Source organism: Zingiber officinale, chromosome 10A (genome assembly GCF_018446385.1).
Source record: "Zingiber officinale cultivar Zhangliang chromosome 10A, Zo_v1.1, whole genome shotgun sequence".
Taxonomy (NCBI): domain Eukaryota; kingdom Viridiplantae; phylum Streptophyta; class Magnoliopsida; order Zingiberales; family Zingiberaceae; genus Zingiber; species Zingiber officinale.
Genome location: NC_056004.1, coordinates 91231804 through 91303892, shown reverse-complemented (window position 1 = coordinate 91303892; position 72089 = coordinate 91231804). Strand labels below are relative to the sequence as shown.

At 37.8% G+C, this 72089-nt stretch overlaps 2 protein-coding genes across 2 annotated transcripts; one reads left to right on the top strand and one right to left on the bottom strand.

Annotated features, from left to right (window-relative positions):
• Nucleotides 1–37334: 37334 nt before the first annotated feature.
• Nucleotides 37335–40125, top strand: LOC122027395 ((3S,6E)-nerolidol synthase 1-like). Its single transcript, XM_042586347.1, has 7 exons — nt 37335–37507; nt 37594–37861; nt 37948–38314; nt 38916–39134; nt 39214–39352; nt 39440–39679; nt 39763–40125. The coding sequence occupies exons 1-7, from the start codon at nt 37346–37348 to the stop codon at nt 40048–40050; spliced, it is 1683 nt and encodes a 560-aa protein (XP_042442281.1). The 5' UTR covers nt 37335–37345; the 3' UTR covers nt 40051–40125.
• A 20637-nt stretch (nt 40126–60762) lies between these two features.
• Nucleotides 60763–65057, bottom strand: LOC122028056 (mRNA-capping enzyme-like). The gene is made up of 4 exons (XM_042587078.1): nt 64896–65057; nt 61961–62010; nt 60971–61133; nt 60763–60827 (listed from the first exon to the last, which is right to left on the bottom strand). Exons 1-4 carry the CDS (start codon nt 64938–64940, stop codon nt 60822–60824), a joined length of 264 nt encoding a protein of 87 aa, XP_042443012.1. The 5' UTR covers nt 64941–65057; the 3' UTR covers nt 60763–60821.
• Between the last annotated feature and the right edge of the window lie 7032 nt (nt 65058–72089).

The window sequence follows — 72089 nt, the reverse complement described above, 5'->3', positions numbered from 1 at the left end:
AGGTTTTGATGAATGACAAATCAGGTTAAGTTAGTTTGTCGTTGTCTGACACTTTGATCAAGTGTGCAGGAGAAGTCCAGACATGTCGACGGGCTGACCGGATGTCTGGCACGAAGCCCAGCTAGGTCGACGGGCTGACCGGATAGTTGGTACGAAGTCCAAGCGGGTCGACGGGCTGACCGGACGCTTAGGCACGAAGTCCAGCTAGGTCGACGGGCTGACCGGATAGCTGGCACGAAGTCCAGACAGGTCGACGGGCTGACCGGACGTCTGGTAGGTAAGTGAGGTAAGTCACTGGAGGGGAGTGACTGCGAGGACGCGTTCCCGGGAAGGAAACATTAGGCGTCGATCCGGCTTAGATCCATTTCGGATATCTAAGTCGAGATCGTGACTAGATTCTGGTCTTGGAAAGACGGAATCTAAGTCATACTCTTTTCTATTACATTGTTGAAATTTAACTGTGCTAACAATCTATTTTACAGGATTTATATTTGCCTCGGACTAACTCTATTTTACAGGAGAAGAAGTTCTTGGAAATAGGAGGTCCGGGCGCCCGGAAGGGATCCGGGCGCCCAGAGGTAAGTTTTATCCAAACTTGCGCGTCACCACGTGGAGCTTGCTGGTTGGACCTGCCACGTCCCACCAGGGCGCCCGGAAGGGATCCAGGGCGCCCTGAGCCTCATATAAAAGAAGGGTCAGAGGGGAGCTTCAGAACAACAATGAAAAAGAAAGTCTTCTACTGCTTGCTCTACTGCTCTGCGCTCCAGCGACGCTCTGACAATACGATTCTTTCCTTTTCTTTAATTCTTGTCGGTATTTTCTTTATTTTGCTAAGCATTCCTGTACTTTAAATTGTAATCATCTTCGAACTGCTAGTGATTGCCCAACGAAAGTACTCACGGAGTACGGGCCTTCAAGTATGAGTCGACACAGGCTCCGAACGAAGTAAAAAACACCGTGTTCAGTTTGTCTAAGTTTTTTTTATTATTCCGCTGCGCTTAACTCTTATTAACGCTGTTTTTCGAATCGATATTCACCCCCCCTCTATCGACGTTTCACGATCCAACAAGTGGTATCAGAGCAGGTACCACTCTGATTTGGTGCAACCACCAATCAGGCAAAGGGGGGACTTTTTGAAAGAAAAATTAGATATCGTTTGTCTTTAAAATAAAACCTTACGCCTTTCATTTTTATTCCCTCCAAACTATTTTTGAAAATTACATCGCCATCTCTTCACCATTGCTTAGCATTGACAAGATATTACATTTTCAAAATTTTAAAATAATATTTTTATTAATATTTTAATAATATTTTATTAGTTTTTTCATAGTGAAATATTATTTTTTCAGCACTACTAATCCAAGACCAAGTCTTGGGATCTTTTGTTTGTTTCTCTGTGTGCAAGAAATTATGACTCTTCTAGAAGGACGGAACTCCTGCGAACCACCACCCTACGATCATGAAGACTTCAACTACTGGAAGCGATTAATGGAATGGTTCTTAGGAAGCGTAGACATCGATTATATGCTAATTTTGAGGAAACCTTCTCAAAACTCGGAATTGAACAAAAAGGTAAGTAACATTATTTGTAATGTTTTACCTAACAATATTTGTCACGCCCCAGAGGAGTCCCTGTCCGAGAAAATTTCGGCAGCATCTCCCCTGTACGGTGGACAATCTGAAACTTTTCTACATCCTCACATACCTCAGTCACAGGCGGCTGGAATAATAAAAATAATAAAAATACAACCACACATTCCACGCAGTTTATATAACAAGTAAACAGAAAGATAATATCCTGACTCGAAATCAACCCTACTCCACTACACTCGAAAAGCTCAAATCCGACGAACTCACCTCTTCTGCCGTCCAGGCAGGTATGTAGTAGAATAAAATCTAAATCATACCAAAAGTCCATCAAACGGAAGGATTCCATACAATATCCATATGTAAAATCCAAAACAAGACTAAAACAAAGTCAAATGAGAAGCATAAACAAAACCAAAGATAGCCATAGCTGGTGGTCTGCAGGGGACTAGCAATTGGAACTCTCTCTCTCCTGACAGCATTAACCTGAAATATAACAACAATGGAGGCGGGGTGAGTCCAACACTCAGCAGGTACAATTGATATGCAAAGTAAAGAAAATAACACCTAGCACTAACCATGCGTACAGTCTCCTGATAAAAATAAAGGTAAATGCAAACCGAAGTAAACAGGAGAGAAACTGTACTAACTAGGACCCGGTATAAGGACAAATAGTCCGAAAGGTATAGAAGACCTGTATGTATGTCAAACATAGGTATCCAAACAATATGCAGCATATAAATGCAGCAAACACAATCACAAACAATAAATGCATCATGCATATGATGCCAATGTCATGGTCACCCCTGACGCCAGTCAGCCAACTCACAACAAAAGTGGGACCGAGTGGGTAGGGCTGTGACAACCGTGCACTCTGCATCACTACTCCTGATGAGTGACCGAGTGGACGGGATGCTGTCGGAGTACACACGTACTCCTACCCCAAATCATAAATGGGAGAGCGCAATGCTCTCATCTCCCGGTACGCTATGACGGGGAGGAATCTCTAACGTGCTACACGCTGCGTCACACTACCCATGAGCGGATCAACGGAGCACCGGAAGAGTCAAACTGGCGTGCTACCACGCTGTGTCACGCTACCCATGAGCGTCACAACGGAGCACCGAACAGTGATGAAAACTGGCAAAGTGCTCGACAATAATGGAGCAATCTATCGCACAGCATGCGATCATGCAAATGGTGCATGTCACTAAGCATGGTAATATACTAAACCAACCTCTGGACATATAATAATGGGCACCATAATGAATAGATCATATCAAGATATACTGATCAATAAGGTATCAAACCTAGGTCCTGACATGGTAAAACATGGTTATATCACTACCCATGAGCATGTGAAATCAGATAGGTATCAATACGAGATGCAAACAAACAACCAATCAAGCAGGCAACATGTATCGGGCAGTGATTAACCGAACAAATAAGAAAACACAATTAATGCAAATTGTTAATTTCATTACTAAGCATATCAAAGACAATAAGTCAAAAGTACCCGTCTCCGATAAGAAAAGTCCAATCTGGTCCGAACACGACGTCGAGATACTCGTCTCGCGTCAAGGTCCTGTAATACCAATACACAGATATTTTATTTAGCTAATTCTATCATGCCTCCATTAACTAAACCAAATCATAATTTCATTAATCAATTAGAGTTAAACTCATTAACCCTAACCCTATCTACCCTTCTATTGATCAAGGTCTCTATATATATATATATATATATCCGACCTAACATAATAATTTCAAATCCAATTTCATTTTCCTAACCTTCCTTCAATTCGGTGCATACTACAGCAAAAGAAACAACTGCACTACACCTTACCTCAATTCACAGTCGTTACAAGAACCAATAGCCACCAAATGGAGTGACTACCCAACCACAGCACAACCCCACAGCAAGTTCCTGCTGCGGGATTCACCACATTGCTGCCCAACTTAGAGTTGTTGCTGCCAACAATTAATTAATTACTACCGAAAACCAGATACACTATCCTGATCAAAAACAGAAATCCAAAACCAAGAATCCAACTTACCTTAACCGTGACCTAATTCCACCACAACGAAGGATTGCTCAAGAACAAAGAAGAGGCGGAACAGTGAGGGGTGGCTCTACTCCGTGCAACGCCGGCAACTAGCTAGGGCACAGCGGCGATCCAGTGGCGACGGCGGCTTCAAAAACTAGGGCTCAGTGTCGCGGAAATCAGAAGGAGGGCCGACTGTCGGCGTCGGCTCACAAGGTCGAGCGGCGCGTCTTGATCCCAGCGGCGGAGAAGGCTTGGTTGGCGGCGCTAAGGCAAAGGCGACAACGGCGCTGGGTCAGATCTAGTGGCCGGTACAGAGGAGGTGGCCGGCGACGCTGCCAAGAGGAGAAAGAACTTGGCACTGGGAGGCGAAGTGGAGAAGAAGGAGTGGAAGGGAGGAAACAACCGGCGCCGAGCGGTTAGGGCACAACCGTCGGGTCCGAGGGGAAGGCGTCGGGAATGGCTCGGGCTCGCGGTAGGGAAAAAGAAAACGGGAAAGAAAAATAAGGAAAAAGAAAAAGAATTAAATATATAAACTTTTCCTCACTTAAATGGGGTAGTCTAAACAGGCTTTTCCGGCCCCGTTTTTATCCCCGTCAACTCGTCCGTACGAGCTCCGAAAAATTCCGGAAAAATGTCCAAAAATTTCGAAAAACTCCCTTATCATTATTCCCCATTTTTTCGGTATTTTACAATATTTTATGCAGATTAGAAAAGTACAAGAATGCATATGAGCTGTGGACCCAGTTGATCAAGCTTCACGAGACGCTGATGGAGCTAGAAGATCAAGTTAAAGTCAAATATGGACTCGAGTCAAATCCAACGGAGAAGCCTACTGAATTAGGGGTTGCGCTCAAGGTTAGTAATATTTACCAAAATACCCCTGCTAATAGTAGTTTAAATAATCAGCATGATGGTAAGTATGAAATTAGTCCAAGTATGGTGCATGATAATCTAGATTTAAATGATTTAAATTCAAAATCACAAAATAATCTAGACTCTGATCAAGTCAATCAAGACTCTGATCAATTTGGTATCAACATTGTCTTGGTCAAACAGAACAATGACCAAATCAATTCAAATAATTTAATTAATTCAAAAAATTTGAAATTAGGTGAGCATTTAGACATAAATAAGTCAAACATTAAATAAATTTGAATTTAAATGCTAAGAATGAGAAAATGGATAAAATCAATAAATACCTTGATAAAATATTTAATAATCAAGATAAAATCAGTCTAGAAAATGTTATCCAAAACCAAGATAATTTAATAAATAAAAAATTAAACTTTAAAGATAAAACTAATCTAATAAATTCAATTAACCATATCAATTTAAAAGGCAAAGAAAATATAAGGATAAAATCAAACACTTTGATAAAATCAAAACAGAATTTAACAAACTTAAAATTAAATGTTAAAGATAACATATTAAACAAAAATAATCTAGAAATTTCAAAATTAACAATTAATAAAAAGTTAAAAGATAAACCGTTAAAAAAATATAATTCAAACAGTTTAGTTAATTCAAATTTAAAAATAAATAAAAATTTAAACTTTAAAAATAAGCTATTAAAGAAAGATAATTCAATTAACCCAATAAAATTGAAATTGAAAGAAAATTCAAATATTAAATACACTCTCTTAAAGAAAGACAATTTGACCAATTTAATTAATTCAAATTAAAAACTTAAATTTAAAATTAAACACTAAAACTTAACTAAAACCAACTCTAATTATACAAAAATCTTAAATTAAAGGTCAATAATTCAGGGGAGGCTCCAGAATAGCTGGCACCTCCAAAATTAATCTACCCGACAAGGGTAAAATAAGAGTAGACTACCTGGCAGGGTTGTTAGGAATAGAATAAATAGAGACAAAAGTTTAACTTGACAAGTAGTACTGGTGAAGTTTTGGATGATAGTACGTTGGGGAATCTTGGGCATCGCATGTCTAGAAAGATATGGCTTCGATCTGGTGCATTTGGCCAAGTGGAACTGACTAAAGCTACCCCTTACGGATCCTAACTAGGTAGACCAAGGTTTAGTACTAAGCTCCGTGGATAGGACTATTCGGAAAACCTCGAAGGGTTGGTTACTTCTAATGATGTCCAGGTGACTCACCAAGCTTAGAAGTTTATCCGAAGAATGCCTATTTGTTGAGACCAAAGCTAAACCTGAATCTAACACAAGTTAAACCAAACTCCATAATCCAACCCATCTCACAAAATTATAGGATTTCCTGATTGAAAACTTAAATCGGGTGAGATGACTAAGGATCAAAATTATATTTCAAATTAAATTTTGAATTTCAAATTTAAATTAAATTTTGAATTTATTTTAAAATCAAATTAACTTAAAAAATTATTTTAAATTAAACTAACCTTAAAAACTATTTTAAATTATTTTTAAAAACATTAAAAATTATTTTAAAATTAAATTTACTTTAAAAACAATTTTAAAAATTAAACTTTTTAAATTATTTTACTTTAAATTATTTTAAAATAAAATTAACTTTAAAAACTATTTTAAAAATTAAACTTTTTAAATTATTTTACTTTAAATTATTTTAAAATTAAATTAACTTTAAAAATTATTTTAAATTAAACTAACTTTAAAAACTATTTTAAATTATTTTAAAAAACTTTAAAAATTATTTTAAAATTAAATTAACTTTTAAAACTATTTTAAAAATTAAACTTTTAAAATTATTTTAAAATTAAATTAACTTTAAAAATTATTTTAAATTAAACTAACTTTAAAAACTATTTTAAATTATTTTAAAAAACTTTAAAAATTATTTTAAAATTAAATTAACTTTAAAAACTATTTTAAAAATTAAACATTTTAAATTATTTTACTTTAAATTATTTTAAAAATTATTTTAACTTTAAAAATTATTAAAAATTATTCTAACTTTAAAAAATAATTTTATTTTTAATTAACTTTAAAAAATTATTTTAACTTTAAAAATTATTTTAACTTTAAAAAATTATTTTAACTTTTAAATAAAAAAAAATAAACTTTAAAAATTATTTTAAAATTAAATTAACTTTAAAAACTATTTTAAATTCTTTATAAACTATTTTAAAAATTCTTTAAACACTATTTTCAAAATTCTTTAAAAACTATTTTAAATTTTTTTTTAAAAACTATTTAAAAATTCTATAAAAACTATTTAAAAAATTCTTTAAAAACTATTTTTAAAATTCATTAAAAACTATTTTAAATTCTTTAAAAACTATTTTAAAAATTCTTTAAAAAACTATTTTAAAAATTCGTTAAAAACGATTTTAAAAATTCGTTAAAAACTATTTAAAAATTCTTTAAAGAACTATTTTAAAAATTCTTTAAAAACTATTTTAAAATTTCTTTAAAAACTATTTTTAAAATTCTTTAAAAAACTATTTTAAAAATTATTTAAAAAATTATTTTAAAAAAATCTTTAAAAACTATTTTAAAAATTCTTTAAAAACTATTTTAAAAATTCTATAAAAACTATTTTAAAAATTCTTTTAAAGCCTATTTTAAAAAAATTCTTTAAAAACTATTTTAAAAATTCTTTAAAAACCATTTTAAAAATTCCTTAAAAAACTATTTAAAAAAAATTCTTTAGAAACTATTTTAAAAATTCTTTAAAAACTATTTTAAAAATTCATTAAAAATTATTTTAAAAATTCTTTAAAAATTAATTTAAAAATTCTTTAAAATACTATTTTAAATTTTTTTAAAAAAACTATTAAAAAGTTCTTTAAAAACTATTTTAAAAATTCTTTAAAAACTATTTTAAAAATTCTTTAAAAACTATTTTAAAAATTCTTTAAAAAATTATTTTAAAAAAAAATTCTTTAAAAACTATTTAAAAATTCTTTAAAAAACTATTTAGAAAATTCTTTAAAAACTATTTTAAAAATTCTTTCAAAACTATTTTAATAATTCTTTAAAAACTATTTTTAAAAAATCTCTTTAAAAACTATTTTAAAAATTATTTAAATACTATTTTAAAACTTCTTGAAAAACTATTTAAAAAGTATTTAAAAAGTATTTTAAAAACTATTTTAAAAAATTCTTTAAAAACTATTTTAAAAATTCTTTAAAAAACTATGTTAAAAATTCTTTAAAAGACTATTTTAAAAATTCTTTAAAAAACTATGTTAAAAATCTTTTAAAAATTATTTTTAAAAAAAAACTTTAAAAAACATTTTAAAAATTCTTTTAAAAATTATTTTAAAAACTTTAAAAAACAAAAAATCATTTTAAAAATTATTTTAAAAACTTTAAAAAAATCATTTTAAAAATTCTTTTAAAAATTATTTTAAAAACTTTAAAAAATCATTTTAAAAATTCTTTTAAAAATTATTTTAAAAACCTTTAAAAAATCATTTAAAAAAATTCTTTTAAAAATTATTTTAAAAAACTTTTAAAAAATCATTTTAAAATTCTTTTAAAAATTATTTTAAACATTTAAAAAATCATTTTAAAATCCTTTTAAACACTGTTTTAGAAATCCTGTTAGAAATCCCTTAAAAATAATAATAATAATAATTCTTTTAAATTCATTTAAAACTTAGACACCTAACTTAAAAACTTAAATTCCATTAACTTTAACTTTAAACTTAATTATGTAATTAATTAGTAGAACTTAACTGTTTAAGTTTAACTTCATTTGAGAACTAAAATTGACTTGAATTAAACCTTACTTAACTGTGTCTAATAATTTTTAACTTCATGCTAACTTCAAACCAAATTAATCCCACTTAAAAGGAAGTAAATAAAAAAAATAATTATAACTATCACTTTCATTGACCAACTCAATCAATTAATATGAAATTTGAAGTATTTTATTAAGTATTAAATTGTTACATCAAGTAAAAAGTAATCAATAAATTATTGATAATGGCCAACTATTTTTGATTTAATAAAGTTTATCTTATTAAACCTTAAACTGAAGCTTAAGCGTCTGAATCTAATATTAATTATTGATTAATCAAACTCAAATAAACAATTATATCAAGGATACAGAGATAAATATGTAAATAATATAAGTGTTACCAAATCCCCTAGAACACTTAGGTAGACAAATGTGTTAGAGTTTGAAATTTAACACACTCAAACCTTAGCATTATATTAAGGGGGAGTAATAAATAAGGAAGATTAATAAATTAAAGAAGTATCAAATTCAGGGGGAGGTTTATTTTTTAATTATCTCATTAAGTGTTATTTTTTAATCTTCTTTTTAAAATCTCTCTAGAAAATTGTACCTCATTTAAAAAAAAAATTCTACTTTGAATATTCTTAGCAAATATTTTTAAAATTTTATGTCAGGTTCAGGGGGAGGAATTAATTAAAATTTACCCTTTATTTAAAATACTTTAAAATTTGTGTTTTGAAAAATGTTTTCTTAACAATTTCTTAAACCTATTTTTGAAAACTAACTCTTATAAAACTAAGTAAACTAAGTTGTTTTTAAGAATTGGGTTTTACTTTTTATTTGAAATTGATTTTGAAAATTAGATTTAACTTAGTTTTGAAAATCGAATTTAAAACTCTAGTTCTTAAAATTTGATTTTACTTAATTTTTACATTTTGATTTGAAAGTTAACTTTTACAAAAATTAGTTTTAAAAATTGCTTTGTTATTGAAGATTGTGGAAATTAGATTTTTCAAAACTTAAGTTTACAAACTAAGCTTCTCAAAATCATTTTTCTTAATTTTGAAAATTAAATCTTTTACAAACTTAGTGTTGAAAAATAAATTTCAATCAGTTTTAAAAAATAGATTTTTCAAACTTAGTTTTAGAACTTTGATTTTGAAAACTTGAATTTTTAACTTTGACTTTAAAAACTATACTTGAAAAATTAGCTATCTTTCAAAATTACAAAGTTATAAATCAGCTATCTTTCAAGACTTAGTTTTTTTTCAAAGATTTAAGAAATAAAAGCAAAATACTCTATATTTTAAACTCCCCCAGATTAACTTGACATTATTTCTTACTTTGTCTGAAGTCTATGTTTATGCTTACTTAATCCATGCTTATTTTTGATGAATGCCAAAGGGGGAGGGTTAGGTGGTTAAGTTAGCTAAACCAACCAATTTGAAAATACAAACTAACTTTAAAACCACATAAATGTATGTTGTTTCTTGCATATATTTTCACTAACTTAACCAGGTTGTCATTCCATCAAAAAGGGGGAGATTGTTGGTGCGCTTAGCACTAACGATATAACCCAGGTTTTGATGAATGACAAATCAGGTTAAGTTAGTTTGTCATTGTCTGACACTTTGATCAAGTGTGCAGGAGAAGTCCAGATAGGTCGACGGGCTGACCGGATGTCTGGCACGAAGCCCAGCTAGGTCAACGGGCTGACCGGATGTCTGGCACGAAGCCCAGCTAGGTCGACGGGCTGACCGGATAGCTGGCACGAAGTCCAAGCGGGTCGACGGGCTGACCGGATAGCTGACACGAAGTCCAGACGGGTCGACGGGCTGACCGGACGTCTGGCAGGTAAGTAAGGTAAGTCATTGGAGGGGAGTGACTGCGAGGACGCGTTCCCGGGAAGGGAACATTAGGCGTCGATCCGGCTTAGATTCATTTCGGATATCTAAGTCGAGATCGTGACTAGATTCCGGTCTCGGAAAGACGGAATCTAAGTTATACTCTTTTCTATTACATTGTTGAACTTTAACTGTGCTAACAATCTGTTTTACAGGATTTATATTTACCTCGGACTAACTCTATTTTGCAGGAGAAGGAGTTCCTGGAAATAGGAGGTCCGGGCGCCCGGAAGGGATCCGGGCACCCGGAGGTAAGTTTTATCCAAACTTGCGCGTCGCCACGTGGAGCTTGCTGGTTGAACCTGCCACATCCCACCAAGGCGCCCGGAAGGGATCCGGGGCGCCCCGAGCCTCATATAAAAGAAGGGTCAGAGGGGAGCTTCAGAACAACAACGAAAAGAAAGTCTTCTACTGTTTGCTCTACTGCTCTGCGCTCCAGCGACGCTCCGACAATACGCTTCTTTCCTTTTCTTTAATTCTTGTCGATATTTTCTTTATTTTGCTAAGCATTCATGTACTTTAAATTGTAATCATCTTTCGAACTGCTAGTGATTGCCCAACAAAAGTACTCACGGAGTACGGGCCTTCGAGTAGGAGTCGACACAGGCTCTGAACGAAGTAAAAAACACCGTGTTCAGTTTGTCTAAGTTTTTTTTATTATTCCGCTGCGCTTAACTCTTATTAACACTATTTTTCGAATCGATATTCACCCCCCCCTCTATCGACGTTTCACGATCCAACACATTGATGTCCTTCAAGACTTCATGATCAGTAAATAGAATGAACTCCTTGTAACTATGTATCGATGCTAATGCTGCAAAGACTAAACAATGATATAGAACTCCTAGTCATAGGTAGAATAATTCTTATTTCATCTAGATAGCTTCAAACAACTGGATGCCTAGCTAGATTGACTTAGAACACCTCCTATCTCAATGTCAGATGAATCAAAGTTGACCTCGAATGCTTTGTCAAAATTAGGAAATGTTAGAAATGGTGCCTCAGTTATCTTCTGCTTAACCAGTTGAAAGCAAGCATCTACCACTTCGGACTACCTAAAATCACGTCCCTTGAGACATTTAGTGATGGAAGCAATCAGAGTATTGAAATTTTTGATGAATTGATAGTAGAAAGAAGTTAATCCACGAAAACTTCTAACATCGTATAAGGTCCTTGGCTGAGGTCACTCCATGACTAGGTCTATCTTCGATTAATATGTGTGAACGCCATTAGGAGACATAATAAAGCCCAATAAAGTTATCAAGGTTGTAAAAAAGAAACACTTCTTGTTGACAAATAAACACTTCATTTTCAGTCTCTCAAAAATAGCACGGAGGTGATCAAAGTGTGATGCCTCTATCAAACTGTATATGAGGATCACATCATTGTAATGTAAAATATCGGAAAATAGAGAATAATAATAAGGGAATTTTTCGGAATTTTAGGAAATTTTTTGGGAATTTTTCGGAGCTCGTATGGACGAGTTAACGGGGATAAAAATGGGGCCCGGGAAAGCCTGTTTAGGCTACCCTATTTAAGTGAGGAAATGTTTATATTTATATTTCCTTTTTCTTTGATTTTATTTATTTTTCTTCATTTCTTTTCTTCCCCTGCCGAAGCTCTTCCCCGAACCTCATCTCTCGCGCCCGACGCCTGCCCTAACCGCCGAGGCGGTTTCCTCTCCTCCTTCTTCTTCCCTTCTTCTTTCCTCCCTCGACAGCCACTTCTCGCCACTGCCCGAAGCTCTCCTCTGTCATCGCCCTTTGCCGTGGAGTTCCCAGCACCGCCGTCGCCTCACGGGACATCGCCGAACCCGATTTCCCTCTCCTCTCCTTCTTTTATGCCCTAGCGAGCCGCGAGCCTCCACCTTTCTTCTCTTCTTCCCGACGCTGACGCCACAAGGGAGTCGATCGGCTGACACCGTCCAGCAACGCCAGCGTCGATTGGGTCGTGCCCTAGCACCGTCGGCCTCCCCTGTGATCTTGCGCCGCCGTTGTCACCCACAGCCGACCGACACCGTGTGTTCACCGCAGCCACTGAGAGTTGCCTTTCCCCTCTTCTGATCTTCTGCCCTAGCGCCGACGCCACCTTCTTCTTCCTCTACCCTCTGCCCCAACGTCCACTGCCGACGCCAAGGTCCAGCAACCATCTGTCGTGCCTTAGACTCCACTGACGGGTCTTCCTTCTTCGCCACCAGTCGCCGGCAGAGAGGGAACAAAGGGGTATCGAGTAGGTAAGGCATGTTAGGTATTTTGATTTTGATTTGGGGTCTTGCGCTGAACGGATTTGGCTGATCACTGTGGTGGTGAATGTTTTCCTACAGCATCGTTTGATCTCCGGCAGTAGGTAGATTCCAGCAGCAAACGACCCAACTTCCAATAATGATAAACGACTGTGAGTTTAAGGTAAGGCATCGGAATTTGATATATGTTGTTGATCATGTATGGGTTAAATTAGGTTTATGTGTTGATTAGGGATTTGCTCTAATTTAGGGTTACAGAGTTTATTTAGCTATTTATAAGAATGTAGCTAAATAAAAATATATTCAATTGGTATCACAGGGCTTTGACGCGAGATGAGTATCTCAACGTCGGATTGGACCATATTGGACATTTCTTATCGGAGGCGGGTACTTTGACTTTATGTCTTTTGATATGCATAATAATATTCTTAACATATAGCAATGATTATGTTTCTCATTTGCTTCGGTTGTCACTACCTGACCTGTTACATGCTTGCTTGTTTATTTTTTTTTCACAGCATGCTAGTGTTTACCTGATTATGCCTATTTATAGAGGTAGTGACACAACCATGTTATTTATCATGTTCAGGACCTAGGGTTTTTGATACCTTATCTAGTCTATGTACTTCGATTTGATTCACTTCCCGATGGTACACATTTTACATGTATATGGATTATTGCTATGTTGCTCAGTATTTTGCCACGCTTAGTATCATGCACCATTCGCATGATTACATGTTGTGTGATAGTCTACTCCATTATTGTCGAGCACATCGCCAGTTACATGTATCCATAAACACCACCACTCATGGGTTAGTGGTAGATCAGACAGGTGTGTGACAGTTCTGCTGTTTGGCTTCGTTGGTCTAGTGACTCAGCGTGGTAACCGGTAGACAGTTCTGCTCTGTTTGGCTCCGCTGGTTTAGTGTAGTAGCGTGGTAGCCGGCAGGCGGTTGGACTCTGTTTGGCTCCGTTGGTCTGCTCATGGGTAGTGTGACGCAGCGTGGTAACCGGCAGAGATACCTCCCCGTCATCGTGTACCGGGAGATGAGAGCATTGCGCTCCCCCACTTATGATTTGGGGTAGGAGGATAGGCATACTCCGACAGCATCCCTTCCACTCGGTCACTCATCAGGGATAGTGATGTCAGAGTACACGGTTGTCACAGCCCTACCCACTCGGTCTCACCATTGTGTGTGAGATGGCTGACTGGCGTCAAGGGTGACCATGTCATTTGCATCATATGCATGATGCATTTATTGCTTGTGTTTGCTGCATTTACTTACTGCATTTATATTGATGCATATGATTGACATGCATACAGGATTATGACACTCTCGGTCTGACGACCCTGTTGTACTTATACCTTGGTCCAGGTTAGTACAGTTTTCTCCTATTTTGTTTTCAATTGCATTTATCCTTCTTGTCTCAGGAGACTGTACGCATGATTAGTGCTGCCTGTTATCTTCTTTATTATGCATATCAGTTGATACCCACTGAGTGTTGGACTCACACCCTCCTCCGTTGTTATTTTCAGGTTGATGTTGTCCAGAGAGTTCCAGTCGCTAGTCCCCATGCAGCCCGCGAGGATGGTTATTTGTCCTTTGGTGTTCTTTTCTAGACTATGTTTGGACTTGTTCCATTTGGATACTTTAGATCTTGTATGGATTGTTTTACTTGTGGATGACTTTTATTTGGATTTGTTTTTACTACATGCCTGCCTAGAGGGCAGAAGAGGTAAGTTCATTGTGATTTGTGTTTTATGAGTGTAGTGGAGTAGGACATCAATTTTGAGCTTTATGGGTGTAGTTGAGTAGGGTGGATTTTGAGTCTTCTTATCATTACTATTTAACTACGTGGTTGTGTCAGCCAGAGGCTGAAATTGATATAAACTACGTGGATGTCTGTGTTATTGTTTGTTTATTATTGTTATTATTCCAGCCGCATGTGGCTGAGGTATATGGTGATGTAGAAAGTTTCAGATTGTCCGCCATACAGGGGAGATGCTGCCGAAATTTCTTCAGACAGTGACTCCCCCAGGGCATGACAATTTAGTGGTATCAAAGCAGGTATACGATACTTGCTATGTATTCTGGATTTTCGAGATTTATCTGATACCAATTTATTTGGTATCATCAGAGCGGGTTATGGATACCTGCTTTTGGTGTTCTGGATATTTGGGTTAGCCCAAGTTTGCGAGTCAAACTGGGTAGTATTTTGGATTGCACGGATTTTTCCATTATGTATATGTTTGGACTTCCGTTTCGGATTTATATGGATTTTCGGCGATTTGAATTTTGAGGTAAATTGGGGACTGTACAGCGACGGAACATCTCCAGACAGCAAATAGGTATGATTTCTATTTATGCCTTATCTGCAGATATACTGATAGATACTGGTAGCTCGCATTCATTTATATCTCGTACATTTATGCGGGAGATTGGTAGATTACCCACATTCAGACCCTAGCAACTGACCGTCTCTCTACCCTCCGGTGACACCATGGACGTCACTAGGAGGTCAAAGTTGCCCGTTAGATTTTGGCAACATGATACTTACGGTAGATCTGTTAGTATTGGAAATGGTCGACTTTGATATTATTCTTGGCATAGATTGTTTGTCCCCATATCATGCCACTGCTGATTGTCAGACGAGGGTGGTCACATTCCGGCCATTATGAGTTTTTAGTAATGTCATTTGGGCTTACCAATGCTCTAGCGGTATTTATGGATTGTTGTGGTGGAGCATTACTCCCACATGTCATGGATTGTTGTGGTGGAGCGTTACTCCCACATATTGTAGATTGCTCGTAGAGGAGCGCTGCTCCCATATAGGTTGCATTGATGGTGGTAGAGTGTTGCTCCCACATATGTGGTATTTCCTGTGATGAAGCGTTGCTCTCACACTGGAGGATTTATTCTTTGGTGATTTGTATTGTTGGTGATTAGATTTCAGACTTGTTGTCGGGGATCTTATAGTTGAGTATGTCTGTTGTACGGGCATTATAAGTTCTAGGTTTTACCATTTAGGCTTACAAAGCCCTAGATGTTTGCATGGACTCGATAATTTCGGTATTCCTAGGTTGTTTGGATCGGTTTCCATTGTCCTTGTTGACAATGTTGTAGTCTATTTTTGATCTGAGCTCGATACCCCCATCTTTTCACTTGAGGTACGTGATTTAAATTTACCGTTTAGCATTTTGTACTCTTTACCAGTTGTTAGTATTTGCTGATGGTAGATAACGAAATTTGGGAACCAAATTTTTATTAGTGGGGGAGAATGGAAAATACCATAAAATAGAGAATAATAATAAGGGAATTTTCCAGAATTTTTGGAAATTTTTCGGAGCTCGTATGAACGAGTTAACGGGGATAAAAACAGAGCCCGGGAAAGCCTGTTTAGGCTACCCTATTTAAGCGAGGAAATGTTTATATTTATATTTCATTTTTCTTTTATTTTCTTTATTTTTCTTCGTTTCTTTTCTTCCCCTGCCGAAGCTCTTCCCTGAGCATCATCTCTCGCGCCCGACGCCTGCCTTAACCGCCGAGGCGGTTTCCTCTCCTCCTTCTTCTTCCCTTCTTCTTTCCTCCCTCGACAGCCACTTCTCGCCACTGCCCGAAGCCATCCTCTATCGTCGCCCCTTGCCGTGGAGTTCCCAGCGCCGCCGCCGCCTCACGGGACATCGCCGAACCCGATTTCCCTCTCCTCTCCTTCTTTTGTGCCCTAGCGAGCCGCGAGCCTCCACCTTTCTTCTCTTCTTCCCGACGCCGACGCCACAAGCGAGTCGATCGGCCGACACCATCCAGCAACGCCAGCGTCGATTGGGACGTGCCCTAGCACCGCCGGCCTCCCCTATGATCTTGCGCTGCCGTTGTCACCCACAGTCGACCGACACCGTGTGTTCACCACAGCCACTGAGAGTTGCCTTTCCCCTCTTCTAATCTTTTGCCCTAGCGCCGACGCCACCTTCTTCTTCCTCTACCCTCTACCCCAACATCCACTGCCGACGCCAAGGTCCAATATACCATCTTCCGTGCCTTAGACTCCACTGACGGGTCTTCCTTCTTCGCAACCAGTCGCCGACAGAGAGGGAACAAAGGGGTATCGAGTAGGTAAGGCATGTTAGGTATTTTGATTTTGATTTGGGGTCTTGCGCTGAACGGATTTGGCTGATCACTGCGGTGGTGAATCTTTTCCTGCAGCATCGTTTGATCTCCGGCAGTAGGTAGATTCCAGCAGCAAACGACCCTACTTCCAACAATGATAAACGACTGTGAGTTTAAGGTAAGGCATAGGAATTTGATATATGCTATTGATCATGTATGGGTTGAATTAGGTTTATGTGTTGATTAGGGATTTGCCCTAATTTAGGGTTACAGAGTTTATTTATCTATTTATAAGAATGTAGCTAAATAAAAATATATTCAATTGGTATCACAGGGCTTTGACGCGAGACGAGTATCTCAACGTCGGATTGGACCATATTGGACATTTCTTATCGGAGGCGGGTACTTTGACTTTATGTCTTTTGATAAGCATAATAATGTTTTTAACATATAGCAATGATTATGTTTCTCATTTGCTTCGGTTGATCACTACCTGACCTGTTACATGCTTGCTTGTTTATTTATTTTGCACATCATGCTAGTGTTTACCTGATTATGCCTATTTATAGAGGTAGTGACACAACCATGTTATTTATCATGTTCAGGACCTAGGGTTTTTGATACCTTATCTGGTCTGTGTACTTTGATTTGATTCACTTCCCGATAGTACACATTTTACATGTATATGGATTATTGCTATGCTGCTCAGTATTTTGCCATGCTTAGTATGATGCACCATTCGCATGATTGCATGCTGTGCGATAGTCTGCTCCATTATTGTCGAGCACATCGCCAGTTACATGTATCCGTACACACCACCACTCATGGGTTAGTGGTAGATCAGACAGGTGTGTGACAGTTCTGCTGTTTAGCTCCGTTGGTCTGGTGACTCAGCGTGGTAGCTGGCAGACAGTTCTGCTCTGTTTGGCTCTGTTGGTTTAGTGTAGCAGTGTGGTAACCGGCAGGCGGTTGGACTCTGTTTGGCTCCGTTGGTCCGCTCATGGGTAGTGTGACGCAGCGTGATAGCCGGCAGAGATACCTCCCCGTCATCGTGTACCGGGAGATGAGAGCATTGCGCTCCCCCACTTATGATTTGGGGTAGGAGGATAGGCGTACTCCGACAGCATCCCGTCCACTCGGTCACTCATCAGGGATAGTGATGTCAGAGTGCATGGTTGTCACAACCCTATCCACTCGGTCTCACCATTGTGTGTGAGATGGCTGACTGGCTTCAGGGGTGACCATGACATATGCATCATATACATGATGCATTTATTGCTTGTGTTTGTTGCATTTACTTGCTGCATTTATATGGATGCATATGATTGACATGCATACAGGATTATGACACTCTCGGTCTAACGACCCTGTTGTACTTATACCTTGGTCCTGGTTAGTACAGTTTTCTCCTGTTTTATTTTCAATTGCATTTATCCTTCTTGTCTCAGGAGACTGTACGCATGATTAGTGCTGCCTATTATCTTCTTTATTATGCATATCAGTTGATACCCGCTGAGTGTTGGACTCACACCCTCCTCTTTTGTTATTTTTAGGTTGATGTTGTCCAGAGAGTTCCAGTCGCTAGTCCCCATGCAGTCTGCGAGGATGGTTATTTGTCTTTTGGTGTTCTTTTCTAGACTATGTTTGGACTTGTTCCATTTTGGATACTTTGGATCTTGTATGAATTGTTTTACTTGTGGATGACTTTTATTTGGATTTGTTTTTACTACATGCCTGCCTAGAGGGCAGAAGAGGTAAGCTCGTTGTGATTTGTGTTTTATGAGTGTAGTGGAGTAGGACATCGGTTTTGAGCTTTATGGGTGTAGTTGAGTAGGGTGGATTTTGAGTCTTCTTATCATTACTATTTAACTACGTGGTTGTGTCAGCCAGAGGCTGAAATTGATATAAACTGCGTGGATGTCTGTGTTTTTGTTTGTTTATTATTGTTATTATTCCAGCCGCATGTGGCTGAGGTATATGGTGATGTAGAAAGTTTCAGATTGTCCGCCGTACAGGGGAGATGCTGCCGAAATTTCTTCGGACAGTGACTCCCCCGGGGTGTGACAAGTAAACCACCATGAATTTTCCCATAGAAGACCGCAAGATCTAATTCATAAACCTCATGAATGTATTGGACACGTTAGACAATCCAAAGGGTATGACCATCGACTCGTATAGCCTATGTTGCATCTTGAATATTGTCTTTCATTTATCTTCATGCCTTATTCTTATCTGGTAGTAGCCTCTTTTTAGGTAAATTTTCTAGAAGACCCTAGGAGGGGATGTCATTTAAGTGGAGAATTAGAAATCTGTACTAAACTAGAATGTTGTTACTCAACTGTCAACACATATACACCAAGAATCATCCTTTGAACTGCACATGAGCTCATTCTCTCATGAATATAGCCCTCCTTTGGACTAAGGCGATATGTTGGTCAATTAGATAAACTCAACCCTGAAACAAAAGAAAATGTGTAACCTCCACATCAGCGACCATAGAGCCGGTCCCACGAATATGGAGGCAGACCAATAGGAAGATCTTCTGGCATCAATTTAGTTAAGTTCACTAGCATTTATTATACTTCTGCTGGTAAGAAAGCGTCTATGGCAATAACATCATTCTGATAAGGCAACAAAGCATAGGCAATGTCTCCATACTCCATCTCATCTAAAAATCTGGATATAAAAAAGTAGATAAGTAGTTTTATCTACTGGATCTGGAGTGGTTCCTTCTTGCTATAGCGCCAACACAATCTTCTTTCCTTTAATGTGAAGGATAAAGTATTCTTCTGTCCATCTTGGATAACACTAGGATCATACTATCAAGGTTGCCTTAATAATACATGATATGCATCCATGATCACCACATGATACTAAACATTATCAAAATATTAACTGTCAATTGAAAAAGGTATGAGAGATCGTCTGTCTACTATTACCTCACTATCTTTATTCAATCATGACAACTTAAGAATCTTAGGATGACATTTCTTCTTCAAGTGTTATTTTTGGATAGACACTTTAGATACTATATTCTCACAATTGCTGCTGTCGATGATCATTTTACAGACTTTATCCGCAATGGTGCAGGTAGTATCAAAATATTGGTTCTCAACTACTCATCCCCTGAATCGCCCTTGAGAGTTAGCAGACTCTTGAGAATGACCAAAGTCTCATGGCCATTACCGTACAATACGCCGTCAGCTTCATACACTGAATCATCAATTGTTGCCGTCTCTTCTTTCACATTTTCCTCGATCAATAAAATTTTTATCTTTCTTTCACATTGGTTTTCCTTATGCCCCTATTCACTACAATGATAACACCTAATAAGGGCCTTAGAATTAACTTATGGTGGTTGTTGTTGCAAAGGATGAAAATCATAAGGGTGAACAAGCTGTTGTTTTGGTCACCTCTAACTACTTGTTTCTCATTTTTCTATTTTTTTTCAACATCCAGTGCACGGTGGTAGGCATTGGAAACCATCCATAATGAACGAAGGCTAAGAACATTTTGAAAGTACTAACGCAACCCCCCTAAGTATCGAGCCACCATCTCAGATAAGTTGTTTTGGGCAACCAAATGATAGAACTCATCCGTATAATCATTGATCGATCTTGCACCCTATCTCACGTATGAAGTCGCTAAAGAACTTGTGTGTAGTCGAAAGGAAGGAAGTGCTCCTTCATATTTTTTTCATCTTCTCCGAGTCAGTTATTTAGGGTTTGCCCTGTCTATCTCATGACCACCATAATTGCTCCCATCATGTCGATACTATAGGGGATCGGTGGCCGGCTTGAAGGGGGGTTGGATAGCTTGGTCACCCCTGTTACGCTCCGCAAGTGTACGGAAATGTCGCAAGTAATATAAAAGATTATCGTATCCACAGAGACTGGAATAAGCACTAGAAATGCCTCAATGCAAATTAGCTAAACAACTATCCAATCGTTTCAAATGCAAAGTGAAGGTAAACAAATCTAATATTAAAGATCAACAAACAAGAGTTTAGTGTTTTGGGTTATGATAAGGGGAGATTCTAGGAGTTTCGGTTTCTTTGTAAGATTTCTTGAATATAAATGGTTCACCAATTCTTATCTCTCAATTGCCAAACACTTGTAGAAAGTTGTCGGTTCTCTCTTGCAATAGATAACCGGCTAAGGACTGAGAAATGTATCTAAATATGATCAATTAGACGTGAACCTACGTTGTCCTTACACAGAAGCGCACCTATTACTATGCCTTCCTCGGATATCAACATAGAAGCCCACAACTTATTAATCTATCAAGATACAAGAAACTAATCACAAGATCCATCCTACTCTCTTGAATATTCCTATTTCCTCTTCAAGATTATCTCTCAAACGTCCTTACACGGGCTTGCACCTGTCACGTGGATCCCTCGGATGATCGAGTGAGAGTTTATCTTTACTAAGTCCACAAGAAATCCAAACAATCAATCAAGAATGAGAATTAAGCACAAGTCACCATTAATCATTCAAGATCTAATTGATACAAGCAAGACAATGTCATTGAAATAAGAAATTGGCAAATCCATAAGAGATTACATCAATCCATCATACAAATACTCCCTTAATCCTAGAATACAAGATCTACTCCATGAATCGAGGAAGAATACCCGAAGAAATAAGGATTACAAGTATTTCTTAAATCCCCAATCCAAGAAACCAAGAAAAGGGGGAAAGAAGAAACTTATCTACGAAGAAGCCTCGTCTTCGGATCCAATCCTCGCTCCGGAGTCGAAATCGTCAAGCACTCCCCTCGAATCGCCCAGAAATCCTCCCAAGAATGGGAGGATACCACCAAATCTTGCCTTCTCCCAAAGGGGAAGAGATCCCTTCAATTCATGAAGGAGGGTTTAAATAGAGGAGAAATCGGGCGCCACACGACCCCGTGAGAGATTCACACGCCATGTCCACTTCCCTTCCTACTTGCACGGCCGAGTGACTCACACGGCCAGGACCCTTCTCTTCTCTGGAAACGACGTGTGGTGCACACGGCCACCACCGCTTGGCCTCAGCACAGGACGTGTAGATCTACACGGCCATGTAAGGCATCTGCTCTAATTTCTTCAAATCAAGACACGGCCGTGTGAGATTCACACGGCCATGTCCTCTTCCCTTCCTGTTAAAACTACACGGTCGTGTGTGGTACACGGCCTGATGCTCTCTCCCTTCAATTCCTTCCAAGCTTGTCCGAGGATGCATAATCTTCACCAATTTCGACTCCTGTGTACAGAAAATGCACAAAAAGCATATCTCCGAACCAAAAGAGTAAATATGCTAAAAGGAAAGCTGGAAGTATAAAAATGCATAGATCAAGCATGCTCAAAGTATGTAAATGTACGTAAAAACATGCATAAAAGAGTATATAATCTACGCACATCACACCCCCAGACTTAAACCTTTGCTTGTCCTCAAGCAAAATGCTACAGTCTAAATTCATATGTTCTATAACACATTCATAAAACCTAGTGCACTTTCCTAACTCTATCAAAAAGTTTCATTAACAAGCGTGATCATGGAAACAAGTAAAGTATGGTTCAAGCATAAGAATCTTGTGCACAGTGTAAAAGTAACTCAACACCCTTCAAGTCTCAATCCATGTCCTAGTCAAGTCGTCATCAAATTTGAATTCCTAATTTTTCCAGTGAAAGACAAGTAACCAGTGATAGGCACTTACTCACCATTCACTTGGTTCATATTTCTCAACTAACCCAAGGTCTCAAAGGTGTGCTCAATCTCAAGGGAAGCTAGGCAGTCATTTCCCCAGTAACCTAACTCGGTCTCAAAGGGGTGACTTGCTAGATTCCACTCATGACAACTGTTTTTTATATCCTTTTTTTTTTCTTTTTTTGTTTTTTATAAGTGTTTGCATTGTGCAAAACTTATTCACAAATGTACTTTTAGCGCACATGTTGGGATATTTTGATTTTTCCAAATAAGCTTTAATGATTTGAGCCTCATCCAGTAACCAAAATGAAAGTTGAGAAATCACCATGGAAACCAAGTACTAAGCAAACAAGATGAATCATGACTATTTCAATGACATCAACTATTCAAGCATCAAGCACAAGTGTAGTGAAGATAAAATCCTTAAGGTTGAACCAAAACTAAAACTCATCACTATAAGATTCTTAGCTTATTAATGTTTCCCAAGATAGAAAAAAGAACTACATAAAGTTTACTACTAGCATCATTCGAATATCATGAATCAAGACAATAATCGTGCTAACATTTCACTTGAATCCAAGAAAGCATATAAGTGAAGATTTGATGTTCTCATTTTTTTTTTTTTTTTTTGCCATGATTATTTCAAAAACAAGCAAAATAAAGCAACAAGCAATGAAAATATGAACCAACATGAAAAACTAACAAAAACTAAAAACTGAAAACTGAAAACCAAACTAAACAGTACATGACACCCCCCCAGACTTAAACTTTTCATCGTCCCGATGAAATCAATATGGTGGAGGAGGTGGAAAATCAGGAAAATCAGGGAAGAAAAATGCAAAATCTTTAACAAACCATTTAACTTCGTTTCTGAAAAAATTATGATACTCAAACAATTTATCAATATCATCCTGCACAAATCTCATAAAACCTCTAAGATCTTCATGAAATTCCATTTTAGCCTTATAAGCATTCATCATTTTAGAAATCTTATCACACAATTCTCTCTCACTCTTAAAACAATCTTGTAGCTTTTTAAATAGTTCCTCCTCCATAAGCTTCTTATTCTCAAGAAATTCATTAGTTGAATCTAAATCACTATGAATATTCTTTAAAGCAGAATTAAGTTCTTGAAACATAAAACTATGAATCTCTTGGTTACCCTTAGAAACATTTCTTGGAGTAAAAGATGACAAAGCTCTAGATTGTTGCCTAGCTAACTTTAAACACCAATTCTCTTTATTATGAATTGTAGTAAAATCATGATTGGGCAATTTTAAAGGGAAACCATTTTTAATGAATAAACAAAATCCATGCTCTTCATGCTTAATCATTTTCATTGCTAAACATGAATTCAAATCCAATGTACAAGAACTCTCCACCACCTCTAATTCACTCAAATCACATCCTAATACTAAGCCCAATTGAGTAAGTAATCCCCCTAAAATAATAGGTGTGGTAGAATTCGATTTCCCTAATTTTGCCAAATGTCTAAGAAAGAAATAACCAGAATTAATTTGAACATTTTCGACCATTGCCCACAAACAATACAAATCTATAAGTCTTACTGATCCCTCTTTATCCTCCCTTCCAAATATAGTGTTTTTCATGAATAAGTAAGCATATTTAAAAATAGGATTGATAATTTGGAAAACTCTAGAATTATGAGGATCAAATAGCGGTTGTTCAGAAATTTGTCGCCAAAAATGTGAATTCTCAAATTGGGGCAAAATCACACACACATCATTCTTTGGCAATTCATAACAAGTATTAAAATCTCCCAACGTCCATTCATAACTTTCATTAAACAAACGAAATTTAAACTTCCCCCCCACCTTGAACATTATCAACCTCTATTGAGCTTAAAAATTCAAAAACAATTCTAGGATAAGTAGTATATTTTATGTTCACTAAACCACTCCATCCTATCCTTTCAAATAACCAAACTAAATCATCCTTAAACCCCCAAAGTTTCTAAAGTTTCAACATCAAGAAACCTAGTGCTTAAAAGAGGTCGTTTACATAAAGAAGAATATCTATACCGTTGCTCATCACTAGAGAAAACAATACCAAAGTCATTAGAAATACCTTTAAAGCAAACATTCCTCTCCTTTCTTGCAACCACCTTCTCCTTCCCTTTTCTTGTGGCCGAAATCTCCTCAATCACGTTTTCCATGGAAGAAAATCAAATCTCCTTAAGAAGAATGAGAAAGAAAAATTAGAAGAAGTAGTTTAAATCTTTAGAAATGGGAAAATAGGAAAGAGGAACGAGCGGCGGTACACGGCCGTGTGCCGGCCACAGCCCGTGCCCTAATTCCCTATTTATTTCTCATCGCACGGCCGTGTCTGTGACACGACCCCCTTCTCTTTCTTCTCTGGATTCCAGACACGGGCCGTGCCGGGACACGACCTAGACCTTTTTCTCCTCGGGATTCTTTACACGTCCGTGTTTGAGACACGGCCTAGACCTTTTTCTCCTCGGGAGATCCTACACTACCGTGCCTGGATGACACGGCCCAAGCACTTCCCTTGAATGTCATGGCTTAACCTGAAAACAAAATTAAAAACAAGTAAAAACCAACAAAATGAATTTATACTAGCTAAAAGAATTCAATCTGGAGGGCGAGGTTCAGAAAAATACAACCTTTGTACCTCTTCTATTTTCGTACCATGAATATATTTTTTCAAACGTTGACCATTTACCTTAATTATCCCAAAATCTTTGTTCCAAATATCTACAGCTCCAAAAGGATAAACCTTCTTTACCTCATATGGACCCGTCCACCTTGACTTAAGCTTCCCAGGAAAAAGTTTTAATTTTGATTTGAACAACAAAACCAAATCTCCTACATTAAAGTCTTTACGAAGAATGTGCTGATCATGCCATTTCTTCGTCCTTTCTTTGTAAGATTTAGCATGCTCATATGCATCCATCCTTAATTCATCAAGTTCGTTCAACTGAAGCTTCCTTTTCTCCCCTGCTTCCTTTAAATCCATATTCAAATTTGCAATTGCCCAATAAGCCTTATGTTCTAGTTCAACTGGAAGATGGCAAGGCTTACCATAAACTAATCGAAATGGGTCATCCCAATAGGAGTTTTATAAGCAGTTCGATATGCCCATAAAGCATCATCTAATTTCAATGCCCAATCCTTTCTTGAAGTGGATACAGTCTTTTCCAATATGGACTTAATTTCCCGGTTAGATATCTCAGCTTGCCCATTAGTTTGAGGATGATAAGGTGTTGCTACTTTATGCTTCACTCCATATCTTCTAAGTAAGTTTTCAAACTATTTCTCTATAAAATGTGATCCTCCATCACTAATGACTGCCTTTGGCACCCCAAATCTTGGAAAGATAATACTCCTAAATAATTTGATAACTGTTTTCGCATCGCACGTAGGAGATGCCACAGCTTCTACCCATTTGGACACATAATCTACTGCCACAAGAATATACCTATTCCCATATGAAAGAGGGAAAGGTCCCATGAAATCAATTCCCCAAACATCAAATAACTCAACCTCAAGAATGTAATTTAACATCGTTTCATTTCTTTTAGTTATATTCCCAGTTCTCTGACATTGATCACAAGACTGAACAAACAACTTAGCATCCTTGAATAAGGTTGGCCAATAAAATCCTGCTTGAAGAATTTTCGTAATCGTTTTTGAACTACCCAAATGTCCTCCATAGGACGAAGAATGGCAATGAAACAAGATATCTCTAACTTCTTCTTCAGGTATACATCTTCGATAAATCACATCATTGCACTTCTTATACAGGAGAGGTTCATCCCAAACATAATTCTTAACTTCTGAAAAAAACTTTTTCCTTTGTTGATGAGAAAAATCCGGAGGTAACACTCCACTAGCAAGGAAATTCACAAAATCTGCGTACCAAGGAGTTTTCACACTTGATAAAGCTAATAAGTGTTCATCCGGGAATATGTCATCAATAGGTAAATCAAAATCCACCTCATTTTCTGACTTTTGAGATATTCTAGACAAATGATCCGCTACTACATTTTCAGCTCCTTTCTTATCCCTAATCTCAAGGTTGAACTCTTGCAAAAGTAAAATCCACCTGATTAACCTAGGTTTAGCGTCTTTCTTTCCAAGTAGATACCGAATAGCTGCATGATCAGTATATACTATTACTCTTGATCCTACTAGATAGGATCTAAATTTATCAATAGCAAATACCACTGCCAATAATTCTTTTTCTGTAGTAGAATAGTTTACTTGGGCTGCATCAAGTGTTTTACTTGCATAATGGATCGCATGTAAAATCTTATTTCTTTGTTGTCCCAAAACTGCTCCTACAACAAAATCACTAGCATCACACATTATTTCAAAAGGAAGATCCCAATCAGGTGCTTGAATGACTGGAGCTGTTGTAAGAGCACTCTTGATTTTATTGAAGGCTTCAATACATTCGCTATCAAAACAAAACTCAACATCTTTAATCAACAGATTAGTTAATGGCTTGGAAATCCTTGAAAAGTCCTTAATAAAATGTCTATAGAAACCAGCATGTCCTAAAAAACTCCTAACTCCTTTTACATTGATGAAACCAGCATGTCCTAAAAAACTCCTAACTCCTTTTACATTGATGGGTGGGGGTAATTTGTCTATTACTTCCACTTTTGCTTGATCTACCTCAATACCACGCTCTAAGATTTTATGCCCCAAAACTATTCCTTCCTTAACCATAAAATGACATTTTTCCCAGTTCAACACTAGGTTTGTATCTTCACACCTTTTTAGAACAGTAGAAAGATTTGACAAACAAGAATCAAAGTCATTTCCATAAACTGAGAAGTCATCCATGAAAACCTCCATAATTTTTTCTATTAAATCTGAAAAAATTGCCATCATGCATCTCTGAAAAGTGGCTGGAGCATTACAAAGCCCAAATGGCATCCGACGATAAGCAAAGGTACCATAAGGACAAGTAAAAGTAGTCTTCTCCAGGTCTTGAGGATGAATTGGAATTTGAAAAAATCCAGAATATCCGTCCAAGTAACAAAAGTAGGAATGTTTAGCTAATCTTTCAAGCATTTCATCAATAAATGGTAAAGGGAAATGATCCTTCCTTGTTTCTTTATTCAACTTCCGATAATCAATGCACATTCACCACCCTGTCACTGTTCGTGTTGAAATTAGCTTATCTTCTTCATTCTTGATAATAGTCATTCCTCCTTTCTTTGGAACCACGTGGACTGGACTCACCCATTCACTATCCGAAATTGGGTAAATAATCCCTGCATCAAGAAGTTTAATCACTTCCTTCTTTACTATCTCTTTTAAATTTGGATTTAGTCTCCTTTGATGCTCAATTGAGTTCTTGTACCCCTCTTCAAGTAAAATTCTATGCATACAGAGAGATGGACTAATCCCTTTTATATCATCAATTGTATATCCAATGGCCTTTCTATGCAACCTTAACTCATCCAACAGTCTCTTTGTTTCAAACTCATTTAACTGAGTATTAATTATAACTGGATAAGTAGAATTCGGCCCAAGAAATTCATATTTAAGATTTGGTGGTAATAGTTTAAGTTCAAGTTGAGGTGGTACTATTTCTGGTAAAACTGGCTCTTGTTCTATCAACATAGTCTCCTCCTTAGCCAAGCTTTCTTCTAAAAACTCTTCATTATCTAAAGAAAGATCATCCTCCTTATGATCACCAAGACATACCCCCTTTTCTGTTGAAAATGCTTTTTCACCAAATATTTTTGATAATGATTCACAGCACCAAGGAAATAATGTTTGGAAATCATTTTGATTCAAGATAAGCCCTTTTTCAACATCATCCTTTTCTCTAATGATATCCATTGTTAAGAATGAGCTATCTTGCTCTGCCCAATCATTGGAATTTTGCGTAATTCTGCCAACTATCTCAAAAGTTTCTTCTAGACTTTTTTTCAAAAATGATCCTCCAGATGCTAAATCCAGTTGATTCTTATTTGAGAAAGAAAGCCCAACATAGAACAAATGCATAATTAACCATTTCTCAATTCCATGATGTGGACATAACTGCAGAAGAGAAGAATATCTTTCCCAGGCTTGGTATAATTTTTCTCCATCCAATTGCTTAAAATTTAAAATTTGACTTCTCAAATAAGTAGTTTTCCTTGGAGGGAAATATTGGTCAAGGAATTTTTGCTCTAACTCATCCCATGTTTTGATACTTTGAGACTTTAGAGAATTATACCATCTTTTTGCAGCATCCTTCAGACTAAAAGGAAAAGCAAGCAGCTGAACAATATCAGATGAAACTTCTTCATATTTCAAAGTATAACAATATCTATAAAACTCCATCAAATGGGAATAAGGGTTCTCAATCTCCAATCCTCCAAACTGAGTTTTCTGAACCATGGAAACAAAAGATGGTTTGAGTATAAAATTTCTTGCTTGTATGTTAGGGTAAACAATTGCTCCCATTTGTTTTGCAGACTTCGGAGCTCCATAATCTCCTAGTGACTTGCACACCATGTTTAGATATTCTTGTTCTTCTATTTGCCTTTGCAGAATTCTTCTTTTATGGAAAGTTCTGTCAATCTCAGGGTCAAAAGGAAAGAATTCCCCTGCAAAGTTAGATCTTCGCATACACAAGAACAAGATAGCAAATGACAATTCAACAGAAAAAGAAAAATAAAAGAATCAAAAATGCAGAATTGAATTTGTACAAAAAGAATTAACAAGAAGTAAAAGTTATACAAGAAAGTAAAAACAGAAATCTAATGATTAGTTACAACTATGCAATATGAAAGGAAAACAAATGTTATGTTTAGTCTAACTCAATTGATAATTCCTAATGTTATAGCGCAGTCCCCGGCAACGGCGCCAAAAACTTGTTACGCTTTGCAAGTGTACGGAAATGTCGCAAGTAATATAAAAGATTATCGTATCCACAGGGACTGGAATAAGCACTAGAAATGTCTCAATGCGAATTAGCTAAACAACTATCCAATCGTTTCAAATGCAAAGTGAAGGTAAACAAATCTAATATTAAAGATCAACAAACAAGAGTTTAGTGTTTTGGGTTATGATAAGGGGAGATTCTAGGAGTTTCGGTTTCTTTGTAAGATTTCTTGAATGTAAATGGTTCACCAATTCGTATCCCTCAATTGCCAAACACTTGTAGAAAGTTGCCGGTTCTCTCTTGCAATAGATAACCGGCTAAGGACTGAGAAATGTATCTAAATATGATCAATTAGACGTGAACCTACGTTGTTCTTACACAAAAGCGCACCTATTACTATGCCTTCCTCGGATATCAACATAGAAGCCCACAACTTATTAATCTATCAAGATACAAGAAACTAATCACAAGATCCATCCTACTCTCTTGAATATTCCTATTTCCTCTTCAAGATTATCTCTCAAACGTCCTTACACGGGCTTGCACCTGTCACGTGGATCCCTCGGATGATCGAGTGAGAGTTTATCTTTACTAAGTCCACAAGAAATCCAAACAATCAATCAAGAATGAGAATTAAGCACAAGTCACCATTAATCATTCAAGATCTAATTGATACAAGCAAGACAATGTCATTGAAACAAGAAATTGGCAAATCCATAAGAGATTACATCAATCCATCATACAAATACTCCCTTAATCCTAGAATACAAGATCTACTCCATGAATCGAGGAAGAATACCCGAAGAAATAAGGATTACAAGTATTTCTTAAATCCCCAATCCAAGAAACCAAGAAAAGGGGGAAAGAAGAAACTTATCTACGAAGCCTCGTCTTGGATCCAATCCTCGCTCCGAGTCGAAATCGTCAAGAACTCCCTCGAATCGCCGAAATCCTCCCAAGAATGGGAGGATACCACCAAATCTTGCCTTCTCCCAAAGGGAAGAGATCCCTTTCAATTCATGAAGGAGGGTTTAAATAGAGGAGGAAATCGGCGCCACACGACCCCATGACACGGTCGAGATTCACACGCCATGTCCTCTTCCCTTCCTGTGGCCGTGTGACTCACACGGCCAGGACCCTTCTGTTCTCTGGAAATACTACACGGCCGTGTGGTGCACACGCCCACCACCTGCTTGGCCTCTCGAAACGTGTAGATCTACACGGCCATGTAAGGCATCTGCTCTAATTTCTTCAAATCAAGACACGGCCGTGTGAGATTCACACGGCCATGTCCTCTTCCCTTCCTGTTAAAACTACACGGCCGTGTGTGGTACACGGCCTGATGCTCTCTCCCTTCAATTCCTTCCAAGCTTGTCCGAGGAGCATAATCTTCACCAATTTCGACTCCTGTGTACAGAAAATGCACAAAAAGCATATCTCCGAACCAAAAGAGTAAATATGCTAAAAGGAAAGCTGGAAGTATAAAAATGCATAGATCAAGCATGCTCAAAGTATGTAAATGTGCGTAAAAACATGCATAAAAGAGTATATAATCTACGCACATCAACCCCCAACTTTCGATTCTTTTCTACAAGGTTAGTTTACGCAAGAGGAAATACAAAAACTAAAGCAATAAAGATAAGCAAAAATATAAACGCTAACACAATTCCTTTACGTGGTTCAGAGATTGTTTGCTCCTACTCGACGGCATGTCCTTGAGGAGGACGAACCCTTGATCCTTCGATGGATTAGTCCCCAGCAATCTCCAGCTAGAGCTTTCTCCTTCTCGGTGGAGCAAACCTCTCACAAAGACTCTCTTCTTCTTTACAAAGATGAAGTTTAGGTTTAGGGAAGAAAGAGTAGACTTGGAAGCTTTGGGAAAAGACTAAGAGTTATTCAACAAGCATGAGTAACCTACTTCATGCCCCAAAGCTCTTCTTTTATAAGTGGAGAGAGTTGATCAACAAATCAACTCAACCCGACATCAGTTGATTGGTCCATGCACCAGTCGACTGATGTAGCCGTTAGACACAGTCAACGGCTCTCTGCAAAAGCCATCTTCTGCCAACGGCTATTTACTAATCGACTGGTCATTGGACAAGTCGACTGGTTCCCTTAGCCGACGAGCATAGAAGTATTCTGTGCTTTTTGTGAATTTGGACCAGTCGACTGGTCCAAGTACCAGTCGACTGGTACCTTACATTCACTCGCACTTATCCTCTCTAGAATCACCTTTGAAGCCCTCTTCCTCGGCCTTCGTCCCTAAGATGCACCCGAGCCCGTGGCTCCTCTCCGTGCCATCCTTCATGTTGCCTTGAAGTCCGCTTTCCTCGGCTCCACTCCATTGCTCCTTGTCCGGCGATCCCTCGGATGTCTTCCACACCATCCTTCACCGACTCATGGATCTGAGTCCTTGGATGAGCTTTCCAATTTTGGCCGTACCAAGTTTCTCATGTGTTTCACCAAGTCTTGCAAGACTCAAACATATATCAAACACATATGAAAGTCTAACTTAAACTCTTTGACACACACATCAAAACCATAATCATACCGATCAAACTTGGGTCGATTGCACCAACAATCTCCCCCTTTTTAATGTGTGACAATATGTTTATGTTTGACACAAATAATAAATTTGAAAATCACAAGAAATATGTAAACATGAAGCATAAAACCAAACTCTCCCTAAACATATGCTTTCTACCTTAATTTCCAAGTTTTTTTCCATAAGTATGGGAATAAAGTTTTCTAACTTAAAGCTACCCATTTCTCCCCCTTTGACACTATCAAAAAGATTGTACCAAACAATCATATACTATATGGAATCAAGTATGACCAAATTTTGATCAAAAATTTGATTACAGAAAATAACAGTATGTTGAAAAGCTGGTACTAGTCGACTGGTAACTGATGCAGTCAACTGGTACATTTCGAAATCGAATTTTCAACCTTTTGCAGCCAAGTTCAGAAATGCATAAAATTTTTTAGAAAATTCAAAAAATCATAAAATTTTGAAAACATATTTATTATAATGTTCTTTAACTAGGAAAAATATGTTTTCATGAAAAGTCAAAGTATTTTTGAAATTTTGACCAAATCTTAAAAATCACAAAACATGTAAGGTATGTATCAATTTTAAACCCAGTTTTGCAATCATATACTTCAACATAACTATACTACTATAAATAAATCATAGAATTGTTTTAAAAACATTTAAAATATCCAACTATGATCTATGGGCAAGATGTCCATTAATTAAATATTCCTATGATCACTAAAAATTTGATACATTTCATAACTCATCAAAATGTCATAAGCATAAGTGAATTATTTGTATCATCCTATCATCTCACTTTTATATTTTGAAAATAATGCAAGTCATTGTGAGATGAGATAAAAGTAACCTCTACTTAGCCCTCTTGATCATGAATCTCTATCAAGGCTAAGTGCTCCCCCTTAAGATCTCAAGTTAACCAAAAAAATTGGGATTTATGACTATCATGGTTGACTTGACTCAAAATCCTCTAATCCTTGAGGATTGATTTTGGTACCCAATAGAGGTTCTTCTTAATTGGGTTTACCAAATACTCCTTAGGAATCCATTTCCTATCTATGGTCTTTATCCTAGGTTACCCCCTAGCAATTAGACAATGATAGGCTTTTTCATTGTTGGATTCCTTATACCCTAAACATTTTTTATTAAAACTTGCCCTTTGGCTCCCAATAATCATGTTTAGAGTTTTAGAGACGATTTCAAATTTTCTAAGGACATTGGTAAGGTATTCTACCTTTTCCCTTAAAGCCTTATTTTCTTCTTCTAAACATGAATCATTTAAATTTGTAGAAGAAGCATGCATATCATTGTCCTTAGAACACATGGATTCTAATTTTTCTTCAAGCATGCAAATATCATGTTTCAAAGACTTATTTTTCCTTTTGTCCTTAAACAAATCATCATTTGTACTTGTAATAATTTTAATTAAAACATGAGGAGGAAGATTATGTATCTCACTTACCGAGAAGTCTGAATCTGATGTTTGACCTCCCCCTTCACTTGAGCTCCCTTCTTCATCTTCACTTGAGCTCATTCCTTCTTCATTTTTGGATGAGGTGGAGGCTACATCATCAATTCCCATTAGAGCAAAATGGGACACATGGTGTTCTTCTTCCTCCGATGAAGATGGATCATCCCATGTTGCTTTTAGATTTTTGACTTTCTTCCCTTTCTCCTTTGACTTCTTCTTCTCTTCCTTCTTCTTTTCTTCTTTCTTCTTCAAGAGAGGACAATCATCTCTTATGTGTCCTTCTCCTTGACAATTATAGCAAATGATCTTCCTTGTCCTACTTTTGCTTCTTGAGCTTTTCCTAGCACGAGATTTGTTAGAAGAAAAAGATTTAAATGTTTTTCTCATCTTCCTTACCATATATGCCTGTTGATCACTATCCATTGAGGTACTTGACTCCTGAGAATTGGAAGATGATGGAGATGGAGCTTTCTTCTTCTTACCCTTTCCCTTGTTTGCCACAAGGGCTACTCCTCTTGATCTTTCTCCATCTAGCCCTTCAACCCGTGTCTCATGAAACTCTATAGTTGAGAAGAATTCATCTAGAGAGCTCTTCTCTAGATCCTTTGAAATGTAGAATGAATCTACAATGGAGCTCCATGTCGGGGTTCTTGGGAAGGCATTGATGGCTTTCATCAAGATATCTCGGTTTGAAAGTTTCTCACCTACACTTGTTAGTCCATTCAAAATTTCTTTAATCCTAGCATGAAGTATTGATACCTTTTCTCCTTTTTCAAGTTTGATGTGGTTGAGTTGAGTTCGGAGAAGATCTCTTCTTGCTAGTTTTGCTTCCGATGTCCCTTCATGAAGCTCCACTAGCTTTTCCCATAACTCTTTGGCGCTTGAGTAGTTTCCAACCCTTGTTACTTCTTGTTGAGGAAGGACATTTAGTAGATGATGTAGGGCCTTCGAGTTTGCTAGATGCTCTTCCCTTTGCTTCTTGTTCCATCTTATTTTCTCTAATATCTCATTGTTTTAATCCCTAGACATTGCAAAACCATTTTCCATGATTAGCATAATGTCAAAACTGGTTTTGAAGAATATCTCCATTCTCTTCTTCCACCAAGAGAATTCTCCTTCGAACTTGGGTGGATGAATACTTGAGCCGGCCATTTGATGATGTTGCTCTTCTTGGCGATTAGTCCGTTGAAGAGCTTCCTTACTCTGATACCACTTGTAGGGGATCGGTGGCCGGCTTGAAGGGGGGGGGGGGGGGGGTTGGATAGCTAGGTCACCCCCAACTTTTGATTCTTTTCTACAAGGTTAGTTTATGCAAGAGGAAATACAAAAACTAAAGCAATAAAGATAAGCACAAATACAAACGCTAACACAATTCCTTTACGTGGTTTGAAGATTGCTTGCTCCTACTCCACGGCGTGTCTTTGAGGAGGACGAACCCTTAATCCTACGGTGGATCAATCTTCGGCTAAAGCTTTCTCCTTCTCGGTGGTGCAAACCTCTCACAAAGACTCTCTTCTTCTTTACAAAGATGAAGTTTAGGTTTTGGGAAGAAGAGAGTAAACTTGGAAGCTTTGGGCAAAGACTAGGAGTTATTCAATAAGCATGAGTAACAGCTTCATGCCCCAAAGCTCCTCTTTTATAAGTGGAGAGAGTTGATCAACAAATCAACTCAACCCGACATCAGTCGACTGATCCATGCACCAGTCGACTGATATAGCCGTTAGACACAGCCAACGGCTCTCTGCAGAAGTCATCTTCTGCAAACGACTATGTACCAGTCGACTGATCATTGGACCAGTCGATTGGTCCCCTTAGCCAATGAGCACAGAAGTATTCTGTGCTTTCTGTGAATTTGGACCAGTCGACTGGTCCAAGTACCAGTCGACTGGTACCTTACATTCACTCCCACTCATCCTCTCCAGAGTCACCTTTGAAGCCCTCTTCCTCGGCCTTCGTCTCTCAAATGCACCCGAGCCCACGGCTCCTCTCTATGTCATCCTTCACGTTGCCTTGAAATCTGCTTCCTTCGGCTCCACTCCATTGCTCCTCGTCAGGCGGTCCCTCGGATGTCTTCCACACCATCCTTCACCGACTCATGGATCTGAGTCCTTGGATGAGCTTTCCAATTTTGGCTGCACCAAGTTTCTCATGTGTTTCACCAAGTCCTGCAAGACTCAAACACATATGAAAGCCTAACTTAAAGTCTTTAATGCACACATCAAAATCATGATCATACCGATCAAACTTGGGTCGATTGCACAATAGATACTTGACTCTTGAGTCTGATAGCAATCAACTTTACCTTCATCTGATCCAGAACTTGCTTATAGTCGAAGATCTGCTCAACTTCGTTGATCCAATCAATAAAGTCCTCTGCTTGTAACATACCTGAAAATTTGAGCAAATCAACCCAAAAATCGAGGTCTCCATAAGGCTTCTCTCGACCATGACGTTCTTTGCATGTAGCCTGCTAGTAATAAGGGTTCTCATAGGTAGACTTAGATCCACGATTTGAGATAACACAATGTTTAAGATTTTGCATCGCCACCGCTAGACGCTGGGTTAAATCTGTGACTTACCTCAGTAAATCCTCAATCGTCATCATAACCTGACTGCTACGATCAATCGAAACTTACCTGTTGTTACGACTATGACCACAATCATGACAACATTCTCTTGGATCTAATGTTCGGCTTCCTTAATCGGAACCTACTTGCTTTGATACCAACTGGTGCTGGGTAGGATAACAATTATCTTGTAAGCTGATGAGAAGGGGGATTGAGGAGAAGGCAAGAAAAGAAACTGTTGAAAATAAAGAGAATCCATTATTCTTTAAATTTTATCCCCAAAAAATGAAACATTATGAAATATAGAGGATAATATCTCAAATAGTTAAACATGATGTTTATATATACAAATTGTAAATCATAAATAGTAGACATACTGAAAATATATAAAAATAGAAATTATTAAAATTAGTTAAAAAAGATATTCGGCGGTTAAGAGTTCCAAAACTTTGTAATTATGGGTTCTACCTAATAACAAATATAGATATATAAAAAATGTTATGCTTAAGCCCAAATAGAGTCTTGATCAGATATCCAAATCATCAAATCAAAAGTGATGACGATTAAAAATTAAATGCTCTTACGTTGATCCTCATTCAGATTTATCGAATTGCTTAGACCACACAAGTCTCTTTCCCAATTGATCGGCTCGATTGGCCTACACCAAACAACAAGTCAAATCCACTCGGCGTGCGAAGAATTCATACAGGCCATGATAACCGAAGAAAATGACTTCTTGTCATAAAAGTCTTGTTTTTATTTAAACCAAAACAAAACTTATTTATCGGCCGATTATGAAGAATTTTTTAAGCCGAGTTCAGACATCGAATAGTTGTCTGAATAACGTTCACATTCCTATATGGTACCAAGTGAAACATCTCTAACGTGAAACATGCATCCAATAATTGTCTGAATAACGTGATCCTCGTGTTATCGGGGTTCACAAATAGTTGTGGCTTCCGAATGCTTGGTAGGCGCAAGTCCCATCTTGATTCATTATATCAAAATATTCAAAATTAATTTATGCTAATAATAATATTAGAAAAAAAATATTTTTTATGTAAAAGATATATTAACAGCTCTTTTATTTTAGCAATTGATGGAAATGTGCATTCAGAATTATGAAATTCCCAAAAAGCACAATATCATTGTGTTATTGGATTTTAAAAAATAACTCGATGTTGAATTTCAAATACAATATTATTGCCATACTGTATTTGAAAGAACAACAGTAAATAATATTGTTTTTTGAAATTTAGCATCACATTATTATTGTTTGTTGAATAGAACATACATTAGAGTTCTAATTTTAACATAATCGAGATAAATATTTTCTTTATGTGTTAATCATTATTCTAAATGTTAATAGCCGTCAAATTTATTTTTTCCGTGTTAATCTTAAGACAAATTGATAGGGATACTAAGATGATCGTATCTAACTTTTACCATCTCGATACAACACATAAGGGTATTGAAATTTCACCACTCTAACAACTCTAAGGGATTCCTTTAGTCAATTGCCGATTTTATTTTTAGTTAAAAAACAAATAACCGTTAATTTTTCAGACCACAAGAGGGGCCGTCGGTCGCCATGTTCCACTCTATAATTAGGCTCCCGCGTACCTCTGCTTAATTATCATACACAGCGATACAACAGAACATGATGCTGGCACAGTGCTCTTCCTCCTTCTACCCCAAGTTTATGGCTTCTCTCCACACCAACACCACCAATAACCCTAGCAGTACTCACATCGCCATGCCGCCGCGGCTTCATCAGTTGCAGAAACAACGAATCATGAAGTCCGACATCTATGAAGATCAAGTGAGTGGCCACTACTCTTAGCTATTCTCATATTAGTTTGTTCATGGTCTGCTTGTTTAATTCTGTGCATGCATGCATGCATGCAGGAGAGTTTGTGCCTGAGACACAGCGACCGGTTGAGCCAAGTGAGGAGGATGTTTGATGACCAGACAAGAGGAACCAAGGAGACCTTGCTGTTCATAGACTCCCTTCAAAAGCTCGCCATCGACTACCATTTCGAAGAAGAGATTCAAGCCAAGATGCATTCTTTTTACGACCAGAGACTCACCATCTCCAATGGCGAAGCCAGTAGCATCGCGGAAGTGGCCCTTTTGTTTCGGTTACTGAGACAAGCTCGATACCCTGTTTCGACAGGTAACTGAGGTTTGTTGTTGTGCATAATGAAATGAAGTGAAATGGGTTTATATAATTAATTCCTTCTTCTCTATATATCTCTTTAGATGTGCTGAACAGATTCCATGATGGTAGAGGAGAGTTCATGGCGTCTCTCAGCAAGGAGATGGATGGGCTGATGAATCTATTTGAAGCGTCGAATTTGAATACTGGCGGGGAATTAATACTCTACAGAGCCAATCAATTCAGTAGCCGTCACCTCAGGTCCTACATGGCATCTTTGGAGCCAGAGGCTGCAGTAGCTATTGAACATGTGCTGGAGACTCCATCTCATATGACCTTGCAGAGATTCCAAGCCAGGAAATATCTTGATAGTGACAACTTCTATCACAATTTGCATGTTCGAGAATTGGGGAAGATGGATTTCACCATACTGCAGTCACTGCATCAAATGGAGCTAAAGGAAGTCACAAGGTATATAGTTTTAGTTTTGGCTCATTTAATTAGCTCAAAACAATCAAATTTTTACACTTATTTGATAAGATAATCAAACCAAGTTCATCGAGTCTAAAATAAATCAAACTGTTTAAAAAGTTATTCAACCTTGGGTTGTTTTTTTCCTAAGAATTTGAGTTTGGTCCCAGCTTGACTTGAATTCAGTGTAAATTTTTTATATTGTTAAGCTTATTTTATTAATTAGCGATCGAGTTTGATTTTATAAATTTATGTGTGCCTTTTGACACTTTCTTTATTTATTTACAAGTTGCATAAGAGTTTTGTTGTGCTTTGTTGATGTACACGATTCACAAATTTTATTCATAGACATTGTTGAGCTCACAATCTATATTTATGAGCATTAATGAATTAATCATCTATGTATTCAAGTTTGTTTATATAGCTTAATAAGTTATTAAAGTTTATTTATTTAATTAACTTTATGTATAGTGACCTTGCATAAATAAGTTCCTATGAAGTTGAACATCAAATTTGCTCATGAGTATTTGATTCATTTGAAATCCTAATTAATGTTTGATTAATTTATTATTTATTTGATTATATATGTATACCTATATAGTTGGTGGACGGAGTCAGATTTGAGCCAAGAGCTAGGATTTGCTCGGGATCAGCCCTTGAAGTGGCACGCTTGGATAATGACAAGCCTACCAAATCCTAAATTTTCAAGTTATAGGATTGTTCTATCAAAGATTATCGCATTTATTTATCTTCTTGATGATATTTTTGATGTCGAAGGATCGATTGGCGATCTCCATCTCTTTGTACAAGCCATCCGAAGGTACTTAGACATATTTATTTCACCAACTAATATTTAGAGTGAGTTTATTGTTAATGACTTTTATATGTGGCCATTGTAGATGGGATGACGTTTCAATGAATTCACTTCCCAACTACATGAGGGCATGCTTCATGGCATTAAATAGCACTATCAATGAGATTGCCCAGATTGTGCTCAAGGAACATGGATGGAATCCAATCAAATATCTAAAGAAATCAGTATGAATTGTTGTTCTTTTCATAAACATTTGTTTTAGTGTTTGTATTATCACTGAAATTTGGTTAAAAATTGACTTTGTTTTGCAGTGGATAGAATTAAGCAATGCATTTTTAATGGAAGCAAAATGGTTGTCAAAAAAACAAGTCCCAACAATGGATGACTACATGAAGATTGCAACAATTACCTGTGGTGTTCCTACCGTCTTAATGCACATGTATTTTCTACTAGGGCATCACGCCAAGGATGATCTCTGTGAGGATCTTCCGAGTCTTATATCTTGTCCTGCGAGAATTCTTCGTCTTTGGGATGACTTGGGAAGTGAAAAGGTAGATAGTTTTCTAATTTTCATGATTATATATATACTAGTAAAAGGAAAATGAATTTATCGTGTATGCATGATAATTAATAGGATGAAAAACAAAATGGGAGGGATGGCTCGTTATTGGCTTGCATGATGAAGGAGAACCCACATTGGTCGTTGGAAATTGCAAAGGAAAAAGTGATGCAAATGATAGATGAAGCTTGGGAGGAGCTCAACAAGGAAAGCTTTAGTTCATCGACGTCAACGTTCTCTCAAGATTTTGTGAGGGCTTGTTTAAATACTGCAAGGATGGTGAGGGTGATGTACAACTATGAAGGGCATAACCTCCCCATGCTTAAGGAGTATATAAACTTATTGTTATTTAAACAAATTTAAAATGTTAGAGGTTACTAGTTAGTGCTATTAACTTGTAAAATGTTGAAGGTATATATTCCCTTTCACTTGTTTGAATTTGTTTTGTTTGGTCCCCTATGTCAATTATCATATTAAATTTTAGCATGTCGTTCTAAGACTATATTGATAAATCAATTTTAATTTGTACTTATTTGGACATCCAATATAAATATTGATAAATATCTTGATGAGTCATTTTCTAAGTCGTACAAAATATCAATAATTGTCTGGTCATGATGATGAGTTGTTTCTCAAATATTAATAATTGTGTTGGTTTGTCAGTCTAGTACAAATTAATAATTCCATCATTATGAAGTAAAACGCACAATAATTTCAAAGTCTTGTGACATGATAGGCATATGATAGTTCGAACTAGTTAATTAAATTGGTTGATTATACCTAAAATCTAAGTCTAATTTTGACTCTACATAACATTGGATCTTTCTTTTATTTCGAGAATGCTTCTTAGGATGCACTTTATTAATTTTGTTAGATTTAATAAGCTTACTAATTTTTTTTATCATTAGGGTCGCTTCGTCTTCATCGATTTACACTTCGGAGTCTAGACCGTTCGTTCTTGCTTTCAAGACAATGTTCTAACTGGACTCCTTTTTCAATTCTATACATCTAGATTCATGAAATTCTAAAGTGAAAAATAAACTCTCTAAAGTACTTACCTCTAGATCTTTTGAAATATTATAGGAGTCTACTATAGATATTCATTCTTATATCCTAAGGAAAGCGTTTAACGCATACCTTAAAAGATCTCGATTTGTTACTTGTTCTCTGAGATTCGTAAGTCCGGTGATTAAATCCTTCATCTTGGCATGTAGTTGTACTACTAACTCTCCTTCTTTCTGCTGGAGGTTGGCCAGTTGGTTTCGAAACAGATCTCGCTTTATGAGCTTGGATTCAGGCGTACCTTCGTATCGCTCTAGGAACTTCTCCCAAAGTTCCTTTGCTAATTCATAGGTGTTAATTCTGCTGACATCCTACGAAGGTAGCATGCTCAGCAGATGGAATTCGGCTAGTCGATTTACTACGAAGTCTACTTGCTCCTTCTTGGTCAAGAGATACTCTTCTTTTTATTCTCCTTGTTAGTCTTTGGGGGCTACAAAATCATATTTAATTATCAACAAAATTTCAAAATCAGTTTTGAAAAATACCTCCATGCATTTTTTCCATAATACAAATTCTCCCTTAAACTTCGATGGGTAAATGCTCGGTCTGACCATTGTTTCGGTGCTTCAGTCAGCGATTAGTCCTTTTGAGATGTTCTGACTTTGATACCACTTATTGGTGCAACGGGGGCTAGCAAGAGGGGGTGAATTGCTTGTAAAATAAAAATAATCCTTTTTTTGATCTTTCAACTCATATTAGTAGGCACAATTAAATTAAACATAAAACTAACTGAACAACTAATCAAAGAAAAGAGGTCAAAATTTGCTTAGTTACAACTTAGGTGATTGTTAATCCAAGGATTTGAAAGTGCTCCACTAGAATTCTCTTTTGTTGTAGGTGGGAAAACCTTTTATAGAAGTTGACAACTCAAATAAGACTAGGAAAGTGTACAAGTCTTGCTGTTCAAGTTGTTGAAGATTTCCTATCTGTAGGGGTATTTATATAGCCTCTGAAAAATGTTATTAGCAGCTTGAAGGCGCCTTCAAAGTGGTCCAAGGCACCTTCCATCGGATAGAGTTTATTCGCCGAGGATAAAACTTTATCCTCGGGTAACGGATAGGAAAGGTGCATTCTATAGGCTGGAAGGCGCCTTCTATAAGGCATTGAAGGCACCTTCCATAAGGTAGACTAGACTGGTCTTCTTCGCTTCTTCGCATGAGTAATGCTCTGGTTAATTGGAGTTAAGTTTACCCAAACCCAACTCCAACTATCTTCTCGAGCAGCCTTCCTCCCCGGCTTCTCGTTCCTCGTACCGTCGCGCGTGTCATTCTCGTCTTCTGGTGTACTCTTCGACAGTACCTCATCCTTCAGATGCACTGAGCTATCGACTCCCTTCCCGTACCATCCTTCTCACTGGCTACATCTTTCGCTCTACTTCTTATGTTCCAAAGTTTCTGCACACTTAGATACAAGGATAAAATATAGACAAGACCTAGCTTAACATAGTTTATTACATCAAAACTAACCCGAGGTACTTACAAGAAGATCCAAAAGCCATTGACAAACTAGTATATGAAGCTAATGACATGTTATACGATGATGGCCATAGGACTTTGGTCATGCACAAGAGTCTCTTGACTCCCAAAGGTGAAGTAGGGGATAAATGGTTGAGAACCAATATTTTTCACACAACATGCGTCGTCGCAGATAAAGTCTACAAGATGATCATCGACAATGACAGTTGTAAGAATATAGTATCCGAGGAGGCTGTCCAAAAATTACAACTGAAGATGGGCCATCATTCTAAGTCATATAAGTTGTCTTGGCTGAATTAAGACAGTGAGGTAATAGTGGATAGGCGATGTCTTATACTTTTTTTTAATTGATAGCAAATATTATGAGAGTGCTTAATTAGTATGATGTGGTGGATGGATGCATGTCATGAACTGTTGGGGTGACCTTCGCAGTATGATTACAACATCATCCACGATGGACAGAAGAATACCTATACATGTTTTCAGCAGCCAAAACTACTAATATGCTTTCTATGTCTATATGTTTAGATGACATGGAGCATGGCGACATTGTCTATGCATTGTTGTTATGCCAGAGTAATGTCCAAACCATAGACATAGAATTACCAGCCAAAGTGCAATAGCTGCTAACGAATTTTGATGAATTGATGCCAGAAGACTTTCCCTTTGGGCTACCACCTATGCGAGATATTTAACATCATATTGATCTTGTTCCAAGGTTGAGTTTGCCTAATTGACCAGCGCCACTAAGAAAGCTGAGGAATTACAACACCGGATGATGGAGTTGCTGGAAAAGGGTCATATCCATGAGAGCATGAGTGCTTATGCTATTCCTGCCCTAGTAGTGTCGAAGAAAGATGGCTCAGTCCTAGGGAAGATACAAAAGAAAAAAGAATGTTTTAGTCAAAGGAAAGATAGAAAGGGAGTTGCAGTTTCTTACCAAAGGGGAATTGTAGCTTCGTTTGGATAGGCTCAGCCTGAAAATATATAGGAACTCCTCCTGGAGTAGTCTCAGAATATCAAACTTCATTCCAACTTGTTGATTGGAAGCTTCATTAAATGTTAGCTCTATACAGAAATCACCTAGTTCAGGCGTAGGTGTAATAGTAGACTAACATGTGGTCGGCCAAGGTATTGGTGAGGGAAGTCGAATGAAAAAGTATTTGTCTCTCCACTCCTTGCCTTGATAAGGTATTCTATAAAAAAGCATAGTTTTTTGACGTGCTTGGAAATGAAAAAGGTTGTCAGTTATTAGTTTTGGGTAGTAGAAATAATGAAAAACCTGAGGAGTCAAAGAAACTTCGCACAAGCGAAACAAGATTGCGACTCCACAAAGAAGACAAATGGAGTTTAAGATTAATTGATGAAGAGGAATGCAGAAAAACTAGTACATTTCAATTTAGAAGGTGGGAATGGGGAAGCAAAGTCTAGCTATGACTTATTCCTTAAAAAAGGTGATATAGCCAAAGAGAGGAAGATGAGGATGGTCCTAGTCGGTGGGCATAATCATGTGTAAGGAGTCGGGGACTTCATAAATGAAGCGAACATGATCCAAATCCACCCCATTAAAATCTGAGGTAAGAAAAGTGTACCACAAGCCAAGAATATCCATAAGGGGACTCAGGAGAAATATCCAAAGGAGAGCAAAGAAAAGAGGGGTCTGTACAATTAGCATTGTCAAAAGAAGAAGATAAAAGGGACAAGAAAGTGGCTAGGGATTTTTAAAGAAAAACCCTGTAAGCCCCTTTAAGAAGGATAGTTGGATCAAGAGGTGAAAAGGCAAGCCAATTTTTATAGATGTTTGATTAGGAGAGAGAGAAATAGTTCTTTGTACAAAAAAGAGGTGCGCCAATTGTCACATCTAGGAAACGAGGTTAACAGACACGTGGCAATAGGAGCAAAAGGGCTCTTGGGAAGAATGTAGCAGACAAATCATTATCTGATGTGCTAGCATGCACATCGATAAGGATTTCTCTCCTTTCATTTATACAGTTCAACAGTTATCTAAAGTTAGCTGGCCTTAAGGTCGGTCGTACCTTTAGGGCATCATCTTCCGTGTCTGATGAGCATGGCCTGTAATATATGCTCGACCGATCTCATATGCCCAACTGGTCTCATTGTAGGTCAGAGATTCAAGGTTCGACCACCCGTAAAGTGCGCTCGATCTTATGAATCGTTCAGTATATAAACCGACAAAGCCAAAGACATCTCTCTACTTAGACACACAATACTTATATACACTTAGAAAATAACAGTGCGGAGAGACAAGGCATGGAATAAGAACAAGGAAAGATTAATATGTTTAATTACATGCAGAAAGTTTTTTCTATCCACAAGAGGGGTAAAATACTAGATATATTACTTAAAGTTTTGAAGGATGCTGGACAACAACTCATTTAAAAGCTTAAAGTTTTGAAGGATGCTGGACAATAGCTCATTTAAAAGCTTTTTGACAATTTAAAAATTGAGCTGGAGGTTCAAATTCCAAATATTCAACCTCCCGTAATTGTTTAACAACCCCATTTACTCCATATCTTATTGATGGAGGTGTCAAGCTGCATGTTAAAATCATAGGATTAAAGATAGGCCAACTTCTTGGTCTGAAAGAGCTCGTCCTCTTGGTCTGAAAGAACTCGTCCTCCCTAGCTTGGTAGTCTACTAGCTCTGCCTAGGAAGCAACTAGCTCAGATGTGGTCCCTACTAACTTAGATTTGGAGGTAGTTAGTTCGGACTATGTAGCCTCCAATTCCACTAGCAAGGACTCTAATTCCATTCTCTCAGTGTCCATGTTCTTATGCTGATTAGACACCAGCAAAATTTGGGACACCAGCTCGGCATCTTTTGTAGCAAGCTTTGAGGCATAGTTGGTCTTCAGCTCCTCTAGCATAGTGTTGAGGCCCTGAGTTTTAAAAAAATTGATCATCCAAGCCAGGTACCACCTGAGTCCTTTTGGCCATTTCGGACCGGAACTTGGCTTCACTTGTTTTCAAGGAAGCCTCCAAGTTCTGTGCTTTCACCGCGTCAGCCCTCGCAAATTCCTGAGCTTCCAAGATTTCCTTTCTAGCTCACTCAGTTGGTCGGTCTAGGACTGAGTTCCCTATGGTGCCTAGATGGGGATGGGAAAAGATTCCACTTTTGATAGCTACCCCTTCAATGCCTTGTTCTCACGGGCCAGGTCTACCAACATTCGGGTTATGTACATCCTGGCTCCCCAAAACTAGAGAAAATCATTATCAACAATGTTTCAGATAAGAAGAAGAGGGCCAGTAGAAACTTACAAAGGATAAGTCTTAAGCAAATCCATCTGGCATCCCTGTCACAATGTGCCCCTCGACAAGATCATCGCTAATTCCCAAGCCTCAGTTAGCAAGTCCTTCAATAGTATCCGGCCATAGGCCATAGTGGATTTGAAGATGAGACTACCCCCTGAGCGGAGGGCACGTCAAAGGCAACCAAAACCTAGTATCAAGTCCTTGGCATGCTGGATGAAGCCCCCGTAGACAAAGTGGTCAGTGGGACGGAGGACCATTGAGGATCATGGTTGATAGGAGATCCGCCTAGTTGGGGGATTGCTTCCTCTTGAATCGGACTTCCTAGAGGAAGACTTGATGGCAATCCGTGCGGAAGATGGAGCTAGAGTGCCTTCCCTAGCTTGTGCAGGTTGAGAGGAAGATGCAACAATTGGAGACGTCCGCTTCTAAGGGGGTTGTGTAGTGGGGATGAGACAGTGCCTCTTGCATCTAATCTTTGGTGGAGCTTCAGATTCAAAAGGAGGAACGTCTCCTAATGCTGGAAGGGGGTCGGAAGGCAACTCCCCTTCCATAGCTAGTGTTGCACTGGTATCACCCGCCCGGTTGCTAGAAGCTTCTCAAGATATACCGACCGACTGATGCTTCTGTACGGCCAAAAGGAGTTTCTCTTGTCAATCTCACTCGATTTCCTCCAACTGTAGAGACTTGGAAGCTAAAGCTAGGAGGAAGGTGTCCATTGCATAAAATAAAAAGGACCTTAGTTAGTGCTAATATGAAAGCTAAGTTATCAATCCTTACCGAAGGAACAAGAAAGCGTTGCTCAGCTCAGTCCAAATAAGTAGAGGAGGCCCTCATGCAATAGTTAGGGAACATTGAATTGTAGGTCAGCCAACCTCTCCAAGGCAAAAACAAAGGCTAGATCATGTTTGCAGTCTCCTAGATCAGGTAGGGGAGGAAGGTGTTTGCTACTACTCGGAATACCGCTCTAGTTCCCCTGTACAAAAATTTTCTACAAGCATAGAACTTTTCCTAGCTACCCTTGTGCTCCACTATAGTTAAACTTGGATTGCAAATGATACTTAACATTATTAATCCAAGTTGTCCTTCAGAAATTAAACTTGAATTGGGAACAAAACTTAACATTCTTACTTTAAGTTTAACCGATGTGATCTTTCTAAGTTAAACCATATTACAGAAGTTATCAAATATCTATTTCAAAGATCAGCTTCCAGGTTAAACATGGCGAGGCACTAGACCTTCTTGGGTATGGGATCATTCACCACTTCCTAGACAAAGCCTCACAAAGAAATTGGATATTTAACTTCTTACAGTAAACTAGGTTTAACTATACAGACCTCAATAGAAACACAATATCGAAATATGAAATCGAAAACATAAAATCGATAACAAAAATGATAACTTAAACCGATAACCTCTTATGTTTGATTTTTTAAAATCTATACAAAAGATGAATTAGTTATGATACGGAAACTAATAACTAGTTATACCTTTTATAGCTTATAGACCTCTTGATCTTCTATTGTATTCCTCTCCTTCTCTTGGACGTCGTGTGGGTGACGATCTACCAAGATGAAATCCACCCAAGCCTTCTTTTCTTGCTTCCAAGTTTCGGTCACCAACCAATCTCCAAGGGATGCTAGGAAACAATGTCTTCTTTCTCCTCTTCTTCTTCAAGCAAAATCCGGCCACCAAACAAGCTCCATGAGATGATGCCACCGACCACCAAAGAGGAAGAGAAGGAGAATAGGAAGGGCCGGCCACAAGGAATAAGAGAGGAGGAATAGAAGATGTGTTGTGAGGTGAGACACCTCTACCCTCTCTTTTATATTCCTTGGTCATGATAAAAAAGGAAAGTTTTAAACATAATTAAAACTTCCTTATATTCCTTGCCAATGACTAAAAAGGAAAGTGTTAAAACAAAAAATTAAAACTTCCTTTTCTTCTTGTCATGGCCGGCCATATCTATTGCTTCAAACAAGGAAAGTTTTAAACATAAAATTAAAACTTCCTCATTTGTTTCCGGTAAAAAATTTTAATTAAAAAATTTCTTTCTTTAAATCCCTTGTTGGTTGTAAATGTAAAATTATATAAATTAAAATCTTTCTTATAAAACATGTGGATGGTTGCAAAAAAGGAAAATTTTATCAAAAATTAAAATCTTCCTTTTAACTACAAATAAGGAAAGATATCAAACCTTTCTCTTAATCCTTTGTAGAAAGCTATAAAAGGAAAATTTTAAAATTTTAAAAACTCTCTTTTAAAACCATGACTTCCACGTAAGGAAAGATTTAAAATTTAAAACCTCATTTTAATCTTAATGTGGCTGTCCACCCTTGCTTGGGCTCCAAGCTTGGGCCGGCCACAACTTGACACCCTTCTTGGTTTGGTTTGGCTGACCCTAGCTTGGGTTCCAAGCTAGGCTTGGCTGTCCACCAAGAGGTGGGTAAGAAGTTGGGTTTTTGGTGGATATATGACTTTATAAATAAGATGCTACAATAGGGACCGAGAGGAGGAATTGGTTTTGGTCTCCTGGTGAGCTTGAGCTTCTCGTGTTCGCCTCGAACACCCAACTCAAGTTCATCAATAATATCTCATTCCACTAAAGAGTTATTATTGCACTACCGCACCAATCCTATATTACTATATGGGCTCCTTCTTATCATGAGTACGTTAGTCTCCCTATGTTTAAGATATTGAATGCTCACTAATTAAATGAGTTACTGACAACTCACTTAATTAATATCTAATTCCAAGAGTAGTATCACTCAACCTTATTATAATGTTGGACTAAGTCCACCTACAAGGTTTACATGACAATCCTTATGAGCTCCTCAAGGGGACATCATCAACCCAGATTACTAGGACACAGTTTCATTCTACTATCAACAACACACCATATAAATAATATCATTTCCCAACTTATCGGGCCTATTGATTTAACGAATTAAAACACACCCTTTGATAAATTAAATAAACAAATATTAAGTATACGTGCTTGTTATTATATCATGATTAAGAGTACGCACTTTCATAACAACAGAGGTTTTGTTCTTTAATATAGTCAGTATAAAAAGAAACTACCTCAAATGGTCCTGCTCAATACAATCATAGTGTACTAGTGTAATTTTATAAGTCAAGATAAACTAATACCTAATTACACTACAACCACTCTAATGGTTTATCCCATTCCATCTTGGTTGTGAGCAACTATTTATAATTTATAAGGAACTGATAACATGATCTTCTGTGTGTCTCCTCACACCATGTTATCTACAATATAAATTAAATGGACAACTACACTTAGCATAAATGTAGATATTTTACCAATGCGATTCTTATTTCAAAATAATTGTTTACGAAAAGCTATACTTTTAGTATACACTCTAACAATCTCCCACTTATACTAAAAGACTATGTTGCCATGAACACTGTCATATATCTAATTCTCATCCCCTTAACTTGCCGATCAAAAGCTTTCACCGGAAGGGCCTTAGTGAAAGGATCTGACAGGTTATCATCTGATGTAATCTAGGCGACAACAACTTCTCCTCGTTTATACGATGTCTTGTATCATGTGGTACTTGCGCTCAATGTGTTTACTCGCCTTATGGGCTCGTGATTCCTTCGAGTTTGCTACTGCACCACTATTATCACAATAAATTGTAATAATTTTGGACAAACTAGGAATCACATCTAAGTCCATCATGAAGTTTCTGAGCCATACAGCTTCTATGACTGTCATAGAGGCTGCTACAAACTCAGCTTCTATGGTGGAGTCCAAAAAAGCATCTATGCTTAATACTCCTCCATTGTTATGGCTTCACCTCCTAAAGTAAACACAAAACCCCGATGCCAACTTACTATTGTTCCTATCAGTCCCAATCCGAGTAACCCACAGGGAGCAAATTATCTGCCTTGCAGCAATCCAATCTCCTGGTCCTGGGTCACTTTGATATCTGCTAACCATGCCCACGGTAAAACATATATCCGGTCTCGTGCATAAGATAGCATACATTAAGCTTCCTACAGCTGAAGCATAAGGAACTACCTTTATCTCTTCTATCTCTTTTGATGTCTTCGGAGACATCTCTTTAGATAAAGATACTCCATGCCGAAAAGGTAGAAAACCTTTCTTGGAGTCTTGCATACTAAAACGAGCTAGGATTGTATCGATATATGAAGCTTGGGATAAGCACAACATTCTTTTCTTGTGATCCCTTATTACTTTGATCCTGAGAATATGTGCGCATTCTCCCAAGTCCTTCATATCAAATTGCTTGGACAATCATACCCTTACTTCCGAAAATACTTTGATATTGTTTCCAACTAACAAAATGTCATCTACGTATAGTACAAGAAATACCACCACGTTTTCATCACACTTCTTGTATACACAAGACTCATCCAGACACTGAATAAATCCATAAGACTGGATAACTTCAATAAACCGGATGTTCCAAGATCTTGAAGCTTGCTTTAGTCCATAAATAGATCGATTGATCTACCATACAAGATGCTCTTTGCCTTTTGCAATCAACCCCTCTGGTTGCTTCATATGGATGTTTTCTTCAAGACTTCCATTAAGGAAAGCTGTCTTGACATCCATTTGCCAAACCTCATAATCCATATGAGCAGCAATAGATAAGAGTATCCGGATAGACTTAAGCATAGCTACTGGCGAAAAAGTTTCCTCATAATTGATTCCCTCTGTCACGCCCCGGGAAAGTCCCTGTCCGAAGAAATTTCGACAGCACCTCTCCTATACGGGTGACAATCTGAAGCATTTCTAAAAACACAGTATACATCAGCAACATGCGGCTGGAATATATATATATACAATCACGCAATTGATAGTCTCAGCCTACACGGCTGGACAAATATAACAACAACCACGCAGTTATATATATTTTTATTAGCCCACTCGGCTGAAATCAAAACCAACACAACAGAAAAAAAACATAAATACAAGACCATACAAAACAAACAAAACACTGCTACCCGGCTAGGCTTACACCACACAACAACATAACACTCCGGAAACAAAACCGAAACACAAGCTAGCTACATAAATACCAAAGTACAAATAGACAACGGCGAAGACAGATCTTCTGATGTGACATGGGGACCAGCAGACAGGATACTCCAAGCGACTCCATAAACAACCTGGTACCTGAAAAAAATATAGTGTCCACGGGGGTGAGTTCAACAACTCAGCGAATACCAATAGACATTCCTAGTAAGATATATCTAACAGCAATAAACATGGAATACAGCTTCCTAATCATATATAGGAAATATACAAAACTGAAAGGTAACTGAGGAAGCTGTACTCACCAGGAACTCCTATCCAGAACAAAAGGTCATCAAACCGAGAGTGTCATAAATCCTGTATGCATGTCATACATATGCATCCAACCAAATGCAGCAAATAAATGCAGCAAGCACAAGTAATAAATGCATCAATGCGTATGATGTCAATGTCATGGTCACCCCTGATGCCAGTCAGCCATCTCACACACAATGGTGAGACCGAGTGGGTAGGGCTGTGACAATCGTGCACTCTGACGTCACTACTCCTGGTGAGTGACCGAGTGGACGGGATGCTGTCGGAGTATACACATACTCCTACCCCAAATCATAAATGGGGGAGCGCAATGCTCTCATCTCCCGGTACACCATGACGGGGAGGGATCCCTGACGTGCTACCACGCTGCGTCACACTACCCATGAGTGGACCAACGGAGCACCGAACAGAGCAAAACTGACGTGCTACCACGCTGCGTCACGCTACCCATGAGCGGACCAACGGAGCACCGAACAGTGATGAAACTGGCGATATGCTCTACAATAATGGAGCAGCCTATCACGCAGCATGCAACCATGCAAATGGTGCATGAAACTAAGCATGATAATATCCTGAACCAAATCCACATATATATATATATATATATATATATATATGTGTGTACCCTAGTACAAGTAAGTCAAATCCACAGATCTAGGGTATACAGGTCCTCTATGGTATAACAACCTAGGTCCTGAACATATCCACCTCCATAAAATATGTACCAACAATGTACATGGATCAAAGCAAAAGGTCTAGGTACACAGATCATGTATGATATAAAAATATAGATACACATGTCAGATAATAAAAATCCAGAGTCTAGTCCTAAACTCAGTAAAGCATGGTATGTCACTTACTCTAGGAACTAAGGTACTCATGGCAATAATCACGAAACGTAAACATGGATACATAACAAACGCCTAACAGAACATGCTATGGGTAACAAACAGTGACATACCAAAGGCAAACATGATCATTGCTTGTAGCTATAAAATACTATGCATATCCAATTGAGAATATCATAAAAGATAAGTCAAGAGGTACCCGCCTCCGATAAGAGGATCGTATCCGAAATAGATCCCTCGTCGAGACATCGTCTCGAATCAACCTCCTGTAGTCACATGTTACAACTAATTATATCATTAAATCAAAATGACTAAATCCTAAACTTATTAGGAATAAATCAAAGTGAATCAACCTAATAGATCCACATCCCCTTCACAATTCACCACATATCCCTAATCAACCGACACATGAATAATCATCTAACACAATCAAATACACTATGATCTACAACTAAGCAAATGCTTAATCCATAGACCACATCATCTCAATACGTATCAAGATTCCCACTCCTTACCTAAATTCACAGCCGCTGTAGCTACAGGAACAAGGGGATGCTGGACCAAGAACACCACAGCAAGCCCTACAGAAATTCTTCCCCACTGTCGGATTAAGATGAGGAGATCACAGATCAGATTAGGGATTCAACCATAACACAGAATCAAACTCTATTAACTTAATACCAACCAAACTTACGTCCAAGATCATCGACAGTCGGTGATAAGGAAGGAAACAGTGACTGCTAGAGTACGACTTCTCTTGCGGCGACGATGGATCAGAGCCGAGGGAATAGAATTAGGGCACAACGTGCTGGAGGCTAGGGCAAAAACACTGTGAGGTGGACTAAAACCTCCGATGGCTTGCAATCGGCCGTGACGACTGTTGCGTCGGGAGTGGGGCGTCGGCGCAAGGGCAGAGAAGAAAGGTCAGCACTAGGTCAGATCTGGTGGCCGGCACTCGAAGAAGAGGAGTGGCCGACCCTAGGGCTCGGATGCCGGCGGATCGGGGGGGTCGATGTCGGCGGGCAGAGGAGAAGAGACGAAAGGGTGGCTCTCGTCGCCGGCGGCCTGGCTTCCGGCGGAGGAGAGGGAAGAAGAGGAGAACAACCACCGAGCGGTTAGGGCAAAGGATTGGTGGGAAAGGAGAAGGAAGGGCGCGAAGGGGGAAAAAGGCTCGGGTTCGGCCGGGATCGGGGAGAAACGACGAAGAGAAATAAAAGAAAAGAGAAAAGAAAACAAAAAAAAAGAAATAAAACATTTCCTCGCTTAAATGGGGCAGCCTAAACAGGCTTTCCTGGGCCCCGTTTTTATCCCCATAAACTCATCCATACGGTCTCCGAAAAATTCCAGAAAAATTCCCAGAAATTTCGAAAAATTCCCTTATCATTATTCACCATTTTTTTCGGTATTTTACACCCTGTTTCTGAGTATACCCCTTCGCAACAAGCCTTGCTTTGAGGGTTTCCACCTTCCCGTCTGTCCCTCTTTTCCTTTTGTAGATCCATTTACATCCAATAGCTTTTACACTATTTGATGGCTCTACTAGCTCCCAGACTTTGTTAGAATACATAGATTCTATTTCTACATTCATTGCTCTTTGCCAAGATGCTGTATCTTTATCTTGGAGTGCTTTATCATATGTTCGGGGATCAGGTTCATGTTTACCTGGGATCAAGTTCGAAGACTCTCCCAAAAACATGAATCTTTCAGGTTGCCTCACAACCCTCCCACTACGACGAGACACTGTCTGTAGTTGTGTATCATTTGTGATACGTGTTGCAATTTCTTGTGATATTTCATCTTGCACTGTTGGTACTAAAGTTGACGTGTCCTCTCTCATTTCTTCTAGAATAATTTCACTCATGGGCTTATGGTTTATTACATAGTCCTCTTCTAAAAATCGAGCATTCGTGCTAACAATGACCTTCTGATCTTTAGGACTATAAAACAAACCACCTTTTGTTCCTTTGGGATAACCTATAAACAGGCGAACTTCTGTACGAGATTCCAACTTATCAGTATCTCCCTTCAGCACATGTACTGGACTACCCCATATCCGAATATGACTCAGACTAGGCTTACACCCATTCCACAATTCCATTGGAGTTGAGGTACTGATTTAGAAGGTACCAGGCTCAGAATGTACACTGCCGTTTCTAAAGCATATTCCCAGAACGAACTTGGTAATTCTGAATAACTCATCATAGATCTAATCATTTCCATAAGAGTCCTATTCCTTCATTCTGCTACACTATTATGTTGGGGTGTACCAGGTGCAGATAATTAAGATTAAATCCCAACCTCTGATAAGTAATTCCTAAACTCTCCTGAGAGGTACTCGCCACCACGATCAGACCGTAGTGTCTTGATACTTTTACCGTGAAGTTTCTCCACATTAGTCTTGTACTCTTTGAACTTATCAAAGCACTCAAACTTACGGTGCAATAAGTAAATGTACCCATTTCTCGAATAGTCGTCTATAAAAGAGACAAAATATTCGAAACCACCTCTCGTCTGGATAGTCATAGGTCCACACAAATCAGAGTGAACCAATTCTAACACATTTTTTTCTCTATACCCCTTGGCCTTAAAAGGTCTCTTGGTCATTTTACCTTCCAAGCAAGATTCGTAGGTTGGAAAGTTTTCCACCACCAATGGACCCAAAAGTCCATCGACTATTAGCCTTTGAATCCTACTCAAGTTAATATGTCCAAGCCTTAGATGCCAAAGATATGTTTGGTTCAATTCCGAAGGTTCCTTTCTCTTATTAGAATTAGAGGATGTGTTATTAATTTTCATTTGTTGCTTTGTGGGAGTTATCGGATTTAGAGTATACAAATTGCCAACTAATGTACCAGAACAGATAATTACCCTATTTTTCTTGACAACTACTTTGTCATCAAAAGAAACAGTATATCCATCCAAAAACAGTTTAGAAACTGAAATTAAATTCTTTCTAAAACTTGGTACATAAAGACAATTTCTCAAAATCAAGGTTCTATTCCTATCAAATGATAAGTAGATATCTCCCACTGCAACAGCCGCCACTTTCGTAGCATTGCCCATGTAGACGGTTATCTCTCCTTCATATAGTCGACGGGTTTCCTGGAACCCCTACAATGAATTGCAGACATGATCAGTGGCTCTTATATCTACACACCAGGTACTAGTATATAGCACCGCTAAATATGTTTCAACTACTAGAGAATAAGATATACCTTTATTGTTCTCTTTCCTACTAGGATAGTCCGCCTTCCAATGTTCAGACTGCTTGCAAATGAAGCACTTGCCTTCGGCTTCTTCACTCCTGCTTTTAGTCCAGTACCTAGAGATCGATTCACTTTCTTTGCCAAGCCAGCTTGTTTCTTTTTCTTCTTCTTGCCTTTTGACTTAGAAGTAGAAACATATTCAGCAAAGTGAATTTGAGAATTATGACGAAATAGCCCTTCTGTTGCCTGAAGTTTTGTGAGTAGTTCCGCCAATGAATAAATCCTTTTATTCATATTGTAGTTCAGGCGAAACTGCTCAAAACTTTTAAGTAGCATTTGGAGAATAATATCGACCTGAGTTTCCCCATCGATTTCAACTCCAAGGATTTGTATCTCGTTAAAATAAGCCATCATTTTAAGGATATGATCCCTTACGAGTGTCCCCTCTGACATGGTGGTTGTCATTAAGTTTCTCATAGCCTCTTGCCTAGCAGCCCGATTCTGGTGTCCGAAGAGTTCCTTGAGATTTTGCATCATGTCGTAGGTAGTGGGCATGGCCTGATGCTGATGTTGCAGCACATTTGGCATTGAAGCCAAAATGTAACACTGCGTCATCTCATCTGCCTTGACCCATTTCCTATGATACTCAATCTCCTCTTCACTAGAATCGCTATTAGGCACATTACAGCAGACCTCCATCAGTACAAACTTATAGCCTTCAGCAGTTAGGACAATGCCCAAGTTTCTTTTCCAATCTATATAATTGGGACCAGTAAGTTTGTTCTCTTTCAAAATAATAGCCAGTGGGTTGAAAGTCATCCTAAGAATCACAAAATAGGTTTTGGTCAATACTTTAGAGTTTAGAATAATATTGAGTCCTCAAACAATATTATTTAAATTCACCAATACCTCAAAACACCGTGAATTTTGTATGCCACATTAGTATGGACGTATACAAATTCAAACATTTGTAAGAGGAGGTTTTACCCATTAATTTTATTTTTGTCATCCTAACTTTATGACAAATAAAATTAATAGTTGGTATTCCTTTGGTCATACAAATAATAGCAGTGACTTCGATGGGGAGGACACTATTAAATGCGCCTAAGTGTATACCATTACTTGATACTTAGTCCATTAAATAGGATTGTGCCCCTTCAGTTTGAAAAGATCACACGCTCCTAAATAATTTCCTATAATCATCCATAAAGGAAGTTTGATCTAGTGATCCGCAAACAAACTCATCCGATGTGGAGGGAGGCACTCAGAGGCAACGCGCAAGTTTGTTTGCATCACTTACAAACTAGTAATGGAGACCGTGGAATTTTTTATAAATCTCTCTCCCACTTAGTTATTTAAGATGAGGATTTTAGCATGCACACACACACACACACACACACACATCACAGCAAATAAAAGCAATAAACATGGAAAAACAATTTCCCAACTATTATGGCCTATTCCATCACTATCCTCCGTGTGTTGCCAACCCTACCTGCTGCCATCTTTAGCCACCGCAATCGGGTCTAGTCGTCGCATCTATCTTGCTTCTTATTCCGCTGGGCCTCTGGTCCACAAAAAGTACCACGCCTCACAAGCATTCGATCCGCGACAAAAATAAAATTTTACACATATCGATCATATATTCCACAAAGGAATGTAAATAGAGTCTAGATCGAACAATAATGTAAAATCCTAAAACTAATACAGCTTCTTCTGTATTTAATACATACAATCATGCACACACATAAAATGCCCTCGACATGTCTGAGGGTCTAATCACACATAATCACAATAGGTCATAATAGTTGGAGTCTGCAACCACAGAGTTAATCTATTTGTACATCCTACTATTATCCTGCCTAAAATATGTATGACATGTGTATAATTAAACAAAAACCAAACACACAGAGGTTAAAACCTAGCTCTGATACCAATTGTTGGTTGCTACTTAGAATACCGCTCTAGTTCACCTGTACAAAAATTTTGTACAAGCATAGAACTTTTCCTAGCTACCCTGGTGCTCCACTATAGTTAAACTTGGATTGCAAATGATGCTTAACATTATTAATCCAGGTTGTCCTTCAGAAGTTAAACTTGAATTGGGAACGAAACTTAACATTCTTACTTCAAGTTTAATCGATGTGATCTTTCTAAGTTAAGTCATATTACAAAAGTTATCAAATATCTATTTCAAAGATCGGCTTCTAGGTTAAACATGGCGAAGCACTAGGCCTTCTTGGGTATGGGATCATCCACCACTTCCTAGACAAAGCCTCACAAAGAAATTGGATATTTAACTTCTTACAATAAACTAGGTTTAACTATAGAGACCTCAATAGAAACACAATATCGAAACATGAAATCAAAAACATAAAATCGATAACAAAAATGATAACTTAAACCAATAACCTCTTGTGTTTGGTTTTTCAAAATCTATACAAAAGATGAACTAGTTATGATGCGGAAACTAATAACTAGTTATACCTTTTGTAGCTTATAGACCTCTTGATCTTCTATTGTATTCCTCTCCTTCTCTTGGACATCGTGTGGGCAACAATCTAGCAAGATGAAATCCACCCAAGGCTTCTCTTCTTGCTTCCAAGTTTCGGCCACCAACAACCTCCAAAGGATGATGAGTTTCGGCCACCAACCAATCTCCAAGGGATGGTAGAAACAATGCCACCTTTCTCCTCTTCTTCTTCAAGCAAAATCCGGCCACCAAACAAGCCCCAAGAGATGATGCCGCCAGCCACCAAAGAGGAAGAGAAGGAGAATAGGAAGGGTCAGCCACAAGGAATAAAAGAGGAGGAATAGAAGATGTGTTGTGAGGTGAGACACCTCTACCTTCTCTTTTATATTCCGTGGTCATGGCAAAAAAGGAAAGTTTTAAACATAATTAAAACTTCCTTATATTCCTTGCCAATGACTAAAAAGGAAAGTTTTAAAACAAAAAATTAAAACTTCCTTTTCTTCTTGTCATGGTCGGTCATATCTATTGCTTCAAACAAGGAAAGTTGTAAACATAAAATTAAAACTTCCTTATTTGTTTTCGGTACTCATAGACATCGGTTTTCCACCGGTGTCTATTTCATTTTCGACCGATGTCTATGAAGCCGATGTTAAAAGTCTGACATTTTAGACATCGGGTTAAAACCGGTGTAGTATCACTTAATGACACCGGTCTTCGAATCGGTTATTAACCGGTGTAGTATCACTTAACGACACCGTTTCATCAACGGTGTAAAACCGATGTAATATTGTATGTTAATAACACCAGTTTTGGCAGCGGTAAATGACCGATGTAATATTAGTTAATAACATCGATTTTGCAGCGGTGGAAAACCGATGTAATATGTATATTTTTTAACAGCAAAAATTTGATTTCCGAAACAATGAAAGACCGACAATAATAAAAAAAAATACACAAATATTCACAAATTATACAAATATTCTTCATTCAACAATATCCATAAAATACACAAATATTCACAAATTATATAAATAATCTTCTTACAACAGTATCCATAAAATACTCAAAAATTCTTTTTACATCAAAAGCTAGCTAATAGATATCAAAATCAAGGTAGAACATTCTTTTAACACATCAAGGTAGAACCACACTTCAAATGTAATCTAGCATGCATTCAGCCCACTCGAACCGCACGTCATCAATTTCAACTCTGGAGTACTTGAGATTTGTAAACTGTAAAAACACATAAATAATATATTAGTAAACCAAGACCAAAGATCATAGTTGAAAATGCAATAAGAGCACCAGGTAACAAGATGACTAATTGGAATGCTTAAAAAGATAAACATTCATCAATTATCTCAACCACATCATATAGTGATAGATCTATGAATAACAAGTTCAAATCTAACCCTTGCATCCTTTTGGGAGGCAATCTAATTTGATAAACGAGCAAAAAGATGATTTACTCAAAATTAGTTTGCATTTGTAAAAAACAATATCACTTCTGATACTTTATTTTGTACATTTTATCAGTTAAAAGGAAAAAAGTACACTTACCACATTGAACACAACAGGGGCCTCTTTACCTGGAGACAAATTCATGTTCAGAAACAGATACTGAGACAAATCAAATTAATAGATGTGTAAATATTAGTGGAACTGTTTCTTTCATTTTTGGTTACCTGTTTCAAGATCATGCCAAGGATGGGTAGCCACTGATCTCTTGGATAATGACGACAATATCCTTTCATTCAACTTTGGAGTTGCAACGTTCTCCTGTTGCCCGCTCATATTTCTACATACATAACAACATAATAAGGAGTATTTGAGGAGATTGCAAGAGTTTATTGATAACAAAAGTCCAAGGTAACTCATGATCCATGAAAAAAATATATAGAGAGAAAACAAAAAACTAGCAATCTGGAAGTTTTGTGCCTTGGCATTATCAGAATGAAAGTTTAGTAATATGATAGCTGACGTCAAACAGAGTTGCAAATCCAAAAGATGGCCATTTGTTCCCCTATTATGGAAGTTAATTAACAATTGAACTTGTATCCAACAAATTAAAGAATGAAAAATTACTGGACAAGTTGGAAAATATGTTATTGTTTCATTTTTATGCTCGCATAATCATTGTGGTACTAATGAACCGTATACAAATTACAGGGCACTAATTGAATAATCAACCAACTGCTTGCATTTAAAGCAATGTAGAAGGTTTCATCACTTAACAAGACCTCATAAAAACAAGTCCTTCATCAAGTTCACCAGCATTACTACAGCAGATCGATAATTCACGAATAGTTTAATGATTTCAATGCAAGTAAATGATCAAAATCAAGACTAAAAGAGATTAAAGCAGGAACCGGAACCGAGAGTGCGATGCTTTTACCTTGACGAAGGAATCGGAAGCGATGAGACAGAACCAACAATTGAGTTATTGGAGATGGATACCAGCCATTCCCTATGACCTTGATGACTGTTATCACCATCATGGACTTTCACTACTACTTGAAGGGGTTGCAGCCCATCCCTGAGATCTTCACTGATCAAACCTTTGTAAACTCTACCAAATCCTCCAACACCCAAAACATGATCCTGCCTAAAATTCCCAACTTATTACTGAAAATGCCATACTAATTAACTCATGCCATACTAATTAATATCTATAACATGCCATACTAATTAACTCATGTATCTTGACATCTACATATTGAAAATGGCTCCATATCATATCTATAAATGGGATGTCCCTTGCTGTCAGATTCTAATTGCTTTCTCTCATAATTCCTGTCGAATTACTTCTTCTTCAAGTAGTTTCCACCTTTCAGAAAACAGCAACTACACCACCCAGAAAAAGGAACATGAGATAACTCCTGACACACTTGGCATATATACTGGAAATTCATGACATAGACATGTATTGAAATTGTAATCACTAGAAAAGAATAGGATTTGAGCTGGTAGAGAAGGATAAAAATGAAAACTGTATGGCACGAGACTAGATGATAACTAAATAGGTCATAGGCTAGAACAGTAAGGTTATAGCAAAATATAGTAATACACAAAGTTATAGACATCTGGAGATGTTTTAAAATACATCTTTTACATCAATGTTTCAAAGGGAAGGAATGATAAAAGCTTTTGGTTGCTCATTCTAAAATGCAAACCAGCCAAAACATGGTTACATGGGAATTTAAGCTGCTTATCACATGAATTAAATTTCCTTTCTCATCCGTCTTCCATCTATTCTCCGATAGCTATGTATGCACAAATGACTGTCTTTGGGAAATGACGCAAAAAGTAGTGTGCTATTCCATTTCAGATAAGACAGTCAATTAAGCAGCTTTCAGAAAGAATGATGAGCAGAATATGGAAAGTGGCAATACCTTCATAACGGAGAAACCGTTTAATGCAACCAAATCATATGCTAAATATCTTCTCTTCTGTCCTACATCTGGAATTTGATCGATAATCATTTCCCCATCAATCACGTATCATTATGGAAACTCTTTTCATGAAAAACAGAGAGATTAGGCATAAATACAGATTATATGAGTTATAAAACTTTAGACACTTATAAAGCCAGAAAAGGTGTACCTCAGCAGCATTCTTTAGGGGAAACCGCATTTGAACCCTACGAAAGCAGAAGTTTCGATCAATTAGGTAGCACCCCGTACTGTTAATGAACATCATGTAGCGGGTTCCATCAGCCTTCCATGTAGCATAGTAGTATCTTTGTCTTAGTAGTTGCAGATTATCTCTACACATAACATAATATTGATTAAAAATGAGTGTTAATAATGTCTTTTCTAACATAAATAAATTTGAATAACTAGGAGCTCCAACAAAGAAAATGTGCATCCTTACTAATTATACTTCTGGCAATAAATTTTAAATAAAAAGAAAAGTGATCAGATGTGTGTTTGTATGCTGTACAAATAACTTATAATTTCTAAAATAATGTAGGCAAAAAATGAATATGGAAAAGCACACACCCCTATTGTGATTCTTGCAGACTGTTCATGCCATTGCGCCCCCAGAGGACAACTCACAAAATGTCTGATTCATGAAGTAAATCTACTTAATGAGAAGTGGAGATAACTAAAAGAGAAAAATAAATTATGACCAAATAAACTTGTATTCAACAATATCACTTAGCATGAAGATTTCCTAGGTACTCAAAAGACAAGCCATGCCATATCATTATAAGATATACTGCCCTGTGATTCATATAGGGAGACATGTCTGGCTTATTCCAACACACAATCTAAAGACCATGCAGCAAACAATGAATAAGCATGTTGGATACCCTCAATAACAAAAGGCAAAACCACACAAACTCATTGAAAGAATATTAGATGGAAACACAATATATGTAAACCAATAGATTGTTTGTTCCAAAAATCCAAATATACATTCATAATTTTGCAGATTTGAACATTGAAACACAATGAACTACTAGTTGTCTTTCACGTCAGGCTAAAGATGTTAAATAAATAAGGTATGTATATATATACACATATATATATATATATATATATATATATATATATATATATATATATATTGACAAGGATAAAGACACACGTGTTAAGAGAAACTGGATGTGAACCAGGAAATTGTGGGTTTGTTCTTCCCTAATAACCAAGAATAAGAAACAGAGTGTTGGAGTGTATACTGAAAGCCTAAGCTTTTGTAAACATTTGTTTTGAATAAAGAATCACATTTGGTCAAATTATCTACATTTGTTTGTAGTTGTTCAATTAATTTATATTGTAGATAACATAGCATGTGGTGTCACATGCAGAAGATAATGTTATCAGTACCTTATAAATTATAAACAGTAGCTCACGACCAAAATGGAAAGGAACAAATCATTAGAAGGTCATAGTGTAATTAGGTATCAGTTTATCTTGACTGTATAATTACACTAGTACACTTAGAGTGTATTGAGTAGGACCATTTGAGGTCGTTTCTTTTATACTGACTTTATAAAGGAACAAAAATCTCAGTTATTATGGAAGTGTGTGCTCTTAATCCTAATATAATAACAAGCATATATATTTGATATTTATTTCTTTAATTTATCAATGGGTGAGATTTAGTTCGATGAATCAATAAGCCCGATAAGTTGGGAAATGATATCACTTATAGTTTGTGTTGTTGATTATAGAAGGAAACTGTGTCCTAGAGATACTAGGTTGATAATGTCCCCAAGAGGAGCTCATAAGGATTGTCATGTTAAACCCTGCAGGTGGACTTAGTCCAACATGACAATAAGGTTGAGTGGTACTACTCTTTGACTTAGATATTAATTAAATGAGTTGTCAGTAACTCACTTAATTAGTGGACATTCGATATCTTAAATACAGGGAGACTAACATGCTCATAATAAGAAGGAGCCCAAAAATGTAATTTGGGATTGGTGCGGTAGTTCAATAATAGTTCTCTAGTGGAATGAATTATTATTGATAAAATTAAGTTGTGTGTTCGGGGCGAACACGGGATGCTTAATTTTATCGGGAGACCAAAACCAATTCCTCCTCTCGGTCCCTATCATAGCTTCTTATTTATAGAGTTCTATACCCACCTATACCCACCTTCTATACCCACTAATAGGGGGTCGGCCAAGCTAGTTTGGGAACCAAGCTAGGGCCGGCCTAGGTATAAAATTGGGTGGCCGACCCTAGCTTGAACCCAAGCTAGTGGGGGCCGGCCAAATTAAATTAAAAAGGGATTTTAATTTTAATTTTTATTATGTGGAAGAAATAATTTATTAAATAGAATTAAAATTAAAATATCTCTCTTGTAAAATATTTACAAAAGATTAAAGAAAGAGATTAAATCTCTTTCCTTATTTGTAGATTGGTGAGATATTTTATTTTCTCTTTAAAATTATCCACATGTTGATAAAATTAAAATTATATAAATTTCCTTTTATCAACCATGAAGAGATTTTTAAAGAGAAATTTTATTTTTAAAATTTCCGAAAATAAATTAGGAAGTTTTAATTGTTGATTAAAACTTGTCTAATTTTTTCCTTCATTGATGTGGCCGACCATAAGATTTCAATTTGGGAAATTTTATTTTTCTCAATTAAATCATGTCAAGGAAATTGAGGAAATTTTATTGTAATTAAATTTCCTAATTTGCCTAGACCAAGGAATATAAAAGAAGGGGTGAGGGTGCCTTCATTGAACAACCTCTATTATTCTCCCTCTCCTATTCTTTGGTGTGGCCGGCCAACATCTTCTTCCTTTCTTCCTCTTTGTGGTGGCCGAAATTCTCTATTGCTTGGAGCTCTTGTGGAGGCCGGATACTATTTGGAGAAGAAGAAAAAGAAGGAGAGAAAGCTTGCATCTCTTGGAGCTTGGTTGGTGTTTTTCTTCTTCCTTGGTGAAGCTTTATATTTTTTGTGGCCGAACCTAGCTAGGAGGAGAAGAAGGTGGTTGGTGGTTTCTCATCTCGGAAGATCGTTGCCCACACAACGTCCGAGGTTAGAAGAGGAATACGGTAGAAGATCAAGAGGTTTTTCTACAAGGTATAACTAGTAATTTTTCTTTCCGCATCATACTAGTTATTTATGGAAATAATACCAAATACAAGAGGCTTACGATTCTAGAATTTCGAATATGTTTTTCGATGTTGTGTTCTTTTTTTTTTCTTTTTCTTGTGATTTGATTGTTCTTTTCGGTTAACCTAAAGTTATTTTAGGAAATTAAATATTAGATTTCTATAAAAGGTTTTGTCTAGTCGATGGTGGTTGCTCCCATATCCAAGAAGGCCGTGTGCCTCGCCACGTCAGTACTGGGAACCAATTATGGAAATTAATATTTAATGGAATTAATAACTTAAGGTGATTTGGGTCGAACGTGTTAAGTTCCGCAGGAGATCCAAGTCAAAACCTAAAAGAACAAATAGATTAAGTTTTGGATCAAACGTGTTAAGTTCCGCAGGCGATCCAAAATTTAATTTAAAAGAACACATGGTAGCTAGGAAAGGTTCAGACCTTTGTACAAAATTTTTGTACAGTGGAACCTCTAGGTTTTCCGAGTAGCAACCAACACAGAGAACTAATAAGAAATAAAATATAAATGAGTTAATACGATCAAATAAAACTACAGCAAATAAGACCAAATCGCATTGTGAAAATGTGACTGTTAATTGAAAATTTTAGTAGGGTTGGATCTAAAATATAACTATATTAGTTACCAAAATAACAGGTACTTGTGAATCAATAAATAACAGAGGCTCCCTGACTGATTATGTATAACAGATTCATAAAGGTTTGAAAAATAAAATTCATAAAGAAAGACCATAAAAGAAAAGTGGCAAACTGAGAAAAAATTGAATCATAAATCAAGAGGTGCTAGAAGAAGGAAAAAAAAGTAGAGCTTATGATCTAAAATTCCAGTGTAATTGCAGCAACTTCCTATTACAGATGCAGTATTATTTAATGACCATTTAATGTGGATAATATAATTGAAAAAATAACAACTATTACAAGGTGAAGTATCCATACCGTAGGCGGCATTAAATCAAGGAATTGGTAACAGAGGTGGCGCATTGCATCTTGCTGATCATAAGGTATTGCATCACCTAGAACATCATCATTTGTTAAAATTTTAATATCCACATTCTCCTGAAAAAGAAAGCAGGTGTAAACTTCAACATTCACCAAAATTGAAAAGATTATTGATAGTATAGTGCCTCTACTGACTGCTAAACCCACACAAAGAATAATAAAAATAGAGTCTTGTGTAAAGGATATCCATGACATATATACATACATTTTATAGATGACACGATATGATGTCAATACCTCATCAAAGGTCTAATTATCCATGTAACAATTAACATTCTAGAGTAGATAACAAATACTAAAACCATATAAAATGTGAAATAAATCTTCAAGAAGAATGAGATCTTTTGAGAAAAAAAAAACAGAAAGGCATATTTTCTGATCGCGCATTTGATTTCCACAATATAGAGAATGCATCAATTAATTCACATGACCAATATGCTATACACTAACAAATTCTGATCTAGAAATATCTAACATAGGAAAAAGAAAATCATTGTGCTGCATAAACTATCCTTTTGAATAGTCTCAACAATGATAGTTCTCGCCCCAATATTTCTTGGTAGGAAGGCATAATAAAGAGTAATAAGTACTGGAAGAAAAGAAAACAAGTAGCAGTGGACAAAGCAAGTAGAAAAACATGATCCTCAACTTCCTCAAGGTTTGAAGGCAGTTTGCTACCTTCCTTCTCCTCTTGTCTCACAACATGTGTCTGGAGTCTTGGGCATTCTGTTGATGGACAAAACAAGCTTTTACAACCCATGCTTCCTTTGGTGTATCTAACATGTCAGTACAGCACAAGCTAAAACCTGACTATTTGTACTAAGGAATAAACACGATTATCAAAAGAAAACATTGTTAAATCTGTTTTCCCCAAAAGATACAAAGTCTATAATGTTTTCAGGTCAAAAATTCACAAGCAACTTTAAAGAATACAAGGAAAACCATGTGTCTATTCCTTACTTGCAAAACCCCAGAGAACAAATAGGAAGTTTCTTTATCAAACTTAGCATGTATCTACTTTGCTCTTTAGCAAAATATCACCAGATCTCCTTGGTGCCAGACCGTGCGATAGTGTCCGGTTTTAGTATTGTTCTTGATGAACACTTTCCATGGGCGGGTAGGGTGAGAGGAGGCCTACATTTTCAGTCACGAAAAGGTAAGGTTTGACTTCATTGAAAGCACAGAGGCGGAGGAGACGTCGAGAGGAGATGGGTGTTCAGGTCGCTGGGACGTGGACCGCCTCCACGACGCCGTCGCAGGCCGCCGTTGTCTCCACCGTTGGGTCCGGCAAGCGGAAGGGCATCGTGGGCTGCACGTTCCTTGGGGCTGGCGAATCGGCCATGCTACTGCGGACTCGGTCGATGGAGGTTGGGGGAGGCAAAGGAAGGCAGCCGCTTGGACATGGCTTTTTACGCCGCCGCGCCTTTGGCGCTCGATGATGGTCGGGCGGAGGAGGATAATGTGGAGGAGTTTGCTCAGAGGTTGGAGGAATCGATTCTCGAGCTTCAGCAGCAACAAGGAAATGGAGGAGACGCATCCCTGTTCTCTGCTTCCTTTTGCCTCAACACGAGCTCGCCGCTGTCGTTGAGCAAGAAGGAGCCTTCAACGGAGCCCCCGTGGGTGCCGGTGAGGCCGGAGCCGCCGGACTTGCCCGTCCAGATCGTGCCGGCGAGCGTGGAGAAGAAGCAGGTGGTTTTGATCTTCCTCATCGATCCAAGATCCAAGAAGGGGAAGAGATCAAGAGGGAGATGAGGCTGATGGTGGTGGTTTAGGTTTAGGTTTAGACTGAGAGAAGCGGCGCGATATTAGTTTAGGTTTGGAGCGAACTTTGTGAAGTGTTGTAAATTTTGGCTGGTGGAAAAATTAAATTATTTTTTTTGGTTCATTAACACCGGGTTTTAAAAATCGCTGTTAAAACCGATGTCTATTAACAAAAAAAAAGGCGCTCATAGACATCGGCTAAAAAATCGATGTCTATGAGCGAAAATCTGCGCTCATAGACACCGGTTTTTGGAAAAATCGGTGTAAAATATTCAAAGACATCGGTTTTTGCTTAAAACTGTTGTTGTTCCACCGATTTTTATGAGGGTTTTTCTTGTAGTGCAATGACTAAAAAGGAAAGTTTTAAAACAAAAAATTAAAACTTCCTTTTCTTCTTGTCATGGTCGGTCATATCTATTGCTTCAAACAAGGAAAGTTGTAAACATAAAATTAAAACTTCCTTATTTGTTTCCGGTAAGAAATTTTAATTAAAAAATTTCTTTCTTTAAATCCCTTGTAGGTTTTAAAAGGAAAATTATATAAATTAAAATCTTTCTTTTAAAACATGTGGATGGTTGCAAAAAGGAAAGTTTATCAAAAATTAAAATCTTCCTTTTAACTACAAATAAGGAAAGATATCAAACATTTCTCTTAATCCTTTGTAGAAAGCTATAAAAGGAAAATTTTAAAAACTCTCTTTTAAAACCATGGCTTCCACATAAGGAAAAATTTAAAATTTAAAACCTCCTTTTAATCTCAATGTGGCTGGCCACCCTTGCTTGGGCTCCAAGCTAGGGTCGGCCACAACTTGGCTCCCTTCTTGGTTTGGTTTGGCCGGCCCTAGCTTGGGCTCCAAGCTAGGCTTGGCCGACCACCAAAAGGTGGGTAAGAAGTTGGATTTTTAGTGGATATAAGACTTTATAAATAAGAGGCTATAATAGGGACTGAAAGAAGGAATTTGTTTTGGTCTCCCGATGAGCTTGAGCTTCCCGTGTTCGCTCCGAACACCCAAATCAAGTTCATCAATAATATCTCATTCCACTAAAAAGTTATTATTGCACTACCGCACCAATCCCATATTACTATATGAGCTCCTTCTTATCATGAGTGCGTTAGTCTCCCTGTGTTTAAGATATTGAATGCCCACTAAGTAAATGAGTTACTGACAACTCATTTAATTAATATCTAATTCCAAGAGTACTACCACTCAACCTTATTGTCATGTCGGACTAAGTCCACTTGCAGGGTTTACATGACAATCCTTGTGAGCTCCTCGAGGGGACATCATTAACCCATATTACTATGACACAGTTTCATTCTATAATCAACAACACACCATATAAATAATATCATTTTCCAACTTATCGGGCCTATTGATTTAACGAACTAAATTGCACCCTTTGATAAATTAAAGAAACAAATATTAAGTATACGTGCTTGTTATTATATCATGATTAAGAGTACGCACTTCCATAATAACAGAGATTTTATTCTTTAATATAGTCAGTATAAAAAGAAACTACCTCAAATGGTCCTGCTCAATACACTCATAGTGTACTAGTGTAATTTTATAAGTCAAGATAAACTAATACCTAATTACACTACAATCACTCCAATGGTTTATCCCATTCCATCTTAGTTGTGAGCAACTGTTTATAATTTATAAGGAACTGATAACATGATCTTTTGTGTGTTTCCTCACACCATGTTATCTACAATATAAATTAAATAGACAACTACACTTAGCATAAATGTAGATATTTGACCAATGTGATTCTTATTTCAAAATAATTATTTACAAAAAATTAGACTTTTAATATACACTCTAACAGAAGGTCTAATCACCATTCAGTCGGCTAGGATACATAATCAAGCATATGGATGAAAAAGAAATGAGATTTTTATCCCTTATTAGAAGAAGACCGTTTCTTGAAGAAAACTGCCTCAGAGTGAGATTGAAATAAGAAGACCTCGAGTCCTAATTTTTTAGGATAGGAGAAATAATGAAAGTTGCACAAGGTCAAGGGAATGCTATATAGGCGAAACAAGATGGTCATTCCACACATGGAGCGGAATGCATTAGGTGCGAGTTGTTGGAGTGGAATATTATAACTAGCGACCTATTTTGAACAGAAAGTGGAGGATTGGAAAGTGTAGACCCGCAAGAAGTTGATCCTTGAAGAAGGTAACATAGTCAAGCGGATGGTGATAAGGATGGTCTTGAGAGGTTGGAATACAGATGCAAAAACTCTTAGGGATTTCTAGGGTTAGATGAAATGTCTCCATATCACAATTGTCAAAATCAGAGTGAGTAAGTGTGTACAAGGAGCAAACGTTTCTTTGGCCATGGATGGACAAAGGTTTGGACGGACGAAAAATAAAGGAAGATCGAAGATGACACTTACTAATGAAAATTGTGATAGAGGGAGTGTAGTTGATAGAAATCGCTAGAGGAGAAGGCGGAAGATGAAGCATGAGTGGTTTATCTCTGAGACACTTGGGATTTTTAAACATAAGTTGTAAGAGACTCTTTAAGCTCAACCATCTGATCACAACGGCTTAATTGGTGGTGATCATTGGATCATAGGGGAGGGAAGGTAGTCGATTCATACGAAAAGGTATGTGTCAACTATCATAGCAGAAAATGAGGAGTTAGGGGTACACATGGTGGATGCCCAAAACTTGACATCTATAATGGACAAGACAACCAAATCATTTTAATAAAGAATGCCCTCCCACGTATCATCAACGCATTACCTAGCATATCAAATGTATGACATGAGTTTTTCCAAAAAAAAGATAAAGTTAGTAGTAACATTAATGGGCGATAAGAAGCATGGTCAGTCGGTTAGACTAGGCGATTGGACGATCGGGCGATAGTAGAACTAGGGTCTAGTCAGTTGGCCATGGATCTCCTTCGACTAAACTTGAAGGGGAGGCTAGTAATAAAGTGTGTTGCGAGTGTTCCTGAAATAGGGGAGATTTGATAGTCAAGATGATATGACAGTCAAAGTCGAGGAGGGGTGGTAATCAAAGTCAAGGTAAGGTGACAATCAATGTCAAGGAGGTAGTTAGGGCGTGCTTAATCGGGCAAACTGCTCACCTATAGAGCTCAGCTCTACACTTCTTATGGGCAACATACACCCGGTCGACCTCATCGCTGGTCGAATTTATTGGAACCCCAAAGGTTGTTTTAATGTGATCAACAAGTTAAGTTAGGTCCTATGGTATTTTAACCTTGTGTCTAAGTGTGCAGGAGCTTAGGAGAACAGGGAGTCAAGCAGAAGACGCAGCTAGCGAGAAGATGACACGGGAGAGTGCGTCTGAGAGACGAGGCGCTGCGGAAGAGTACATCGACGGATGAGAAGGAAGCGTGTGGTGTTTCCGAGGGACAAGAAGCCGGAGCGGAAGATTGCTCGGGGAGCAAGAGACGCAGTTAGCGAGAAGGTCAGCATGGGAGAGTGTGTCTGAGGGACGAAGAGCTGCAGATGAGTACGCTAGCGGACGAGAAGGAAGCACGCGATGATTCCGAAGGACGAGAAGCCAGAGCAGAAGCCTACTCGAGAAGGCCAGAAGTTGGTTTCGGGTGAGCCCTATTCCAGATGGCCGAGATCATCCAAGCAAGCGGACCTAGAGTGGAAGACCGGACCGAGGCGAGCTGAACCGGAGCAGAGGGCCCGGATTGAAAAGTCAACTCTGTTGACTTTCTTGGTCCGGGCGCCCGGACTTGGATGTTATCCAGATTGCGGTCCAACGTGATCTATGCGAGAAGGGATAAAGTTCTATTCCCTCCCAGGTGCCTAGAACCCTTCCAGGCGCTCCGACCAAGGCTATAAATATAGCCTTGGTCCAAGAAGCTCGACAACTCAAGCAATTAGCATTTCCAACACTTGTACACTTTCTTTAGAGTTTAGCTTCTATTTTTTTGTGTGTCATTGTTGTAAGAGGCTTCTCCGCCTGAAGGATATTCTAGTGCGACACATTCCTTGGATTAACAACCTCCACGGTTGTAACCAAGTAAACCTTTGCCTCCTCTTTTAGTTTATTGCTTTTATTTATTTTATACAAGTGTTATTCTGAGAGTTTGAGAAGGGTAGTTTTCTTTTACTTTTGCAGGGCTATTCAACCCCCCTTCTAGCCAGCCCAACGCAGACCAACATGATTTACGGGGCTCAGCTCCCCACTTCTCATGGGCAAGGCTTCCTGTATACACCCAATCGGCCCTAGTGCCGGTCAGACTTATGGGGCTCAGCTCCCCACTTCTCATAGGTAAGGCTCATAAGATACACCCTATTGGCCCCAGCGTCGGTCTGACTTAAGGGGCTTAGCGCCCTACTTCTCATGGATAACCCTCCTAGCATACACCCAGTCGGCCTTAGCACTGGTCAAACTTATGGGAGTTAGCTCCCCACTTCTCATACGGAAGGCTCCCAGCTTACACCTAGTTGGCCCTAGCGTCGGTCAGACTTATGGGGCTCAACTCCCCACTTCTCATGAGCAAGGCTCCCAACTTACATCTGATCGGCCTCAACACCGATTAGACTTATCCCTACTTCTCATGGGCATGGCTCCCAGCTTACACCTGATCAGCCTCAACGCCGGTCAGACTTATGTGGCTTAGCTCACCACTTCTCATGGACAAGGCTCCCAGTATACACCATGTTGGCCCCAACGCTGGTCGAAATTACTAGGCTTAGCTCCCCACTTCTCAGCTCCCAAATACCCAGCATATAGTCGGTCGCCCTGAGAGTCAGTCGGACTTATAGGGCTCAACTCTCCATTTTTCCAGTGCAAGTTTCTTAGCATATAGTCGGGCAGCCATAATGCTGGTCGGATTTCCTCCAAGAGACAACAGTGTTAGAGAATCATAATAACATGTTAGAGAATAATGGCTATACGTGAGGGAATATTTCACAACCACAACATATACATGCAATGGAATCTTCTAAAAGGAGAGCTGTTGTACACCCTCCGTTACCCTATATATTCTGACATCAAACATTCTCTGACATTTCGTTATTATGGAGGTTATGAGGGTCAGTATAAAAATGAGTCTTCTCCGTTGGCCAGGTATGTTTTACTACACACACATCCAGATTTACTACTCATCCTCTTCTCCATTTTTTATTAGGTTATTGTTCTGACTTGAGTGTTAAAGTGCCTGCGCCAAGGACCACTCACTGGTTCTTGCTCTAACGTTCCCATTGACTTTGTGAGTATTGTGCATAGGTCCGCGGGTCCCAGCTCTAGGTCTACAACTCCTAACTCGAAGTCTTTCCTCTATTAACATTTTTACCACCTCGCCGGTCGCCCATCCACTCAGCTTTCGAATGAGATCATCCATATTACAATTACTTATATTAGTATAAT

Bases quoted from the DNA above. Each gene is read 5' to 3' on its own strand.
- LOC122027395 (XM_042586347.1), top strand. From the start codon at position 37,346: ATGATGCTGGCACAGTGCTCTTCCTCCTTCTACCCCAAGTTTATGGCT. The intron at 37,862-37,947 runs GTAACTGAGGTT...ATATCTCTTTAG, and splicing joins TCGATACCCTGTTTCGACAG to ATGTGCTGAACAGATTCCAT. The intron at 39,353-39,439 runs GTATGAATTGTT...TTTGTTTTGCAG, and splicing joins TCAAATATCTAAAGAAATCA to TGGATAGAATTAAGCAATGC.
- LOC122028056 (XM_042587078.1), bottom strand. From the start codon at position 64,940: ATGCGCCACCTCTGTTACCAATTCCTTGATTTAATGCCGCCTACG. The intron at 62,011-64,895 runs GTATGGATACTT...CTTGGTTATTAG, and splicing joins TTGATTTAATGCCGCCTACG to GGAAGAACAAACCCACAATT. The intron at 61,134-61,960 runs GTGTGTCTTTAT...TGTTATGTGTAG, and splicing joins CATCCAGTTTCTCTTAACAC to AGATAATCTGCAACTACTAA.